Source organism: Zingiber officinale, chromosome 5A (assembly GCF_018446385.1).
Source record: "Zingiber officinale cultivar Zhangliang chromosome 5A, Zo_v1.1, whole genome shotgun sequence".
NCBI classification, from domain to species: domain Eukaryota; kingdom Viridiplantae; phylum Streptophyta; class Magnoliopsida; order Zingiberales; family Zingiberaceae; genus Zingiber; species Zingiber officinale.
The window spans coordinates 42,779,110-42,851,198 of NC_055994.1; the positions used below are offsets into that span (position 1 = coordinate 42,779,110).

General features: G+C 41.6%; 1 protein-coding gene and 1 non-coding gene across 2 annotated transcripts; both read left to right on the forward strand.

Moving 5' to 3' along the window:
- Nucleotides 1-17,660: 17,660 nt before the first annotated feature.
- On the forward strand, nucleotides 17,661-20,041 carry LOC121980458 (receptor protein kinase-like protein ZAR1). Its single transcript, XM_042532495.1, has 2 exons — nucleotides 17,661-19,144; nucleotides 19,222-20,041. Exons 1-2 carry the CDS (start codon nucleotides 17,788-17,790, stop codon nucleotides 19,842-19,844), a joined length of 1,980 nt encoding a protein of 659 aa, XP_042388429.1. The 5' UTR covers nucleotides 17,661-17,787; the 3' UTR covers nucleotides 19,845-20,041.
- A 7,408-nt stretch (nucleotides 20,042-27,449) lies between these two features.
- LOC121983462 lies at nucleotides 27,450-27,555 on the forward strand. The gene has a single exon (XR_006112514.1). It is a non-coding gene; the product is annotated as a small nucleolar RNA R71 (small nucleolar RNA).
- The last annotated feature ends 44,534 nt before the right edge of the window (nucleotides 27,556-72,089 follow it).

Genomic DNA, 72,089 nt, shown 5'->3' on the forward strand with positions numbered 1-72,089 from the left:
CAGTTTCCTTCTATAATCAACAACACACACTATAAGTGATATCATTTCCCAACTTATCGGGCTTATTGATTCATTGAACTAAATCTCACCCATTGATAAATTAAAGAAATAAATATCAAATATATGTGCTTGTTATTATATTAGGATTAAGAGCACACACTTCCATAATAACTGAGGTCTTTGTCCCTTTATAAAGTCAGTATAAAAGAAACGACCTCTGATGGTCCTACTCAATACACTTTTAGTGTACTAGTGTAATTATATAGTTAAGATAAACTAACACCTAATTACACTACGATCTTCCAATGGTTTGTTCCTTTCCATCATGGGCGTGAGCTACTGTTTATAATTTATAAGGTACTGATAACATGATCTTCTGTGTGTGACACCACACACCATGTTATCTACAATATAAATTAATTGAACAACTATATTTATCACAAATGTAGACATTTGACCAATGTGATTCTTATTTCTAGATAAATGTTTATACCAAAAGCTAGGCTTTTAGTATACACTCTAACATAAAATGAGCCGGTGGACGGTCCACTCGAGACGGAGCTACGAGGAGGGTGCGAGCAACACAAGGTGGTCAAAGGGAGGAGCTTGAAGAAGTTGTTGACCCTAGGTTGACCATCCAATCTTCTCATTGGCTTGAGAAGATTGTAGTAGGGCCACGACTAATCACAAATAGTATAATTAATTACTTGTGTCTATGTATTTGATGCATGCTAGTAAAGTAGTTAATTAGCGCCTTAACGATTTGATTCGATCATTCGCGTACATGATGCGCCCTAATGATTAGATTAGATCTAAATCGAGTATATGATACACCTCGTCGATTAGATTAGATTAGATCTTAATCGTGACAACTTGTAATGCCTACCATGCCGTGATACCTATCACTACCTCAATCACATGTAGTTGTTGAATCAACCAAAGCAGAGCAACACATATTATCTTGGTAGGATACGGAGGGGCAATCTTGGTCCCGCCTATCAACGTATGGGTGAATAAAACTCAATTAGATTGAGTATAACTAGTTAAATCAAGTTTAACTGTAGGCATTTATCCAATAGTTGGAAGATAGGACAAAATCACGTTTATATTAACTCTTGGGCGTATTAGCCAAAGCTAACTCGAGTTTTAATATAAATACGGATTTTGATCCTATAAACAAGAGTTGCATAGAGATGTAATTGGTAAATTAGTTACCTACCGATCATACTAAGTCTTGGGCTATTTAGCCAAAGCTAACTCAAGGCATAGTATGATGTGGATGTTGTCCCACATGAATTATAGAATTCAGTGGGAGCATCATTTAATTAAAGGCCTAATTAAATGATTACTAGAATATGATGTTTATTTATTTTCTGTATTTTTCTGTTGTAGATTACCATGACGTCAAACATGAACACCTTCTCTCTGCGTTCTGTCCTTGACAAGGACAAGCTCAACGGAGTAAATTTCCTGGACTGGTACGGGAATCTGAGAATAGTTCTCACCCAAGAACGTAAACTGTACGTCTTGGAGCAGCCCATTCCCGAGGCACCTCCTGCCACTGCCACGCAAGTTGATCGAGATGCTTATAAGAAGCATCAAGATGATGCATTAGATGTGTCATGTCTCATGCTTGCAACCATGAACTCTGAGCTTCAGAAGCAACATGAGTTGATGACTGCTTATGACAAGGTTGAACATCTTCGTCAACTAAATCAAGGACAAGCAAGGCACTGGAAAGGGAACTCTAATGGATACCTGGAAGATCTTAAGAAGAAGAGAACTAAGATTTCTACTTCAGGTATAAATGTTATAGATGTCAACCTCTCTATTTCTTCATCGTGGGTATTAGATACCGGATGTGCTTCTCACATTTGTACTATGTACAAGCGCAGAGAAATAGCAGAGCATTGACGAAGGGCGAGATAGACCTATGAGTAGGCAATGGAGCACGGGTTGCTGCTGTTGCTGTAGGAACTTACTATCTATCTCTACCCTCTGGGCTTGTACTAGAATTAGATGAATGTTGTCATGTGCCTGCCTTGACTAAGAACATTATATCAGTTTTTTGTTTGGACAAGAAAAGGTTTTCATTTATAATAAAGAACAAATGTTGTTCAGTTTATTTAAATGATATGTTCTATTGTAGTGCACCTCTGATGAACGGACTCTATATTCTAGACCTTAAGAGCCCTATCTATAACATAAGTACCAAGAGGTTCAAGTCAAATGACATGAACCAAACCTATCTCTGGCACTGTCGCTTAGGTCATATAAATGACAAGCGCTTATCCCAGCTCCATAAAGATGGTTTGCTGGACTCATTTGATTTTGAATCATATGAGACATGCGAGTCATGCCTACTAGGCAAGATGACCAAGACTCCCTTTAGTGGACATAGTGAGAGAGTGACTGACTTGTTAGGTCTTATACATAGTGATGTACATGACCCTTTCAATGTCGCTACTAGAGGTGGTTATAAGTACTTCATTACATTTACTGATGACTTCAGTAGATATAGTTATGTGTACTTAATGACACATAAGTCTGAATCCTTTGAAAAGTTCAAAGAATTTAAGAATGAAGTACAAAACCAGCTTGGCAAGAGTATTAAGATACTTCGATCAGATCGAGGTGGGGAATACCTTAGCTATGAGTTTCGTGACTATCTAGCTGAGTGTGAGATTCTATCCCAACTCACTCCTCCTGGAACACCACAGTGGAATAGTGTATCTGAAAGGAGGAATCGTACCCTATTAGATATGGTACAATCTATGATGAGTCACACAGATCTTTCTATGTATCTTTGGGGCTATGCTCTAGACACAGCAGCCTTCATTCTCAACCGAGTTCCATCTAAGGCTGTAATAAAGACACCATATAGGATATGGACTGGGAGAGATGCCCAGGTGTCTTTTATGAGGATTTGGGGTTGTGAGGCTTACGTTCGACGTTAAGTCTCAGACAAATTATCCTACAAGTGCTTTTTTATCAGATATCCCAAGGGAACTAAGGGATATTACTTCTACATTCTCAGTCAACACAAGGTAGTTGTGGCTAAGACTGGGGTATTTCTAGAAAGGGATTTTGTTTCTAGAAAGACTAGTGGGAGTATGTTCGATCTTGAAAAAGTTCAAGATGTGGACCATAGCACAGAAGCCTTGATGGAAGTTGAACCGAAACCACAAAGTGTTGTGGATGATGCATAAGGAGTTGAGGAACAACAACCAGTTCAAGTAGACCTACCTCTTCGCAGGTCTGATAGGGTGCGTCGTCAGCCTGAGAGATATTCATTTCTCTTGTCTGACCATGATGACGTTGTGCTCATTGAGGATGAGCCTACCTCCTATCAGGAAGTTGTGATGAGACCAGATTCCGAGAAATGGCTAGAGGCCATGAGATCCGAGATGGAATCCATGTACACTAACCAAGTATGGACTTTGGTTGATCCACTTGAAGGGGTCAAACCCATTGGGTGTAAGTGGGTCTGTAAGAGAAAGACTGACATGGATAGACTTATTTATAAGGGTCGCTAGGTAGCTAAAGGTTTCAAGCAAATTCATGATATTGACTATAATGAAACCTTTTCTCCAGTAATGATGGTTTAATCCATTCGAATCATGCTTCCTATTGTAGCATACCATGACTATGAGATATGGCAGATGGATGTCAAAATCGCATTTTTGAATGGAAACCTGCTCGAGGATGTGTACATGACACAACCTGAGGGTTTTGTAGATCCACAGTATACTAGCAGAGTATGCAAGCTGCATAGGTCCATTTATGGACTAAAGCAAGCTTCTCGGAGCTGGAATCTTCGTTTCGATGATGCAATCAAACAGTTTGGTTTCATCAAGAATGAAGATGAATCTTGTGTCTACAAGAAGGTTGTTGAGAGCACAGTTGTCTTCCTTATATTATATGTGGATGACATACTACTCATTGGGATAGACATCCCTTTGCTGCAGTCTATCAAGACTTGGCTAGAGACTTATTTCTTAATGAAGGACTTAGGTAAAGCATCTCACATTCTAGGCATACAGATCTATAGAGATAGATCTAAGAGGTTGCTTGGCCTAAGTCAAAGTACATACATTGACAAGGTATTACTTCAGTTTGCCATGCATAACTCCAAGAAGGGATTTCTGCCGATGTCACATGGCATGAGTCTTTCGAAGACTCTGTTGGTGCAACCTTAGGTCAAGGTTGACCTGGTTGACCTGACTCGAGTTGACCTGACTCGAGTTGTATTTTGATGTTTGAATTAGGAAGATTGTTGGTGCAACCTTAGGTCAAGGTTGACCTAGTTGAGTTGTATTTTGATGTTTGACACTCGTGGAAGAGTTGTATTCTTGATATGGGACAAATGTTTGGGAGATTATTGGTGCAACGTAGGTCAAGGTTGACCTGGTTGACCTGATTCGGGAAAGAGTCCAAGTATGGAGACTTAGCAACGGAAAAAGTCCAAGCAGGGAACTTGGCACTGGAAAAGTCCAAGCAGGGAGCTTGGCACGCGAAAAGTCCAAGTGTGGAGACTTGGCACGGGAAAAGTCCAAGTATGGAGACTTGGCACTGGAAAAATCCAAGTATGGAGACTTGGCACTGGAAAAGTCCAAGTATGGAGACTTGGCACGGAGAAGTCCTAACTGGGATGTTAGGCAGGTGGAAAGTCCTGGTGAGTGAAGCCAGACAGTGGGAAAGTCCTAACTGGGATGTTAGGCAGTGTGGAAAGTCCTGGTGAGTGAAGCCAGGCAGTGGGAAAGTCCTAACTGGGATGTTAGGCAGTTGGAAAGTCCTAGTGAGTGAAGCGGTGAGAAAGTCCTAAGCGGATGTTGGAAGTATGGAAATCACAGTGAGTGAAGCCGGTGAAAGTCCGGTGAGTGAAGCAGCGAAGGAAAATCCAGATGGATCGGGATGATCGGACATCGGTGTTGAGGAAAGTCCAAGTAGGTCAAAGGATTGACCGGACACTTGGTGGGAATTCTAGCAGAGAGTGACCGGATGCTAGGAATGAAGTACCAACAGTCGAGGTTGACCGAATGTTGGTTTGGAAGGCTTGGGACTTGGTTTGGGCAAAACCAAGTCACTAGTTATCGATCGATGCGGTGGCCGATCAAGAATCGATGGGCTATTGATCGGTATCGTCGATCTGCGGACCGATCGGTGATCGATCGCGAGAAAGGCGCTGATCGGTGCGTGGACCGATCGGGAGCTCGATCGGTCGTGGCGACCGATCGAGAGACGATGTCGCGGAAGGAAGAGCTTCAAAGCCAGAGTTGGGATCGGTGCGTGGACCGATTTGTTGATCGGTCCACCGATCGACGCGCAATTTTACGTGCATTGATTCGATCGGGGACCGATCGGCTGATCGGTCCATAGACCGATCAGGGTTCTAGCCGTTGCAACGCAACGGCTAGTTTCTTCGCTGTTTCTTCTTCGCAGGTATAAAGGAGACGAGGGCATCTTCTGTGTTGTAGCTTCTTCCTCTTCTCTTCTGCTACAGAGCTGCTGTTCTGGTGCTTGAGCTTTGTTGAGCTCTTCTTCGCAAGCTTCGCATGAGCTTCTTCCTTCGGCTGGGACTCTGACTGAGCTGCTGTTGTGGTTGGCGTCTGAGAAGCTGTTGCTTCTTCAACAGTCGACAAGAAGGCAAGGGTTGTTTACATTTGCTGTGTATTTACTTCTTGCTTCTCTTGTATTTGTACTCCTTATCTTGCTGTTGCAAGAAGTAGTTGTGGCGAGGTTTCTCCACCCATAAGGAGCTCATATTTAGCCGGTTCTCCGGGGACTCATCCACCGACGGATTGGTAGGCTTCGTCCACCTTACGGACACGCCGAGGAGTAGGAGTTCATCTCCGAACCTCGTTACATCGGTTTGTTTTTCTTCTCCTCAGTTTCTTCCTTGTATTTCCGCTGCGACTAACCCTAACTGTAGGAAGAACGCGAGAATTTGGGGCGGCTATTCACACCCCCCTCTCTAGCCGAGTACGAACGATCCCAACAAGTGGTATCAGAGCAAGGCCGCTCTTCGACGGATCAACACCCGGGGGAGCACGGGCTAGAGATGGATCTCTATGGAGAAGATTCACGATTCAACCCTTCTACGAGTCTCACGACAACTTCACATATTGGAAGGTAAGGATGATATATTTTCTTAGGACTAATATATTAAATTGGTTTTGTGTACAAGAAGGGTTTTCTCCTCCGATGGATGAGGAAGGAAAACCTATCAAGAAGAAGGAGTGGACGAAAGAGCAAATCCGACAATCCGAAATCAATGACGAGGTAACAAAAATTATTGAATTTGCTTTACCTAATAATGTTTTGTGCAAGATAGATAGGTACAACAACGCCAAGGAATTGTGGAACAATTTGGCAAAATTCCATGAAGTGGAGCCTAGTGAGCCAAGTAGCTCACATCATGGAGGAAGCGAATTGGGAGTTGAGGGCTACTCAACATCCAAGGAAGAAGAGGAGGAGAGCTCTTGTTCAAGATCGGAGCAAGAAGAGGCATCTACCTCCGGAAGGGATGAAGAAGAAAGCTCATCTACATCCACAACCCTAGGTAACTCAAACACTGTGATTTCAAGCAAATTACACATAATGTGTTTTGAGTGTAGGAAGTTTGGGCACTACAAGAGTAAGTGTCCAAAGAGGGTTAGAAAGACTCCACCGGCACCAAAGGTCAAGGAAGCCGGAGTCCCGACATGCAAGAGCAAGAAGCACGTGGTGTGCTTCCAATGCAAGCAACGGGGACACTATAGGAGTCAATGTCCGAGGGGGAGGCAACCTCACAAGGACAAGAGGCCAAACACGTGTAAAGGGGAGCTAAGGCAAACCCTAAGGTAACATTTAAAGCTCATTCTTGCAATTCTAGTAGGATGCATGCTAGTAGTCTTATTGCCATTGTCAATAATGATAAGCATGTTAACACTAGAAATCGATACATGTGCTTAGGAGCCAAGCATGTTGGCCTAGATAAGAACAATTCTAGAAATGCTAACCCTAGAATTAACTCATCTAAGGCTAAGGAAAATCTAGGTAGAAACCCCAAGACAACTAGACATATGCCTAGGAACACCTCAAGAAAGAATGATAAGTTAAAACTTGAGGTTTTAGAGAAAGAAAATCAAGTCTTGAGGTCAAGACTTAACACTCTAGAAAAGGCCCTAAAGAATTTAGAGAAGTCAACTCTAGGGTCTAAGGGTCAAATTTCAAAGCCCAAGGACAAGAAAGGTTTGGGTCACAAACCTAAGTCCCAAATGGTCAAGCCCACCTATCATAATGTTCCATTCGATTATGGAACAAAAACTAGGGCTAGGGAGACCACCACCAAGGTCACAAGGGGAGTCACCCCTAGAGTTGATCTTGATGAGTCCCAAATGATCAAGGCTTTAAAGCCTAGGAGGGTCATTAGGAGGGTTGCTAGGGAAGTTATCCCTAGTGAATATTTAGTGAACCCAATGAGCTCTAATAGGTATTGGGTTCCTAGGAGCATCTTCTCTACCCCATAGATGGGTTAGAGAGTGTCAACTTCAATTAGAAGGGTAGTTAACCCAACTTTGAGGAAATTGACACTCAAGGAGCATATTCAAGGTTTTGAGAACTTTTGAAAATGAAATGGAATTATCATTTACTCCTTTGAAGAGTTAAATGTGCCTAAAGATTGGAAATTTCATTTTTAATCTCAATTGGCACAATTTGGGAAAATCTAGAGAACTCTCGAAAAAAAAAAATGAAACATGCCAAGCTTTGAGGATAAATTTGATCTTTAAGTGGCATGAATTAATCTAGAGTTCAAGAAGTGTCAAAATTAGGTTTTTGGCATTTTGGGCCAATCTAGGATTAAATTTGAAGTTAGCCAAGTGGTTAAGGATACTTAGATAAGTAATCTAGGTATATTTATTTATGCTAAATCTTGCCATGATTGTTTGCCCTCACATGTCATGACATCATGTTTAGTTTTATTATCATTTGAAATGTCATGATAATGCTTAGGCTAGTTTTTATGTCATGTTTATTTAAGTTTCAAACCTTATGTCATGACATCATGACATTGGCACATGTTTTCATTTATGATACCATTTTATGCCATGTCATCATCTCTTGCATTAATAATCAATTGAATTGATTTAAGGATGAAAAACACATTTTGATATTGAGATCAAATTTGTGTTTAGAAAATGCATGAGACCTTAGTCTAAGATACCTAAACCCATATCTCACATTAAAATTGCCATGGATGTGTTTGATACACTTTAGATGTGTGTGAGATATTAGGATCATGAATTAGGATCAAGGTGCATAGTTCTTGTACCTAGATGAGCCTAATTCAAGAAATGGAGGATCATAGGGAAAGCTTGTGTACAAGTCATGTACATTTAGCCCTAAGATTATGGTCCTAAATTAAAAGGTTTAAAATCATTTTGAAATTGATTTGGAAAACCTTGATGAAGCCATCTTAGTGATTGCATTCATCATTGAACATTGTGATACAAAGTTGAGTTAAACTTGAACTATTTCAAAGTTTTTGAACTTTGTATCAAGATTGAAAAATGGAAGTTATTTTCATAGAAAACTATTTTTCCATGATAATATATGTTATGAGGAATGTATCCTCAAAATTTCACAATTTTTCGAATTTTCTGAAATTTTCTAGGAGTTTTTGAATTTCGGGAAGGAAATTTCAGAAATCTCCTGTCAGAGTAGTGAAGCATGGATCGGCCTGCAGACCGATCCAGTAAGATCAAGAGAGCTTGGTGCGATCTGGTGAAGGCCTAATCGGTCTGGTGATCGATCAGTGATGATCCAGTGCGATCAATGAAGCATGGATCGGCCTGGGGACCGATCCAGGGGGTTTTTAATCGGTCTTAGGACCGATCAGTGCGTGCCAGTTTCTGATTTTCAGCAGGTGTCTGAAATTTCAGCTTTTGGGAGTTGAGTTTCGGGTTTCTAAAGGTTTGAAACTCTCCAAGACATTGTTGGTGCAATGGTCAAGGGGGAGTTGACCTTTAGGGGGAGTTTTTACCTAATTGTCAAGGGGAGTTGACTCTTAGGAGGAGTTTTTACTCCTTAAGACTTTTGAGGATTAGTGACATAGGATTGTCACTAAGTTGATTGTTGAGTTTAGTATCAAGGGGGAAATTAAGAGTTTCAATGAAAGGTATGGGACTTTCATTAGGAGGAAACTCTTGACCTTGATTCTCTCTTTTTGATGTGTGTCAAAAAGGGGGAGAGTGTTGGAGAATGGGAGAATGTTCTAGATAATGTTCAAGGAATAACATTGAAGAACATTGGGAAACCTAAGTTAGGTTATCGGATTAACCTAACTTGATTATGGTTCATTGAGAAACCTAATTCTAGATAATGTTCAAGGAAGAACATTGAAGAACATTGGGAAACCTAAGTTAGGTTATCGGATTAACCTAACTTGATTATGGTTTTGTCAAACATCAAAAAGGGGGAAATTGTTGGTGCAACCTTAGGTCAAGGTTGACCTGGTTGACCTGACTCGAGTTGACCTGACTCGAGTTGTATTTTGATGTTTGACTTAGGAAGATTGTTGGTGCAACCTTAGGTCAAGGTTGACCTAGTTGAGTTGTATTTTGATGTTTGACACTCGTGGAAGAGTTGTATTCTTGATATGGGACAAATGTTTGGGAGATTATTGGTGCAACGTAGGTCAAGGTTGACCTGGTTGACCTGATTCGGGAAAGAGTCCAAGTATGGAGACTTGGCAACGGAAAAAGTCCAAGCAGGGAACTTGGCACTGGAAAAGTCCAAGCAGGGAGCTTGGCACGCGAAAAGTCCAAGTGTGGAGACTTGGCACGGGAAAAGTCCAAGTATGGAGACTTGGCACTGGAAAAGTCCAAGTATGGAGACTTGGCACTGGAAAAGTCCAAGTATGGAGACTTGGCACGGAGAAGTCCTAACTGGGATGTTAGGCAGGTGGAAAGTCCCGTGAGTGAAGCGAGCGGTGGGAAAGTCCTAAGCGGGATGTTAGCGATGTGGAAAGTCTGGTGAGTGAAGCCAGGCGGTGGGAAAGTCCAAACTGGGATGTTAGGCGGTTGGAAAGTCACAGTGAGTGAAGCCAGTGAGAAAGTCCTAATCGGGATGTTAGGCGGTGTGGAAATCCTGGTGAGTGAAGCGGTGAAAGTCAGGGTGAGTGAAGCCAGCGAAGGAAAATCCAGATGGATCGGGGATGATCGGACATCGGTGTTGAGGAAAGTCCAAGTAGGTCAAAGGATTGATTGGACACTTGGCGGGGAATTCTAGCGAGGGAGTGACCAGATGCTAGGAATGAAGTACCAACAGTCGAGGTTGACCGAATGTTGGTTTGGAAGGCTTGGGACTTGGTTTGGGCAAAAACCAGTCACTAGTGATCGGTCGGCGACCGATCGATGCTTTCTGGATCATCTCGATCGATCTGCGGACCGATCAATCGATGGCCGCGAGAAGGCGCTGATCGGTGCGTGGACCGATCAAAAGCTCCGATCGGTCGTGGCGGCCGATCGAGAGGCGATGTCGCGGAAGGAAGAGCTTCAAAGCCAAGAGTTGGGATCGGTGCGTGGTGATCCGGTATGCTGATCGGTCCCTGACGCATCGATCGAGTACGCAATTTTACGTTCATTGATGCGGGGACCGATCGGTGCGAACTGATCGGTCCACGGGCCGATCAATTCTAGCTGATGCAGCGGCTAGTTTCTTTGTTTCTTCTTCGCGGTATAAAGGAGGCGAGGGCATCTTCGTGCTGTAGCTTCTTCCTCTTCTCTTCTGCTACTATTCTGGTGCTTGAGCTTTGTTGAGCTCTTCTTCGCTGAAGCTTCGCTTCTTCCGACTGAGCTGCTGCTGTGGTTGGCGTCTGAGAAGCTGTTGCTTCTTCAACAGTCGACAAGAAGGCAAGGGTTGTTTACATTTGCTGTGTATTTACTTCTTGCTTCTCTTGTATTTGTACTCCTTATCTTGCTGTTGCAAGAAGTAGTTGTGGCAAGGTTTCTCCACCCATAAGGAGCTCATATTTAGCCGGTTCTCCGGGGACTCATCCACCGACGGATTGGTAGGCTTCGTCCACCTTACGGACACGCCGAGGAGTAGGAGTTCATCTCCGAACCTCGTTACATCGGTTTGTTTTTCTTCTCCTCAGTTTCTTCCTTGTATTTCCGCTGCGACTAACCCTAACTGTAGGAAGAACGCGAGAATTTGGGGCGGCTATTCACACCCCCCCCCTCTCTAGCCGAGTACGAACGATCCCAATAGACTCAAGGTCCCTCTTCTAGAGAGGAGAGAGATCACATGGATCAGATCCCTTATGCCTCAGCCATAGGATCTATCATGTACGCCATGCTATGTACTCGTCCGGATGTCTCGTATGCTTTGAGCATGACGAGTAGATACCAGTCAGATCCAGGGAAAGTCACTGAATAGCGGTCAAGAATATTCTTAAGTACTTAAGAAGAACTAAAGAATATTTCTTGATATATGGAGGTGATGACGAGCTAGTTGTAAAGGGTTACAGTGATGCCAGCTTCCAGACCGACCAGGATGATTATCGTTCGCAGTCAGTGTTCGTGTTTTGCATAAATGGTGTTGCTGTGAGCTGGAAGAGTTCGAAGTAGGACACAGTAGCTGATTCTACGACAGAGGCCGAGTATATTGCTGCATCAGAAGCAGCAAAGGATGCAGTTTGGATTCGCAAGTTCATCACTGAACTTGGGGTGGTTCCTAGCATCGCTGACCCAATAGAGCTCTATTGTGACAACAATGGAGCAATAGCACAGGCTAAGGAACCTCACTCACACCAGCGGACCAAACACATACTACGACGCTTCCATCTCATTCGAGAGATTATCGAGAGAGGAGATGTGAAGATTTGCAGAGTACCCACAGAGGCTAACATCGCAGATCCCTTAACCAAGGCTTTGGCACAGAGAAAGCATGATGGTCACACTAGGTCATTAGGCCTTAGAGCCTACACTGTTTGGCACTAGTGCTAGTGAGAGATTGTTAGTTAGAGCCCTAGAGCCAATCATTTGATGATTATTGTATGGACTCATTGTATCATATTCTTGTATATAAATAAAGACATTTATTTTTGGTTAGTATACTTACTTGTATTGGTGCCAAATAACTAAGTATAATAGCGTTCTTGAGTAGAAGGTTCTTACCTATATCAATCGATTGGTGGAATCGATAGTGAGATGATATAGGGAACACTACTCTTAATCATTCCTAGTCGAGTATTAACATTCAGGGATAATGTTAATACGACGAGACTAGCATGTAGGTCAACTCAATGACTTAATCTCACAAGTCATGGATATGGAGATATCAAGTTGACACATGGGTATGCATTGGAGAATGTATACTGAATGACCCGCCATAAGAAAGTATCATGGATCGTTATATGAGTGTCATATACTTTCTCATGTGGCTATTAGTATGACTACTAGTCCTTGGACCTGAAGTCACCATGGTTCCCTACATAAGGAGTTACATACTTTGGCTTCGTCAAATGTCACCTGTAACTGAGTGGACTATAAAGGCGATTACTGGGTATGTAACAAATTATGCGGAGGGATGTGAGTGATATAGATGAGATCTATCCCTCCTATATGACGGGAGTGACATCGATATTCTTGATAGAGTGAGACCACTAAGTACATGGCCATGCCCAAATGAATCAATATAAGATATTGAGCTCATTTGATCGAGTGAGTCTACTTGTAGTTCAAGATTTAGATTGATTAGAGGATGACACGGTCTATGCCTCATATTGATCAATCTAGATGCCTAGGATAGAAGGACAATGTCATATATTGTGAAGAGTCACAATTAGTAGTCACAAGGTGATGTTGGATCTCAACATTCTTGTAACTTGGGTAGTAATGATGTGTTGCTAGATACCGCTCATTACTTATGCTCCTAAATGAGTTTTGGAGCATTACCAATGTTACAAGAACCTATAGGGTCACACACAAAGGACAATTAGATGGAGATTATGTTCATTTGATGAACCTAAAGGATTAGGTTCATTTGATGAACCAAATTGGATTAAGAGTAATCCAAATTAGGCTAATTGAGTTGGACTCAATTTGGTTCATGTATTAAATAAGTCTAATTTGGACTTAGACTCATTGAATCAATTTAATTCTATGAATAGGGATTCATTAAATTAAAATTGACTTGAACCAATAGTTAGATTTGATCAACCATGGGAGAGAAGTGGTCAAGTTTGACTTGACTTGAGAGGAAGATGAAGAGTCAAGTTTGACTTGATCATTTGCCACCTCATTGGTGAGTTGGCAAGAAGTGGACCAATGATGATGTTCTACATCATCATGGTTGCTTAAGTGAGATGCCACCTCATGGGAGTTACCAAGAGTTGTGACTCTTGGCATCCCATGCAGGTTACAATCTCTCTTAAAGTGGCCGACCACTTTAGATGAGGTAGTTAGTGCATTTTGTGTGCTTTGTGAGTAACTCCTTCTTCTTCCTCAATCTCTTCTCTTCTCTCCCTCTCCTCCACCATTACTGATCTTCTAAGGTTGCTAGCACATCCTTAGAGGTTCTCTCCATCGAGTTGTTCGTGTGGATACACATAGAGGAGTATCTACTTTGATACTCTCGAGATCCGGCGACGAACCTTGGACGAGCGGGATTGCGAAGGGCTTCGCTTAAAGGGTATAACCTTTCTTCGTTGTAGATCTAGCATGTAGATCTAGGAGTAGATAACTCGTACATGAAATTTTTGATTTTATAAACTTCGCACGGATCCGGTGGCTGGGGATTCGGGGTTTCCGCAACGCAAAAAGCGGTTTTTGTGGCCCGAAAAACCCAACATATAATTTATAAGGAATTGATAACATGATCTTCTGCTTGTGACACCACACATCATGTTATTTACAATATAAATTAATTGAATAACTACACTTAGCATATAAATGTAGACATTTGACCAATGTGATTCTTTATTTCACAATAAAATGTTTACAAAAGGCTAGGCTTTTAGTATATACTCTAACAGGGTTTCCAACCCGTGGCTTATATAATCAAGACTTGGGAGCTTGGTTATGGTTGATAAAATTGGACTTGGTTAAAGTCTAATTAGTAGTCTACTATTGCTCAAGGTTTCCCTTGTGTCCAAGAGGTCTTGGTGAGTTTGTGGCGAGGTTTCTCCACCCACAAGGAGGTTTGAGCTAACTGGAGTTTCCGGGGAGTCATCCACCGACGGATCAGGATCATCCACCTTACGGATAGTCGTGGAGTAGGAGCTTTATCTCCGAACCACGTTACATTGACGTGTTAGCGGTTTGCTTACACTTTCTTATCTTTAGCTTTCATATTTGTATTTGTATAGTTTGTATTTCCACTGCACAAACTAACTAGTGTAGGAAGCGAGGATTTGGGGGCGCCGTCTATTCAACCCCCATTCTAGTCGGCCACAGATCACCAACAATATGAGCTAATTGTTGGCGTAAATATGACACCTCATTAGATTTAGGGGTGGGTTCCATGGTCAGAAGAGGTCAGCAAGAAAAGTACAAGGATGCGGGGGGACTCAACCCTTTTTAATGAGGAAAGGGGGAAGGGACAACCTCAAGGTGTTTAAGAGGCTCTTCTCCCAAGGTTGATTGGGTAATTAATCAGAGTTCCTAACTGAGGAACTTGGAAAAGATGCAGCATTTAAGAACATCATAGTGGGACGAGTAAATTAGAGCTTGAGTCTAGTCAATCGGACTTGAGCCTCCTTCGACTAGACTTGGGGAGGATGTTTGTGATATGATGCATGATGGTGGGGTCCAATAAAGGTGGGCACTCAGAAGTTAAGGGGACATGACAGTCATAAGTTAAGGGGGTGTGACAGTCAAAAGTCAAGAGGACGTGGCAGTCATAAGTCAAGGGGACGTGGCAGTCAGAAGTCAAGGGAACGTTGCAGTCAACAAGTATGAAATGACGTCAACAACCTGATTTCAGGCTAGGTTCCAACAGACCGAGACTCCAGATCTGAGACACCTTGGGAGACAATCGGATGACACCTGACTAGGATTTGACAGGGTTAGGCTCTCATGGCCTAGCGGTACTTAGGCTCGGTGCTCTCAGTAAGGTAAAAACTCCTAGTCAACTAACTCCTGGTCAGTTAACTCCCGGTTAGCTAACTCCCGGTCAGCGCTTGGACTATCTCTCCATGGCTTCGGCCTCCCAAGGCCTAGACCAAGGCATTATACTCGGCTGATCATCCAAGGTTGTTCTATTCCTTCCCGATCGAGGCAGAAAGCGCTATAGGACAACAATGTCAGGGAATCGTAACTACCTGTCAGAGAATAACTGCTAAGTGTCAAGGAATATTCTAACGGTATGTAGTCACCTACGAATGGAACCTTCCTTCAGGCTATAGGATGATGCTATGTGTCCTCTATCACCCGACAAGTCCTGACACTCGACAATCTCTGACATTAGTCAGGCTCCAGAAGGTATGCACGGTCATATAAAAAGGGAGGGCCTCTCCCTTTTGCAGGTACGCTCTCTCTCACATTCATACTTGTCTTCTACTTTCTTTCTTCTTTGTACACTGTTTATCTGGGGGAAAAAAATACCTGACTTGAGTATCGGAGGGCCTGCTCCGGGGACTTTTTCCTTGGTTTCTGGCCTCTAATTTCCGTGTGCTTGTCTAAGTGCGTGCAGAGCTCAGGTATCGCCGACCTAGTCATCGCCGTCCGTCAGCACCATGTGAGAGTCTATTTTTAGAAGCGTATACGAGAAAAGCATCTCAGTCGCCCCTCCGTTAGTGTCCGCAACAGCTCACCCGTCCTTCGTCTGACTTAGACTCCGAAAAGGATCAGGTATATTTGACAGCCAATGAGCACGCAGTCAGATCAGTGTTGGTGAGATAGGAGGGAAAAGATCAACAACTTGTATAGTTTTTAAGTCATTTATTAAAAGGAGCTGAGTGTCATTACACCGTGCTAAAAGAATTAGTGTATGGGTTGGTCTTAGCTGCTTGAAGATTGAGTCATTATTTCCTTTCTCACTTAATCATGGTACTTACTAACAGTACTTTAGGTCGAGTACTTGTCAACCTAGAAGATTCCGGGAGGTTGATTAAATAGACCACGAAGCTCAGTAAGTATGATATATAATATCAACCCTGAGCGACCATCAATGCTAACCCTTAGCTAATTTCATAACAGAGGTGCAAAACCTTAAGCCTGAGGAAACTTAAAAGATATACGTGGATGTATCATCCACTCGATAGGGTAGTAAAATATGTATTCTTATGATATCACCCAGGCAAGATAGAATGTAACTATTTATGCGGCTTAATTATCGAGCTATCAACAATGAAGCAGCATATAAAGCATTGATAGCTAGCCTACAAGCCACAAGATATGTAGAGGCTGCTCGAGTTTTAATTTATTCAGAATCTCAGTTGGCCGCGTAGTAATTATCAGGAAATTTTGAGATTAATAATAAACAGCTCAAACTCTATGCAGAGTCATTTGCTTAGGTTTGCCTAGGTTGTACACTTTCCATTACCCTAGCAACCTTTGATATTCTTAGCCACCTCATGATTACGGGATTATGAGAGGTGGTATATAAAGAGGGATCCTCTCCATTAGCAAGATACGTTCTCTGAATATCTGAAGCTTACTCTCGTGCGCATGTTCTCTACTGTTCTTCATTCACCTATCTGGAATTGTACTGACTTGAGGATCAGAGAGCCTTCGCTAAGGACTCCGTCTTGGTTTTGGGGCACAGACATTTTATTTGCTCATCTAAGTGAGTGCAGGATAAGATGGAGACTTTTCTCAAAGTAAAATGTCTTCTCTTAGTCTACAACCAAGCCATTGTGCCCAGTACACCATCTCTCTAATTTTCAGACAGGATCAACATGATGAGAAGTTTAGTTCGCGTGACTTTATGAGAGGTTCATGTGAGGGTTTTTGCATGAGGAGTTTTGGCTAAAAATAATTCAAGAGGTGAGATTTTTCGATGGAAAGCATTAGAAAGGTTTGAAGACTATTAATGACGCACGTTCCATGCTATTAATATTTTATAACATTGATTAGTAACGTGCATTTTTATACGTTATTTACATATGTATAATAAGTATTAACAACACACTACACACATCGTTAATATTAAATTTTAACAGCACATTTTATGGACCGAAAAAAAATTATTAACATCATCTTTTATTTTTCTTTCCATGATCATTTATATAAATATTATATTATCCATACCCATATAATTAGAAAAGTCATAAAAATTATTATTAACGGTATATTTTAATTAGTAAATGTACTATGAGAAGTTATATTTACTATAGTGGCCTTTTCGTTCGATTCTCAAATACTTGAGTCCTTTGATAAATTGTCGCTTCTTTGTTAATGGGTAGGAAATGTGTGGTCTCTTGACACAAGCTAAATTTGAGCCGGGCTTCCAGGGCTCCATCTTAATTATATTATTCTAGGGTGCTTTTTATGAAAGCAGCACAGCTAGAATTTGCTGCACAACTTTAAACACTAGTAGAGTAATGCGACAAAAGCTTCCTTGGCTCGACCCACGACAGGATGCGCCCCACTCCTCATTACCCCTTCCATAATTACCATCTTATCCACCTCAAATCAAATCCACTACATTTCAACATGTCTATTCTCGTCATATTTTGGATCCCTTCTTTCATCTTCTTGGACACAGCGTTTCTTTTATCTACTCCCTTGTACCCTCTGCGTTCTGCAGCATCTCTGCGTCCGGCAACATCTTGTTGCCGTCATGGTGGCCTACTGACCAATGCCTAGGGAAGCCATGGCGATGACCGAGTTACTCATCCTCTTGTTACTTTCCATCTCCACCTCAGCGGCGTTGACTACCGATGGCCTAGCTCTCCTCGCTTTTAAATCGGCCGTCTCCGACGATCCTACCCGCGCTCTCGCTGCCTGGATCGAATTCGATGACAACCCTTGCTCCTGGACCGGGGTCACCTGCCATCTTGGCCGAGTTGTTGCCCTCGCCCTCCCTGACCGGGAACTTGCTGGCTACCTCCCTTCCGAGCTATCCCTCCTTTCTGAACTCCAGTACCTTTCCCTCCCTGGTAATAGTCTTTCCGGCACCCTTCCTGTCACACTCTCCGTCTTCCGTGGCCTCACTGATCTCGACCTGTCGCGAAACAACCTCTCCGGCGCTATCCCCTCCGAGATCGGCCTGTTGACCTCCCTTACCCACCTCGACCTCTCCTCCAACCTCCTCACCGGTCCCCTGCCACCGCCCATCGCCGCTCTCCCTCATCTTTCAGGGGTATTAAATCTCTCCTTCAACCATCTCTCTGGCCCGATTCCCCTTGCTTTTGGCAGCATACCTGTAGACGTGAGCCTCGACCTCCGCCAGAACAACCTCTCCGGCGAGATCCCACAGGTCGCGCCTCTCCTGAGCCAGGGCCCCACCGCCTTCTCCGGGAACCCTGGCCTCTGCGGTTTTCCGCTTAAGAACGCCTGCCCTGCCCCTAAACAGGTTCCTAAGATTCCGAAGGCAAACCCTAGCCTCAATATGCACCCAAGTGATGGCACCTTACGCCCTATCGCTTCGGAGAAGCGGAAAAGTCCAGCTAGTACTGTAGCAATCCTAGCCGTTGTCCTTCTTATCGCCCTCGCCGCGATATTCGTCCTGCAGTGGAAGCTACGAAGGCGTCGCTACGCTGGGGTAGGCAAAGAGCCTAGTAACCAAAAGAGTTCCTCTCCTGGATTCAGTGCTTCTGTGACTGGTGGGTCGGTGACGGGTGAGCGGCGTGAGGGGCACGTGTCGGAGCTGTACGCTGCTGTTGACGAGAGGTTCGGTTTGGAGCTGGAGGAGCTACTCCGGTCTTCGGCGTACGTGGTTGGAAAGGGCCGCAGCGGGATCGTATACAAGGTGGTTGTGGGGCGTGAGTGCTCCGCCGTCGCAGTACGCCGCCTCAGTGAAAATGAGGATAGTGACGGCCCCAGCAGCGGAGATGAGTGGCGACGACGTCGGGCCTTTGAGTCAGAGGCAATCGCCATTGGCCGGGCCAAGCATCCCAACGTGGTCCGTCTCGTCGCTTACTACTACGCTCCCGAGGAGCGACTTCTCATCTACGAGTACATCCCCAATGGCTCCCTCCACGCCGCTCTGCACGGTAACCTCACTATCCCCCCTGTGCACTGCATCTAGATAGTAAGTCTGGCCGTCGCTTTATATTTTGTGAATGCGCAGGTGGACACCTAAATCCGACGGCTCCGACGCTTCCATGGGCGACGAGGCTCAGCGTACTGCAAGGGGCAGCTCGGGGTTTAGCTTATCTCCACGAATTTAACCCCCGCAAGCACGCCCACGGAAGCATCTCATCTAACAAAATCCTCCTTGATGACAATTTGCGGCCGCACATCTCTGGATTCGGCCTCGCTCGGCTCGTTGCTGCTGGCTCGCAAGAGAAGCTGGCCTATTCGTCCAAGATTGTGGCGTCGCCCAGGGCTGCGGCGGGGTACACGCCACCGGAGATGTGGGGTGCGACAGGCGCGTCCACGCCGACCCAGAAGGGGGACGTGTACTCTTTCGGTGTGGTGGCGCTGGAGGCGGTGACGGGGCGAGCGGCGGATGCTGAACTGGAAGGGTGGGTACGGCAGGCTTTTAGGGAGGAGAGGCCTCTATCGGAGGTGGTGGATCCTGCGCTGCTGCACGAGGTGCACGCCAAGCCGGAGGTGCTCGCCGTGTTCCATATCGCCCTCAGGTGCACGGAGGCCGACTCCGAGCTGCGACCCAGGATGCGCGCGGTAGCTGAAAACCTCGACCGGATTAGTTCATCATCCCAGCGAACTGTGTTTGAGCCAAGCCGTTGACCGTGAACGAATTGGTTGTTTTAATGAACATTTTTGCCCCTTTTACCTCCATTTGGCTTCTTAGGCACTCGGGCTCGGGTGATGTTTTCTAATGTGACATGGATCCCTGGTCCATCCATATCAGAAATCGTTAATTTAGCTAGGACATTAATTTCACATCTAATTTGTTCCGGCATTATGCTGGTCATTTAAAATTATTTTTTTAACCTCATTGATACTGTACATAATGATAGGATTCGATAAAGTCGGACAATCAGAAATGAACAAAACGTGACAGTCAAAAGTCATAGGGACGTGACAGTCAGAAGTCATGGGGACGTGACAGTCAGAAGTCAAGAGGGCGTGACAGTCATAAGTCAAGGGGACATGACAGTTAAAAGTTAAGAGGACGTGATAATTAGAAGTCAAGTGGATGTGACGGTCAACAGTTAAGGAAAGAAGAAGTAGGATCGTGTGACGACGTCAACAATCTGGTTTTCGGTCGGGTTCTCATAGATCAGGACCCTAGATCTGAGATGTCCTAGTCTAAGACATGGGGCAGTTGAGGCAATATCTGATTTGGTTCTGACTAGTCGGGTTCTCACGGCTCGGTTATATCCAGGCTTGGTTCTCTCAGTAAGCTAACTCTCGGTCTGCTCTTGGACAATCTCACCACAGCTCCCGACCCCTCAAGGTTTAGTCCAAGTGTTATATCCGATAGATCAGCCTGAGCTGCCCTATTCATACTTGGTCGGGCCAGAAGGTCGGGACAGTAGGTGCTACACGACAACAAGGTCAGGTATCGTATTCGCCTATCTGTAAATAACTGCTGAATGTCAGGGAATATTTCAACGGTCTGCGGTCATCTGCAAATGGAACTTTCCTTCAGTCTATAGAAGGATGTCCTATGTCCTCCATCACCCAACAAGTCTTGACACCTGATATTCTCTGACATCTGTCAGCCTCTAGAGATACGCATTGTCATATAAAAAGGAGGTCCTCTCCCCTACGCAGGTACGCTCTCTCGCACATTCGCACTTGTCTTCTACTTTTCTTTCTCCTTCGTATACTATTCTTCTGGGAAAAAGTACCTGACTTAAACATCGGAGGGCCTGCTCCAGGGACTTTTTACCTAGTTTCTTACCTCTAATGTTCCATGTGCTTATTCGAGTTTGCGCAGAGTTCAAGTACCACCGGTTCAGTCCTCGTCGTCCGTCAACACCATGTGGGGGTCCATTCTTATAGGCACATACGAGAAGGGTGTCCTAGTCACCTCTCCGTCAACGCCAGCAACAACTTATCTGACCTTCATCTGACTCAGATTCTGGATAGAATCAATTTGGTGTCGTCTATGAGAACTTTCTTCACCTGTTTTGGAGCGGGAAGATGAAGGACACCGGACGAATCAACATGACCATGATGACAGAGGAGTACGAACTGTTCAAGGAGGCCAAGAGGCGAGCAGCTTCCTAGAAATAGACCACTGCTTCGCGACCATACAAGATGCCTACAGTTTCCAAGGACCCGACTCATGTTTCTGATAGAGGATCTAAGAGGAAGTAGCCCAAGGAGTTCCCCCCGGCCTTCTATCGAGAATTTGGTGTTAGAATGTATACTAAAAACCTAGTTTTTTGTATGAACATTTATTGAATTAACATTTATTTTGTAATAAGAATCGCATTGGTCAAATGTCTGCATTTAGTTAAATACAGTTGTCCATTTAATTTATATTGTAGATAACATAGTGTGTGGTGTCATACAGAAGATCATGTTATCAGTTCCTTATAAATTATAAATAGTAGCTCACAACCAAGATGGATTGGGACAAACCATTGAATGGTTGTAGTGTAATTTGGTACTAGTTTATCTTGATTATAAAATTACACTAGTACACCATGTGTGTATTGAGTAGGACCATTTGAGGTTGTTCCTTTTATACTGATTGCACAAAAAAAACATAACCTTTGTTATTATAGATGTGCGTACTCTTAATCCTGATATAATAACAAGCACATATATTTAGTATTTATTTATTTGATTTATCAATGGATGAGATTTATTCATTAAATCAATAGGCCCGATACGTTGGGAAATAATATTATTTATATGGTGTGCTGTTGATTATAGAAGAAAACTATGTCCTAATAATATAGGTTGATGATGCCCCCTCGAGGAGCTCATAAGGATTATCATGTAAACCCTGCAAGTGGACATAGTCCAGCATGACAATGAAGTTGAGTGGTACTTTTCTTGGAGCTAAATGTTAATTGAGTGTTAGTAACTCATTTAATTAATGGACATTCGATATCTTAAACACGGGGAGATCAATGCACTTATATTAAGAAGGAGCTCATAATGTAATTTGGGATTGGTGTGATTGTTTAATAATGACTCTTTAGTGGTATGAGTTATTATTGATGAACTTGAGTTGGGTATTTGGGTCGAATACAGGAAGCTCAAATCCATCAGGAGACCAAAACTACTTTCTCCTCTAGGTCCCTATTATAGCCTCTTAATTAAAAGTTTTTTTATCCACCCAAAGCCCAGCTTTTGACCCAAGCTAGGGGTCGGCCACATCCTTGCTTGGTGCCTAAGCAAGGGGCCGACCATAGCATGATCGAAAAGGAGATTTTATTTAAAATTAAATTTTGATAAAATCTTTCCTTTTTTGAAGCCATATGTTACGATTTCGTAAGTGTACGGATTCGTCGTCAGTAATATATAAGATTATCGTATCCACAGGAGCTGTTGATTAAGCACTAGTTAACTTCGCACGGCGAATTATTTAGATGAACGTAAAAGTAAGGAAAGAGAAGAGGGAAGAGAGAGAATAGATCTTGGAGGGATTTGAGCTTTGAGAGATGATTTCTAGGATTTCGGTTTCATTATAATGCTCGGAGATATTACATAGATTGCTTAGTTTCTACCTCTATGTCCATGCTCTTGTAGGAAGTTGAATTGGTCAATACCCCTAAGTATCGAATAGAGATGATTCCTGTGAAATCTTGTAACGGTTAACCCCTGTCACGTGAGTGCCTCGGTAGATTACAGGGGTACATGTCTAGTAAATAACAATAAGGATAAAGGTAGAGATTTGGTACGATCTCCTACTTCCTTTTGAAGGGATTTCCTCTCCTTTCAAGAGAATGCCCTAGACGTCCGTGAACGGGTTACCCTTGTCACTAGGGCCCCTCGGGTGTACGATCTAGAGCACTCTCTCTACGAGAGCGGCAAATCCTAAGAGATTGTTTCACTTTTTAAGTGAACGTCCTAGACGTCCGGAAAGAGTTACCCCTGTCACTAGGGTACCTTGGTCAATACGCTCTAGGGCATCCCCTTTGCGTGATTAACAATCCTCCACATCAATCAACAAAACATGAAAAGAAATATAAATACGTCACACACACAATGCACGAACAAGGCGATAACATGTCATTAAATAGAAATGTGGAGAATCTACATAGTTTTGCATCTCTATCACATTAGAAATACTCCCTAATCCCAGAAGAGGAGATCTACTCCATTGCGAGGGAAGAAGAACCCCAAAACATGAAGTAAAGCATACTTACAACCCTTGATGTGAGAAGAAGGGGAAGAAGAGATGCTTGCCGGGGTTTCCGACGTCTTGGAGATGCCTCCTTGCTCTAGAGATGGGCGGAATGTCAAGGGACGACGGTGGATGAAGCTCTAGGGTTTCTCTCGAAGGAGAGAACCCTTTCCCGATGAGAGGGGCGAAGTCCTGAACCAAAGATCCTCCAATGAATAGGGTTCTTGACCCTTTTATAGGGTAAGGTACGGGTGCCGCACGACCTATGTCACGACCGTGTGAGATCCGCATGGCCATGCCTATCTTATGCACTGGTTAAGTGGCACAGACATGTGAGTTGGCACGACCGTGCCTATCTTCTGCACTGGTTAGGTGGCGCGGCCTTGGGAGTTGGCACGGTCATGCCTATCTTTTGCACTAGTCAAGTGGCACGATCGTGCGAGTTGACACGGCCATGCCTATCTTTTGCACTGGTTAAGTGGTACGGTCGTGCGAATCTACACGTCCATGCTCTTCCTCTCTTATGGTTAAGTGGCACGACCGTGCGAATCCGCATGACCGTGTCTTCCTTCTGCTCTGGATACACCGCATGACCGTGCGAATTGTCACGGTCGTGCATCAAGGGAGTGTGAAGTTGTATATCATTTTATCACATCTTAACCTGGTATTCTGGAGTTTGGATCTTCATCAAAGTTGTAGGTCTTGAAGTTAGCTACAATTCGGTATAAAGAACAGCCCAAAACTCCAACGGACCACAAAGTTATGCCTGTTTTACTCTTCATGTGCAGTGCAGGATTTGACATGGTCGTGTGCCAAGGCCGTGTCTCATAGAAACGAACTTTAGACCTTCAAGACTTGGTTTTCTCTGGTTGAAGTCTTCATAAGTGTTGTAGATCTTGAAGTTATCTACATTTTGATATCTGGAATGGCTCATAACTCCAACTGATCAGAAAGTTATGGTCATTTAACTTTTGGTTTGTAGTGTTGGAAATCCTACACGACCCGGACACCTTGGAAGCTCTAGACTCCACTTAAGCTCATTTTTGCTCCAAATCGTGTCCTGTGAACAAGAAAACATACAAAGAGCAGATCTCCGAACAAAAGAGTATTTATGCAGAATATATGCTAAGATAGGTGAATATGCATAGAATATATGTGAATAAAGTAAGTGATTATGCGTCAAAATATGTATAAATGATCATAAGATCTACACACATCACACCTCCAGACTTAAACCTTTGCTTACCCTCAACCAAAACTAGTAGTCTAGATTTATGTGCGTAGATGGCATGTAATAATCCCGAATGAATCAATATAAGTCTATCATATAGTTTCATTGATAAGCATGTTACAAAAATTATTTGAGTGTGGCCTAAGTAGAAGTTCTCCATGCTCAGTGTAATAAGTGGCATAACTTTTTCAAGTATCAATCTCTAAGCCTAGTCAATTTTTCATTTAACCGTGTTCCTCATACTTCCGGCGATAGGCACTTACCTGCCACACGTAAGATTCGTTCCACTCAAAAATGTTATGCATCGTCTACACAAGGTCTCAAAGGAATACTCAGTATCAAGAGAAACATAGCATTCATTTCCCCAGTAACCTAACACGGTCTCAAAGGGATGAATTGCTAGTTTCCACTCATGATAACTATTTTTTTATCCCTTATATTTTTTCCTTCTTTTTTTTATTGTTTGCAAAGTATCAAACTTGAAATACTTTCATCAAATTTTTTTTTTGGGATTGATTTTTCCAAATGAGCTTACATGATCTGAGTTTATCCAGTAACCAAAATGTAGTTGAGAGGTCACCATAGAAGCAAGAGTACTAGTCCAGTTCTATGAATCATGACTATTTTCAAAAATATCTACCATCAAAGTCAAGCATAATGTGAAGAGATCCTAAAACTAGGCCAACATTCAAATTCTTCTAGTAATAACAATACTCACTTCATGCTACTATGGATAGGAAAACATAGATCAATAGACATACTAGCATACCAAATCACACAATATAAATATCTAGATGAAACGTGCTAGTATTTTGTATTAAGGAACAAACAATCATGATGTGATAAATGATGCAACTAGGAAAAATTTATTATGCAAAAGAACAAAAGAAATAAGCATAAACTAAACTAAACCATAAACCAAATGCATCTAATGCATCCCCCTAGACTTAAACTTTTTATTGTCCCAATGAAAACTAAAAACAATGTGGAGGAAATTAAAAGTAAGAGAAGTTACCAAATGATGTGTGCCAAATGTCATTAACTTCTCCATCATGAAATTGCCCTCCTCCTAGCCTTTGATTCCTATAAAAGAAAATTGACAACAAAAATTAAGTAGAGGATGCATGCTTATTATAAAGAAAGAACTGAAACTAGAAAGAACTAAACCAATGAATGAAAACAAAGAAAATGAACTTGGGTTGCCTCCCAAGAAGTGCTTATTTAAGGTCATTAGCTCGACCACCTCATTAAATTCATCGAAATCTCGCTCTTGGATGGGTAAGATATTTCAACACCCTCCTACCAAGGACTCTTATTATGGAGAGAGCTTTCATCAAAAGAGCTACAGAGTAAAGTATAACTCTCTCCATCTTCGTCTTCTTTGAAGTTCTATCTGGTGGTCGAAGACGGTTCAGTCTGAGCTTCCAATTATTGGCCTCTTGAAAATCTTCACACCCAAAAGAAAAACATACCTCTCCCAAGCATACTATATTAGATAGAACTAGAACCTTATTAAGATGAACTGAATATGTATCAAAAATTGAATCACATCCAACAAAATCAATTATAGGCATCTCTATAAGATTTTCTAAAAGATCACTAGAAATACTAACCTCGCTTTGCTGAGAGATACCTAAAAGTTCTAAACATGCGGATGTGACCTCTTCTGAATTAAATGATGGCTCTAGCTCTGGCTCAGGTGGTGGTGCAAGTAAAGGTGGTGATTCTTGGGACTCTGCCTCTATTGCACAAGTCCCTACACATTGGCCCACAACATGTTTCAATCCTTGCAACTCTCATAATCTCAGAAGGTTGTGCGGGTAAAGGAGGTGATTCTTGAGATGCTGCTTCCACAATACAACTCCCTACACTTCCTTTCATAACATCATCATCAACACAAGCATCAAAAAATAAACCAACACCAATATCCTCAGTGGGAGAATCATCTATAAGAGGATCACTAACTTCATTTGTAGTTTTAAGTTGATCTACCACATCACATTCATCATCTAAAAATTTAATTTCATCATAACACTCTGTAAACCCAGAAGGTAGATCTGAAAACTTGTTATCCACTGCATTATCATCACAATCCTCATTTAAAGAGTCCTCATCTTCATATACATCCAAAAATCTACACTCAACGATATTAGTATCACAGAATTTGCCAAAGTCTTCATTTTCATTGACCCTCACTAGCCTTTGTGGAAAAGGAACCCTTAGTGAAGGTCTTGGGAAAGGTACTTCCTTTTTCCCATATTCCCTTTGAGCTTGCAGAGGAGGTCCAACTTGCTTATCTAGTGTTGATGTGATTAATCATTGAGGAAAAGATACTTGTGGCCTTTGTGAACTTCCTAGAGTAATGGAACTGAGTTATTGAGATCTTCTACTGTTCTTCTCCTCAATTCTGTACAAGTCCTTTTTTAGAAGTTCTTCATGATTCTTGCCACTTTTCAACTTAATATCATTATCATTTACACTAGATCTTGTCTGTGCAGGAGGAAGATCTTCTTTAAACCATTTTGAAACTATGCTATTAATCTTTCCCCCCAAATGTTTGAACTCCTCATTCTGTGACGTGTGGATTTCAAAACTCTTGGATGGTTGAATGGTATTTTGTTTGACAGGCTCTCTTGTATATATGGCTTGTACTTCTTGAATTTCTGAGGGAAATTCCATCCAACTTTTGCTTGACCATTCATGGAGGTTCAATACTACTTGATCAATCAACATATATGCTTCGTCTATACTCTTGTCCATAAAAGAACCTCCAACTGATGAATCTAACAAACATTTATCTGAGAAAGAAATTCCCCTATAGAATATGTGCAGGGTCAGCCATTTTTCGAAATCATGATGAGGGCACTATCTTTGTAGACTCTTGAATTTGTCCCATGCTTCAAATAATGATTCTCTATATGTTTGAGAAAAATTTGTGATGCAATTCCTCATATAAATTGTTCTTGTCACGCCTCAAGGGAGTCCCTGTCCGAAGAAATTTCGACAGCACCTCCCCTGTACGGGTGACAATCTGAAGCATTTCTACAGGCATAATATACATCAGCCATATGCGGCTAATGTATATTATGCCTGTAGGAATGCTTCAGATTGTCATCCGTACAGGGGAGGTGCTGTCAAAATTTCTTCGGGCAGGGACTCCCTCAGGGCGTGACAATTTAGTGGTATCAGAGCAGGTATACGATACTTGCTATATGTTCTGGATTTTCGAGATTTATCTGATACCAATTTATTTGGTATCAGAGATCGACTTACGAGTCTTATTTTCCTTGTGTTTCGGATTTCGTGTTTTTGTCTTCTCGATGTGACTTTTCGGATTTTGGGACCTGGCAGCAGCAGAACATCTCCAAGCTATAGGAGGTATGTTGGTATATGTTATCCTACCTTTTTGGTTAGTATATGCCCTATTCACTATTACAGTTTATGACATGTATTAGTATTCTTTATTAGTGCCTGTCTAGTTGATATAGTTTATATTTTATGTGTTAGGTAAAACCCTGATGATGATCGACCTTGATAGAGATTAAGGGTTACAGTTTCTGGTGATTTATCATATCATATACCAGTAGTTTTTAGCTTCTGTTATTACTAGTTGGTTAGCAGATTGAGGCACATACCAGCCTCTGCTATTATTAATTGGGTAGTGGATAATATCTATATCTTTATGTTGACCTAGCCAGTAGTATACCATGTTATCTTAGTTAATTTCATCAGTAAATATTGGTTTACTCATGTTAGATTGGTCAGTAGAAGTCTGATTTACACTTGTTGATTTGGGTAGTCGTATATTGACATACCTTAGTTGCTTGTGGAGGATTAAGGTATTCTTGATTAGTTAGTAAATGACTGATTTAGTTTTATTGGTTTGATCAGTAGAGGACAGTAATACTCTATTTTTAGAGGTTCGAATCTTTAGGTTATTTGTGCTTAGTTATGTGTCTAGAGCACATTTGAGTACATGTTTTGTACTGACGTGGAAAGGTCTGATTTAGCCATATACCAATGTCGGCTTGGATAGTTTATAGAGGATCGATGTATCCTATTCCATGAAGACTTTGACCATGGACTGTATATACCCGGTTGGATGACTCAGAAAGTGCATTGGGTTATGTGACCCCGCTGATGTAATAAAGTGTAGAGCTAATTGCTTAACACTTATGGGATACAATCGTTACTAGTGTATACTGGGAGAGTACATTTGGATTTAAGATGATAAAATTTTCCCCATTAGATATAGTCTTGGTAGTGTACGACATTGACTTGCAATGTTATACCATGGTGTGTATATCTTTCTTGTCCAATATTAGTTCCTTTGAACCTAGAGCAGGGTTGTTACTGGATGATTAGGCTGCTTTATTTTGGGTTGCTTTTGATTGATGTATTCATGCTTGATACATATGCATGAATTTTGTTTAGATATACCCGTAAACCATGAGTGTTGGTAGCATAAGGTTGGTCTCTTTGATTGAGCTGGTATGCTGATTTTGCATGTCTATGTTGCATGTATATTATGATTGTTATGTGTTGTAGGAGTCCTATGGTAGACTACCCATTTGTGAGTAGTATATGTATCCATGTTCTGATATGGTTTGTAGGTTCCTTGTGGATCATGGTTATGTAGTTCGATGTATGTATCTGAATGTATTATTGAAGATATCTTGTCGATTAAATCCGAGTTGTGGTATAAGTACATCTGTGGTGTTTTGATGGAGGTATCTTGTCGATTTAATCTAGTCGTGATATGTACATATGTGTTTGGTGTGATATCTGAGGTATCTTTTTGATTATATTTGATTTGTGAGTGCACCTGGGTTTAGTATGTTTTATTGGAAGTATATGTTGGTTATTCTCTTGGCATAGGTGTATATATGTCATGTGAGTGTTGTTTGAGGTGTATTGTTGATTTTATCTACATTAATTTTGCACACGTGTTCGGTATGTATTGTTGGAAGTATCACACTGATTTATACCTGTACTATGAGTGTGTTTGGTGTGTATTAACTAGACGATTATGTCGATCATACCAATGTTGTGTGTGCACGTGTGATAGGTGTATTGTTGGTAGCATCGTGATGATTCTACTTATGTTAAATGCAGGATGTGGAGTGTCTGCATTATGTCATTTGTAGGATTACCCTGTGTAAAATACTGAAAATTAGCGAATAATGATAAGGGATTTTTTCCGGAATTTTTGGAAATTTTTCGGAAATTTTTCGGAGCTCATATGGACGAGTTTACGGGGATAAAATAGGGCCCCGGGAAGAGCCTGTTTAGGCTACCCCGTTTTAGCGAGGAAATATGGATTTCCTTTATTTCCTTTTCTTTTTTTTTTCTTTATTTTCTATTTCCTTATTTTTTTCCCCCACTTCTTCTTCGACGCCGTGAGTCCTTTTCTTTCCCCGCGCGCCTCTCTTCCTCTCAAGTGTTCCCTAACTGGCGCCGCAAAACCGCCGGTGCCTCCCTCTCCTCTGCGCCGATACCGACCGCCTCATCTTCACCGAGCCCTAACAGCACATGGAAGCTCTTCTCCCCTCTTCTCGTCTTCTTCCTCACCAAACCTTCTCCCGATCTCACTGTCTTCTCTGCCCACAGTCAGGCCGCCGGCGACGAGAGCCATCATATCCTCTCTTCTCCTTCTCCACCCGAGCGCCACACCAAGAGTCGGTGCCCTAGTCTTCCTTCTCGCCACGAGCCACCGCCGGCCGAGTCGCTCCTCTGCCCTAGCCTTAGCTGATGCCCTACTCCGACGCCTCTCTGCTGAACGCCGAAGACCACAGCAGGTGCCTAGGTGTCGCCCAAGATTCTGATCGCTGATCACCAGCTTCGTTAAGTTGTGCCCTAACCACTACTTGCCGCCACCAGGTTCTGTCGAGCTATCCATTTAGACCTAGAATCGTTGATTTCTTTTTCCCTCACATCTCTACTTTGGTTGATGAGGATCAGTTCCGGCAAGGAGGAAGAACTTGACATTGTTGCAATTTTCTGTAGTTTCGGCAGAAGAGCATTGGCAGCATTATTCTCCAGCAGCATATTATCAGTTGGGAGTATCTGGATTGGAGGTATGGTTGTTGAATACAAGCGTAAATTAGATTACAAGATTTATTACGGTTTGATATAAGATTTTATGGGTTTTGGAATTTGTTGATTAGTAGATGATGTAGTTAATTGGATTAGGGATAAGAATAATGGTTTAATGGTTATGGATTTGTATTTGATTATGTTGGAGATTTGTAACCTGTAGATTGCCTGGCTAATTGTGGATTTGGGTGAGTTTTGGAGATGAATCATGTATAAATATAATCTAATTAGGTTGTACTATGGTTAAAGTTAATTGGGGGATTAATCCATAACCATGTTTGGTTTGAGTTACTCTTATTAGGAGGGGAAATTTATTTAGCTAGTACTTTTTATGTATTAGCTAAAATACATTATGTGTTGCAGGACTTTGTTTGGAGACAAGCGTCTGATACGAGATTTATTGCGATACAGACTACGTATAAAGGCGGGTACCTCTTGACTTATCTTTTATGATATTGTCTTTGGATATGCATAGTATTTTATAACTACAAGCAATGAACATGTTTGTCTTTGGTATGTCACTGTTTGATATCCATAGCATGTTAGGTTTATCGCCTGTGACGTATCCGTGCTTATATCATGTGATTTATTGCCATGAGTACTGTATTACCATAAGTATCTTAGTTTCTAGAATAAGTGACATACCATGTTTTACTGAGGTTAGGACTAGGTTCTGGACTTTTGGTTTCAGTCATGTGTATCAAGATTATCTGATACTTAGGTTTTATGCCATGACTGGCTTGTGTATTTCTATCAGTATATCATATATGTTTCGTGGACCTAGACCTTGTGGCTTTGATTTGTGCATATTGTTGGTACATATGCTATGGAAGGGGGATAGGTTTAGGATCTAGGTTGCTATACCATAGAGGACCTGTATGCCCTAGATCCGTGGATTGACCTACTGATACTGTGGTACCCATATTATGTATATATGGATTTTTCTATGCTGATCAGGATATTCCATACTTATTATGTTCAGGACATAGGTTTTTGATATTCTATCTGACCTGTGTATTCTAGATTTTGGTATGTGACCATCGCTTTTACAGTACCCATTTTGTATATATGAATATGGTTATTTTGATCAGTTTTTGCTATGCATAGTGACATGCATCATGATTGCATGTTGTGCGATTGTCGGCTCCACTATGGTTGAGCCCATCGCCAGTTACATGTACTGCACACACCCCCACTCATGGTTTATTGGTATATCAAGCAGGTGTGTGTCGGTTCTGCTGTTTGGCTCCGTTGGTCATATGACTCAGCGTGGTAGTCGGCAGTCAGTTCCGCTCTGTTTGGCTCCGCTGGCATTTAGTGTAGCAGCGTGGTAGTCGGCAGATGGTTGACTCTGTTTGGCTCCGTTGGTCAGGTGACTCAGCGTGGTAGCCGGCAGAGATGTCCTCCCCGTCATCGTGTACCGGGAGATGAGAGCATTGAGCTCCCCCATTTATGATTTGGGGTCACAGGACAGGAGTACTCCGACAGCATTCCGTCCACTCGGTCACTGTTCAGGAGCAGTGATGTTAGAGTGCACGGTCATCACATACATTGATTGCCTTTATTTGATTGTGTTTGCTGCACTTATATGCTGCATTTTGGTGGATGCATTTGTTTGACATGCATACAGGAGACATACTGCGTATCGGTTTGATGACCCTTTAGTTCAGGATAGGAGTTCCTGGTGAGTACAGCTTCCTTGGTTACTTTTCAGTTTTGTATATTTCTTATATATTATTCAGAAGCTGTATTCCATGTTTATTGCTGTTAGATATATCTTACTAGGCATGTCTATTGGTATTCGCTGAGTTGTTGAACTCACCCCCGTGGACACTATCTTTTCAGGTACCAGGTTATTTATGGTGTCGCTTGGAGCATCCTATCTGCTGGTCCCCGCGTCACATCAGAAGACGTATCGCTGCCTTTCTGTTGTTTTATCTTGGTATATGAAATTTCTGTATTTCGATTTGTGTTCTGATTTTGTTTCCGGGTGTTATGTTGTTGGTTGTGTAAGCCTAACCGGCTAGCAGTTTTGTGTTTGGTTGTATTTAGTTTCTGTCAGTTTTTGTTGTGTTTTGGTTTTGGTACAGCCGAGTGGGCTGCTTTACTTTTAACTGCGTGGTTGTGTCAGCCAGAGGCTGAATTTGATATTAACTGCGTGGCGTTTGTTTTCTTTTATTGTTATGATTCCAGCCGCATGTGGCTGAGGAATATTATGTCTGTAGAAATGCTTCAGATTGTCACCGGTATAGGGGAGGTGCTGTCGAAATTTCTTCGGACAGGGACTCCTCTGGGGCGTGACAATTTAGTGGTATCAGAGCAGGTATTCGATACTTGCTTTGTGTTCTGGATTTTCGAGATTTATTTGATACCAATTTATTTGGTATCAGAGCACGGTATACGGGTTTTATGTTCCGTGTTTTGGATTTCGTGTTTTAGTCTTCTTGATGTGACTTTTCGTGTTTTGGGACCTGGCAGCAGCAGGACATCTCCAAGCTGTAGGAGGTATGTTGGTATACTGTTATCCTACTATTTAGTTAGAGTATGCATTGTTGACTGTGATAGTTATGACACTTTGTATCTGGTATTTGTCTGATGTTGTAGCCATATTACATGTGAGGGGTTAGCCACTGACGATGTTCAACCTTAATAGTGATTGAGGGATTACTGTTTCTAGTGATTTTTCATATCTTACATCAGTAGTTTTAACTTTTGTTACGATTAGTTGGTTAGAAGATCGAGGCACATACCAGCCTCTGTTATTATTAGCTGTGTATTGGATAGTATTTATATCTTCATGTTGACTTAGACAGTAGTATATCATTTTATCTTAATTAATTTTATTAGTAGATAATTGATCTACTCTTGTTAGATCGGTCAGTAGAAGATAGATTGACGTTTATCGACTTGGGTAGTCGTGATCGATTTACCTTAGATGCTTGTAGAGGCTTTATTTATTCTTGATTAGGTAGTAGATGGCCGATTATTTTTGTTGATCCGATCAGTAGGGGATTGACCTACTTTACTTTTAGATGTTTGAATCTTGGGTTATTCGTGCTTAGTTGGATATCTTGAGCACATCGAGTACCTAGCTTATTCTGACGTGGGAAAGGACTGAATTAGCCATATACTATTGTTGGTTTGGTCAGTCGATAGAGGATCGTTGTATTCTATTCCTTGAGGTGCTTTAATTTTAAACTGTATGTACCTAATTGGATAACTTAGAAGGTGGTATAGGGTTTGTGTGGTAGATTGGATTAAGTATGCTGATTATGCATAACTATGAAGTGTACATATGATTTTTATGAGTTGAAGGAGTTCTATGATGGATAGTTCATTTGTAGATAGTGTGGGTATTCCCATTTAGATATGGTTATTGTAGGTTCCTTGTGGATTATAGCTATTTAGTTAGCTATACGTGCCTGATTGACATATTGGAGGTATCTTATCGATTTAAATCTGTGTCGTAGTATGTGCACATGGGTGTGAGTGTCATGTTGGAAGTATTTTGTCGACTACATCGGTGTTATGATATGTACATATGTGTTTGGTGTGGTATCTGAGGTATCTTGTTGATTATGTGTGATTTGTGAATGCACCTGGGTTTTAGTATGCCTTATTGGAAGTATATGTTGATTATACTCTTGGCATAGGTGTATATTTGTCATGTGAGTGTTGTTTGAGGGGTATTGTTGATTTTACCTATGATGATATGTGCACACGGGTTCAGTATGCATTGTTGGAGGTTTCACGATGGTTTACACCTTTGTTGTGAGTATGTTTGGTGTGTACTAATTGGAGGATTATGTCGATCATACATATGTTGTGTGTGCACGTGTGCCAGGTGTATGGTGGGTAGCATCATGATGATTCTACCTATGTTGAATGTAGAATGTAGAATGTTGAGTGTCTACATTATGTTATTGGTTGTATTACCCTGTCAACTAATTCTCCCATTAGTGGGTGACCGACCCACTAGGAGGATGACAGAGTTGACTATGGATTTGATTTGCTTACTGGGTGGTTATACCCTAGGCTACCCACATGTTATGGATCGTTTGTGGTAGAGCGTAGCTCCCACATATTCTAGATTGTTGTGGTAGAGCGTAGCTCCCACATATTTAGGGATTGTTTTGCGGTGGAGCGTTGCTCCCACATATTGCGGATTGCTTGTAGCGGAGCATTGCCCCATGTTTATTGTAGATACATATTTCAGATTTCTTGCGGTAGAGCGTTGCTCCCACATATGTAGTATTTCGTGTGATGGAGCATTGCTCTCACACTGGAGGAGCTATTCTTTGGTGATTATATATCGTTGGTGATTAGATCTGTTTATTGTGGTGGATCTTATGGATAGGAATGTCTGTGATACGGACATTATGTGTCTTGGTTTTACCATTCGTGCTTGCGGTGCCCTAGATGTTATCATGGACTCGATGATATGGGTATTTCTAGGATGTTTAGATTGGTTTCCATTGTCTTTGTTGACGATGTGGTGATCTATTTCGGATCCGAGGTGAGTCACGTGCGCCACCTTTGCATAGATCTAGAGATGATTTGACGAGAATATCTATATGTGAAGATCAGTGGTGCGTATTTTGATTGTCTTCTGTGAGATGATTGAGACACATAGTCACCAGTAGGGGTATACCGTGGATCCACAGGAGATAGAGGTTGATACCAGTTGGGAGTTACCATAGTCTATACATGAGACTCGCAACTCCCTTTGTCGAGCTAGTGATTATCGGAGGCTCGTTGAGGGTTTTTCCACGCGTTGTTATGCCACTGACACGCCTGACTGGGAAAGGCGTGAAGTTCACTTGAACTGAGGATAACAAGACCAGCTTTTAGGAGCTGAAGCGGAGACTAGTGTCGGCTCCGATTTTGAATTTTTACCTTCTGGAGAGGACGAATATGTCCTCTGCACCGACACATCTATTCAGGGTTTGAGCACTGTTCTGATGCAGCACGATAGAGTAGTCTCCTATGCTTCTCGACAGTTGTAGGAGCATGAGTAGAACTCCCCAGTATATGACTTGTGGCTGGCCGTCATTATTTTGTGCCTTGAAGATTTGGCAGCCTTATCTATACGGTGTTACATTTGAGATTCTCACGGACCATAAGAGTCTCAAATATTTGTTCACTTAGAAAGGTATCTAATCTCCGACAGAGGAGATGGATGGAGTTTCTGAAGGATTTTGATTGTACCATTAGCTATCACCTAGGAAAAGCTAATGTGGTTGTCGACGCACTTAGCCGGAAGTCTAGAGTGACTTTGGCTTGCCACCGAGTTGTGGTCACTGACTGGTTACCATGGTTGCTCAGTCGTCGATCAGGACGAGGATCGGAGAGCCCTAGACTGTATTTGCGGGTTATTTGCAGCCGGATAGCTTCCGGGTAGCAGACCGAGTTCACACGAGACGAGGAGGGTATTATATACTTCCGAGGTAGATTATGCGTACCTCAGTCTCATCCGGTCTTATAAGAGTTACTTCCGGAGGCTCATCGCTCATGATTTGCTGTCCACCCAGGCGGTACCCGTGTGTACCAAGATTTGAGGTGTTTCTATTGGTGGAACGACATGAAGGAAGACATCGGATGTCTCGTCTGTCAGCAAGTGAAAGCCGAGCATTAGAGATCTGCCGGCTTACTTCAGCAGATTTCTATTCCTGAGTGGAAATGAGAACATATTACTAAGGACTTTGTGGTGAGTTTGTCGAGGAGATAACAAGACCAAGACGCGATTTGGGTAATCGTTGATCAATTAACCAAATCCGCGCACTTTTTAGCGATCCGGAAGACTGATTTCCTGGATCGATTGGTAGATCTGTTTTGCCGGGAGATCATCAGATCACGTGGTGTCCCATTGATTATTATTTCGGATAGAGACCCCGATTCACGTCTCGTTTTTGACAGAGTCTGCAGCAGACCTTGGGCACGCAGCTCTGTTTCAGTACAGTTTTTCCATCCTCAGACAGATGGATAGTCACAACGGACCATTCAGACTCTAGAGGACTTGCTGAAGTCTTGTATATTGGATTTTGGAGACAGTTGGGAGGACCATTTGCCATTGGTAGAGTGTTTGCCTACAACAACGGTTTGCATTTGACTATCCATATGGCACCGTTTGAAGCGTGGTATGGTAGGCTTTGTCGGACACCCACCCTCTGGGAGGAGGTTGGGGAGGCCCAGTTATTGGGACCTCATAGAGCTCAGCTTGAGACAGAGTTGGTCCGTACTATTAGACGGAGAGTGTCAGAGGCACAGGACTGCCAGAAGAGTTATGTTGATTGGAGTCGGAGACTTTTAGAGTTCTCCATTTGCGACCATGTATTTTTGCGAGTTTCACCCACGAAAGGGGTGAAGAGATTGACCTCAGAGGTAAGCCAGTTCCGCGATACATTGGATCTTTCCAGATCTTGGAGAGGATTGGAGCGGTAGCTTACTGGCTAGCACTGCCACCGTCTTTGGTAGGCGTGTACTATGTATTCCACGTATCTATGCTGAGAAGATACGTACCCGACCGATGCATTGTGCAGACAGATATATTAGTTTCCGTTCAGCCTGACGTCACTTATGAGGAGGTTCCGGTACGGATTTTTGACCGGAAAGAGCATTAGTTGCGGAATAAGACTATCCGACTGGTTAAAGTCGGATGACAGTATCATTTGGACGAGGAGGTACTTGGGAGCTCGAGGATATTATCCGAGCTCGATACCCCATCTTTTCACTTGAGGTGTGTGATATTATTTACCGTGCAGCATTTATACTCTTTACTTGTTGTTAGTATTTGCTGATGGTAGATAACGAAATTTGGGGACCAAATTTTTATTAGTGGGGGAGAATGTAAAATACTGAAAATTAGCGAATAATGATAAGGGATTTTTTCCGGAATTTTTGGAAATTTTTCGGAAATTTTTCGGAGCTCATATGGACGAGTTTTCGGGGATAAAATAGGGCCCCGCGAAGAGTCTGTTTAGACTACCCCGTTTTAGCGAGGAAATATGGATTTCTCTTTATATTTTTTTTTTATTTATTTTCTTTTCTTTCTTCCCCTAAACGCCGTTTTTCATTGCCTCTCCACCGAAACCCAGACGCTCCTCTTCTTCATCTTCACCGAGCCCTAACCGCACATGGAAGCTCTTCTCCCCTCTTCTCGTCTTCTTCCTCACCAAACCTTCTCCCGATCTCACTGTCTTCTCTGCCCACAGTCAGGCCGCCGGCGACAGAGCCATCATATCCTCTCTTCTCCTTCTCCACCCGAGCGCCGGCCTTCTTCGAGCCGAGCCCTAGTTCAGAGTCGCCATCCGCCCGACACCTCCTAGCGCAGTCGACGCCTCTCTGCTGAACGCCGAAGACCACAGCAGGTGCCTAGGTGTCGCCCTAGATTCTGATCGCTGATCACCAGCTTCGTTAAGTTGTGCCCTAACCACTACTTGCCGCCACCAGGTTCTGTCGAGCTATCCATTTAGACCTAGAATCGTTGATTTCTTTTTCCCTCACATCTCTACTTTGGTTGATGAGGATCAGTTCCGGCAAGGAGGAAGAACTTGGCATTGTTGCAATTTTCTGTAGTTTCGGCAGAAGAGCATTGCAGCATTATTCTCCAGCAGCATATTATCAATTGGGAGTATCTGGATTGGAGGTATGGTTGTTGAATACAAGCGTAAATTAGATTACAAGATTTATTACGGTTTGATATAAGATTTTATGTGTTTTGGAATTTGTTGATTAGTAGATGATGTAGTTAACTGGATTAGGGATAAGAATAATGGTTTAATGGTTATGGATTTGTATTTGATTATGTTGGAGATTTGTAACCTGTAGATTGCCTGGCTAATTGTTGATTTGGGTGAGTTTTGGAGATGAATCATGTATAAATATAATCTAATTAGGTTGTACTATGGTTAAAGTTAATTGGGGGATTAATCCATAACCATGTTTGGTTTGAGTTACTCTTATTAGGAGGGGAAATTTATTTAGCTAGTACTTTTTATGTATTAGCTAAAATACATTATGTGTTGCAGGACTTTGTTTGGAGACAAGCGTCTGATACGAGATTTATTGCGATACAGACTACGTATAAAGGCGGGTACCTCTTGACTTATCTTTTATGATATTGTCTTTGGATATGCATAGTATTTTATAACTACAAGCAATGAACATGTTTGTCTTTGGTATGTCACTGTTTGATATCCATAGCATGTTAGGTTTATCGCCTGTGACGTATCCGTGCTTATATCATGTGATTTATTGCCATGAGTACTGTATTACCATAAGTATCTTAGTTTCTAGAATAAGTGACATACCATGTTTTACTGAGGTTAGGACTAGGTTCTGGACTTTTAGTTTCAGTCATGTGTATCGAGATTATCTGATACTTAGGTTTTATGCCATGACAGGCTTGTGTATTTCTATCAGTATATCATATATGATTCGTGTACCTAGACTTTGTGGCTTTGATTTGTGCATATTGTTGGTACATATGCTATGGAAGGGGGATAGGTTTAGGATCTAGGTTGCTATACCATAGAGGACCTGTATGCCCTAGATCCGTGGATTGACCTACTGATACTGTGGTACCCATATTATGTATATATGGATTTTTCTATGCTGATCAAGATATTCCATACTTATTATGTTCAGGACATAGGTTTTTGATATTCTATCTGACCTGTGTATTCTAGATTTTGGTATGTGACCATCGCTTTTACAGTACCCATTTTGTATATATGGATATGGTTATGTTGATCAGTTTTTGCTATGCATAGTGACATGCATCATGATTGCATGCTGTGCGATTGTCGGCTCCACTATGGTTGAGCCCATTGCCAGTTACATGTACTGCACACACCCCCACTCATGGTTTAGTGGTATATCAGGCAGGTGTGTGGCGGTTCTGCTGTTTGGCTCCGTTGGTCATATGACGGCCGTGGTAGCCGGTGTGAGTCGGTCCCACTGTTTGGCTCACCGGCATTTAGTGTAGCGTGGTGGCCGGCGGATGGTGGACTCTGTTTGGCTCCGTTGGTCAGGTGACTCAGCGTGGTAGCCGGCAGAGATGTCCTCCCCGTCATCGTGTACCGGGAGATGAGAGCATTGAGCTCCCCCATTTATGATTTGGGGTCACAGGACAGGAGTACTCCGACAGCATTCCGTCCACTCGGTCACTGTTCAGGAGCAGTGATGTTAGAGTGCACGGTCATCACATGCATTGATTGCCTTTATTTGATTGTGTTTGCTGAACTTATATGCTGCATTTTGGTGGATGCATTTGTTTGACATGAATACAGGAGACATACTGCGTATCGGTTTGATGACCCTTTAGTTCAGGATAGGAGTTCCTGGTGAGTACAGCTTCCTTGGTTTTCTTTTCTTATATATTATTCGGAAGCTGTATTCCATTTTTATTGCTGTTAGATATATCTTACTAGGCATGTCTATTGGTATTCGCTGAGTTGTTGAACTCACCCCCGTGGACACTATCTTTTCAGGTACCAGGTTATTTATGGTGTCGCTTGGAGCATCCTATCTGCTGGTCCCCGCGTCACATCAGAAGACGTATCGCTGCCTTTCTATTGTTTTATCTTGGTATATGAAATTTCTGTATTTCGATTTGTGTTCTGATTTTGTTTCCGGGTGTTATGTTGTTGGTTGTGTAAGCCTAGCCGGCTAGCAGTTTTGTGTTTGGTTGTATTTAGTTTCTGTCAGTTTTTGTTGTGTTTTGGTTTTGGTACAGCTGAGTGGGCTGCTTTACTTTTAACTGCGTGGTTGTGTCAGCCAGAGGCTGAATTTGATATTAACTGCGTGACGTTTGTTTTCTTTTATTGTTATGATTCTAGCCGCATGTGGCTGAGGTATATTATGTCTGTAGAAATGCTTCAGATTGTCACCGGTATAGGGGAGGTGCTGTCGAAATTTCTTCGGACAGGGACTCCTCTGGGGCGTGACACCCTGTCAACCCATATTCTTATCAGTGGTGACTCACTACGATGTTGATAGATTTGATGATGAGTTTGATTGATTGCTGGATTGTTATACCTTTGGCTGTCCACAGTGATATGTGGTTGAGTGATCTCGTGCAGCCTCTAGTTGGATAGTTAGGTGCCTTGGACATTTATGGATCGCTTGTGGTGGAGCGGAGCTCCCACATATTATTGTTGGTTTGTGATAGAGCGTTGCTCTTACATATTTTGAATTGTTGTGGTGGAGCGTTGCTCCCACATATTACGGATTGTTTGTGGTAGAGTGTTGCTCCCACATATGTGGTATTTCTTGTGATGGAGCGTTGCTCTCACACTGGTGGATCTATTCTTTGGTGATTTGTATTGTTGGTGATTATATTACAGACTTATTGTCAGGGATCTTATGGTTAGAAATGTCTGTGATACGGACATTATGAGTCATGATTTTTCCATTAGGGTTTGGGAAGCCTTAGATGTTTTCAGAGACTTGATGATTTTGATATTCCCAGGATGTTTGGATTGGTTTCTGATCCTGTCTGGAAGCTGAGAAGACGAACCTGCCGGCGTGATGTGTCTGGAAGGTTGACCGCATCCCCATGACCCGGTGGATGATCTGTCCGCTACGTTGACCGAGTCGTCTGGAGTCCTCCTCCGGTCAACTATACCTGTATCCATCGACCGGGTTGCCCCGGCCTCTGGTACCTCGGTGCTCGAGGCGAATTCCACAAATATATGAGTATCCAGATAATAATAGAAGAGTGCAACAAATGCAAGAAGAACGAGCAGGATGACGTACCCTGGCCCAGGGGGGCGCCCTCGGATGGATCGGTGAGCTGGTCAAGATGCGGGTCGAGTCGTCGTGACCCTGGCGAATAGATAGATGTCCACCAGCTGAGCAGCTAAATCCGATGGCTCGGAGTTGAATGTGATACGACTCCGCAAGACGGCGCGCGGTCTGACCGCATCATCGGCTCACAGGCCGGACTAGGGGCACGATGGCCGGAATACAATAATGGCCCGAAGACCGAATACTCTATCGGCTCGCAGGCCGAATATACAAATAGAATGATACCAGAGCACTTAGACGGCGGCTGCCGGGAGGTGTCGACGGCGACCTCCGCAACCGCCGAAGGCAGCAGTAGCCACGAGAAGCGGCGACAGCCGCTGTAGGTGGCGGCGTGTGCCGGAAGAGGTGACGGCAACCACTAGAGGCGGCTGTGGTGGTCACTGGAAGCAAAGACGGCGGTGGCGACGGCTGGAGACGACGTCGACGGCTGGAGGTGCCATCGGCGACCGCTAGAGATGTCGACGGGCGCTAACCAGCAGCAATCCGCTCACGGCAGAGGCTCACTGGCGACTGGGCCCGCTGGTAACGGAGGCCCGCTGGAGACGGAGCCTGCCGGCGGCGGCGCTGCCTGAGGCTGCCACGATGCACACTCGAGGAGGCTACTGAGATGCTGATCGCCGACGTCGGCGGTTGCCAGAGGCGACTGAAAACACCAGCTAGTGCTGGAGGAGGCGACACCGGCTGTTGGATACACCGCCGGAAAAGGAGGCAGCGCTGGACGCCGGAAGAGAAGGCGGTGCTGGACGCTATACGCGACGGCGATACTGTTTCGGAGACCGGAGGGCAAGGGGTAGAAGAGAGGAGCAGCCGGCGACCAGCTCCGGCGCCGGCGAGGGAGGAGGAAGAAGGTTGGCTGCCCCCTCTGTTTTTTCCTAGCGGCGGCGGAAAACGCCCCCCCACCTCTTTTCACGAACCGGCTCCTCCCCCTTCCAAATGACGCCTCTGCCCCCTCTTTTCTCCCTAATCCCTTCTATGCCCTCACCTGTCATCCGGATCAGTTTCCATTGTCTTTGTTGACGATGTTGTGATCTATTTCGAATCCACGGTGAGTCACGCACATCATCTTTGCATAGTTCTAGAGATGTTTCGATGGAAACGTCTAGATGTGAAGATCAGTAGTGCGTATTTTGGTTGTCTTCTGTGAGATGTTAGAGACACACGGTCACCAGTAGGAGTATACCGTGGTTCCACAGGAGATCGAGGTTGTTACCGTTGGGAGTAGACAGAGTCTATAGAGGAGACTCGCAACTTCCTTTGTTTGACTCGATATTTCCGGAGATACGTTGAGGGTTTCTCATGGCATGCCACCGAACTTCAGTCACGGACTTGATTCAGAGTTTCTCTGAGTTAGACCTTGAGGAGCAGGGATCTACAGAGCAGGGTATTCTGGTTACCATGGTTGCTCAGTTGTCGATCAGAATGAGGATCTGAGAGGCACAGGCTGGTGATCAACATTTGCAGTTCATTAGTAGTCAGATAGCTTCTGGGCAGCAGACCGAGTTTACACGAGATGAGGAGGGTATTATATACTTCCGAGGCAGATTATGCGTACCTCAGTCTCGTCTGGTGTTACACGAGCTACTCCAGGAGGCTCATCGCTCTCGATTTGCGATCCATCCAGGCGGGACTCGTATTTATCGAGACTTGAGGCGTTCCTACTGGTGGAACGGTATGAAGAAAGACATCGTGGATTTTGTAGTTAGATGTCTTGTCTGTCAGCAGGTGAAGGCTGAGCATCAGCGACCTGCCGGGTTACTTCAGCGAATTCCTATTCCTGAGTGGAAGTGGGATCACATTACTATGGACTTTGTGGTGGGATTGCCGAGGACACGACGAGGTTATGACGCGATTTGGGGAATCGTTGATCGATTAACCAATCCGCGCACTTCTTAGCGATCCGGAAGATTAATTCCCTGAATCGATTGGCAGATCTGTATTGCCGGGAGATCATTAGATAACATGGTGTCCCATTGAGTATTATTTCGGATAGAGACCTTCGGTTCAGCTAAGGTTTTGTGTATTGGATTTTTGAGGCAGTTGAGAGGACCACTTGCTATTGGTAGAATTCGTCTACAACAACAGCTTTCATTCAGCTATCCAGATGGCACCGTTTGAGGCGTTGTATGGTAGACCTTGTCGGACACCCGTCCTCTGGGATGAGGTTGGAGAGGCCCAGTTGTTGGGACCTCATAGAGTTCAGCAGGATGCAGAGTTGGTTCGTACTATCAGACGGAGGATGTCAGAAGCGCAGAACTGCTAGAAGAGTTATGCTGATCGGAGACGCAGACCACTAGAGTTCTCTGTTGGCGACCAAGTATTTCTGCGAGTTTCACCCACGAAAGGGGTGAAAAGATTTGGCCTTAGAGGTAAGCTAGCTCCGTGGTATATTGGCCCTTTCGAGATCTTGGAGAGGATCAGAGCGGTAGCTTACCCACTAGCACTATCACCGTCCCTGTCAGGCGTTCATGATGTATTCCACGTATCTATGCTGCAGAGATACGTGCCCGACCCGACGCATGTGATGATAGATATCTCAGTTCCAGTTCAGCCTGACATCACTTATGAGGAGATTCCGGAACGGATTCTGGACCGGAAAGAGCGTCAGTTGCGGAACAAGACTATCCGGTTGGTTAGAGTCGGATGGCAGCATCATTCGGACGAGGAGGCTACTTGGGAGCTCGAGGATACGATCCAAGCTCGTTATCCCCATCTTTTCACTTGAGGTATGTGATTTAATTTACCGGTCAGCATTTTGTACTCTGTACCTGTTGTTAGCAGTTGCTGATGGTAGATAATGAAATTTGGGGACCAAATTTTTATTAGTGGGAGAGAATGTAAAATACCGAAAATTGGCGAATAATGATAAGGGAATTTTCCTAAATTTTTGGAAATTTTTCGGGAATTTTTCGGAGCTCGTATGGACGAGTTTATGGGGATTAAAATGGGGCCCGGAAAAGCCTGTTTAAGCTACCCCATTTAATTGAGGAAAAATTATTTATTTATTTTTTTTATCTTTTCCTTTTTCTTTCCTATTTTCCCCTAATCGCCGTCTTTTGCCCTAAACCTGCGCCATCTCTTCCCCGACGCCCTCCTCAGCCGCCACCACCCACACACCGTCGACGATCCATTGCCGGCAACCGATCCCTTCCTTTTCCTCTCTTCTGCCCGACGCCGACGACACCTTTGCCCTAGATCGGCGCCGCACGGAGCAGCCCCGACCCTCTTCCCTCCAGGGACGCCAACCACTGTTGTGCCCTAAATTGGGTTCACAGTCACCCGGTGTCGCGCCTCGCATCTACGCCCGACGCCATCATCCTCACCGTGCCCTAGCTTGAATCGATCTTGCTGTGTAGCACAGATCTTCCTCCAGCCGACGCTGTCGATTCGTCTCAACGCTGCCGTCGGCCAAGGAATAATAAGGGGCGTTGTCTCAAGGGTCCAACCATCCTTTGCTTCTTCTCTCGTCTTCAAGGCGCAGCTAGTCACTTGCTTGGAGTCGTCCGACCATCACTAGGAGAGCCAGAGATGGAGAGGAGTATGCTGGTATTAGATTGAGGTAAGGTGAATGCCCGAAATTGATTAGCAGTGATTGGTTTTCCATTCTATGTATTAGAATGTGAAGATTTAATGTTTGGCTTGTCCTTGGAGTTTCGGCCAGCACTATTCACCGGCGAATCACAGTTCCGGCCATCCTATTCCAGAAGTGACCCTCTCTAGCCATGAGTTGATGGAGGAGAAATCCAAGTTAGGTGAGTTGAGCTATGAAATGATTACATATTTAGAATTTTGATAATATATAGATGATGATAAATTGGTTGATTTGGTGAGTATGTGGAGATACCATTATTAACTGGATAATTGGAGTTAATTAGTTGATTTCATGAGCATTGTTAGAATTATTGAATTGGTACTTTGATTGGTGGATTAAAAATAGAGTTATCATCTATTTGGATCATACTGGATTTATGTTAAATTGATTTGTTAGTAAATGGTTTGCCATATGAATTAATTAAAGGGGTTCATAAGGTTGAGTTAAATTTAATTGAACTAATGAGAATGAATTTCCTAATCAGATTAGGGTTAAGTTAGTTTTTTTGTTCATGATAGATTTAGCTCACTAGTTCATATTTGACCTAGTTGTACCATGCGTTATGTGGTTGCAGGACTTTGATCCGAGACGATGTCTCGACGAGGGATCTATTGCGGATACGATCCTTTCTGTTGGAGGCGGGTACCTTGACTTATCTTTTTGATATGTCTTGTTGATATGTCTAGTAGGTTATAGCCTTTAGTAATAATTATGTTCGTCCTTGTTTCGGTACGTCACTACCGGATACTCGTTACATGCTTGTTTGCTCACCTGTTATGCATTTTATGCTAGTACCCATATGATTATATATATGTTCAGTGAGGTAGTGACATACCATGATTGTTATGTTCAGGACCTAGCTTTTTGATATCCTATCTGACCTATATACTTTAGATCTTCTTATTTGACCATCGTTATTACGGTACTCATTTTATATATATGGATATGGTTACGCTGATCAGTTTATTGTTATGCTTAGTGTCATGCATCATGATTGCATGCTGCGCGATTGTCGGCTCCACTATGGTAGAGCACATCGCCAGTTACATGTACTGTACACACCACCACTCATGGATTAGTGGTATATCAGGCAGGTGTGTGGCGGTTCTGCTATTTGGCTCCGTTGGGCAGGTGACTCAGCGTGGAAGCCGGCAGACAGTTCCGCTCTGTTTGGCTCTGCTGGCATTTAGTATAGCAGCGTGGTAGCCGGCAGACGGTGACCTCTGTTTGGCTCCGTTGGTCAGGTGACTCAGCGTAGTAGCCGGCAGAGATACCTCCCCGTCATCGTGTACCGGGAGATGAGAGCATTGAGCTCCCCCATTTATGATTTGGGGTCAGAGGACAGGAGTACTCCGACAGCATCCCGTCCACTCAGTCACTCATCAGGATGTAGTGATGGTAGAGTGTACGGTTGTCACAGCCCTACCCACTCGGTCTCACCAGTGTGCGTGAGATGACTGACTGGCGTCAGGGGTGACCAGGACGTATCATTGGCATCATACGCATTTATGCATTTACTGCTTGTGTTTGCTGCACTTATATGCTGCATTTGGATGGATGCATATGTTTGACATGCATAAAGGATTTATGACACTTCCGGTCTGACGACCTGATTATTCTGATAGGTGGCCCTGGTGAGTACAGTACTCTTCAGCCTTTTCTATTATGCATTACCTTCTTTTGTTCATGAGACTGTACTCCATAGTTATTACTATTTGTTATAGTTTACTATACATGTCAACTAGGTATCTACTGAGTTGTTGAACTCACCCCCCATGGACACTATCTTTTTCAGGTACCAGGTTGGTTTTGGTGTCGCTTGGAGTATCCTTCTTGCCGGTCCCCACGTCACATCAGAAGACCTGTCTCTGCCTTTGTTTATTGTTATTTTTGGTATATGTATTTGTGTACTTAGCTTTGTGTTCCGGTTTTGTGTATGGAATGTTGTTTTGGTTGTGTGGTGTAAGCCTAGCCGGCTAGCAGTGTTTTATTTGGTTTTGTATGGGCTTGTATTTTATGTTTATCCGCTGTATTGGTTTTGATTCCAGCCGAGTGGGCTGTTTTAAATATATATATAACTGCGTGGTTGTTGTTATACTTGTCCAGCCGTGTAGGCTGAGATTATTAACTGCGTGGTTGTGTATATATTCCAGCCGCATGTGGCTGATGTATATTATGCCTGTAGAAATGCTTCAGATTGTCACCCGTACAGGGGAGGTGCTGTCGAAATTTCTTCGGACAGGGACTCCCTCGGGGCGTGACAATTTAGAAATTTCGACAGCACCTCCCTTGTACGGGTGACAATCTGAAGCATTTCTACAGGCATAATATACATCAGCCACATGCGGTTGGAATATATACACAACCACGCAGTTAATAATCTCAGCCTACACGGCTGGACAAGTATAACAACAACCACGCAATTATATATATATTTAAAACAACCCACTCGGCTGGAATCAAAACCAATACAGCGGATAAACATAAAATACAAGCCCATACAAAACCAAATAAAACACTGCTAGCCGGCTAGGCTTACACCACACAACCAAAACAACACTCCGTACACAAAACCGGAACACAAAGCTAAGTACACAAATACATATACCAAAAATAACAATAAACAAAGGCAGAGACAGGTCTTCTGATGTGACGTGGGGACCGGCAAGCAGGATACTCCAAGCGATACCAAAACCAACCTGGTACCTGAAAAAGATAGTGTCCATGGGGGGTGAGTTCAACAACTCAGTAGATACCTAGTTGACATGTATAGTAAACTATAACAAATAGTAATAACTATGAAGTACAGTCTCATGAACAAAAGAAGGTAATGCATAATAGAAAAGGCTAAAGAGTACTGTACTCACCAGGGCCACCTATCAGAATAATCAGGTCGTCAGACCAAAAGTGTCATAAATCCTGTATGCATGTCAAACATATGCATCCATCCAAATGCAGCATATAAGTGCAGCAAACACAAGCAGTAAATGCATAAATGCGTATGATGCCAATGATGCGTCCTGGTCACCCCTGAAGTCAGTCATCTCACACATAATGGTGAGACCGATTGGGTAGGGCTGTGACAACCGTGCACTCTGACATCACTGCTCCTGATGAGTGACCGAGTGGACGGGATGCTGTCAGAGTACTCCTGTCCTCTGACCCCAAATCATAAATGGGGGAGCTTAATGCTCTCATCTCCCGGTACACGATGACGGGGAGGTATCTCTGCCGGCTACCACGTTGAGTCACCTGACCAACGGAGCCAAACAGAGTCCACCGTCTGCCGGCTACCACGCTGCTACACTAAATGCCAGCGGAGCCAAACAGAGCAGAACTGTCTGCCGGCTACCACGCTGAGTCACCTGCCCAACGGAGCCACACACCTGCCTGATATACCACTAATCCATGAGTGGTGGTGTGTGCAGTACATGTAACTGGTGATGTGCTCTACCATAGTGGAGCCGACAATCGTGCAGCATGCAATCATGATGCATGACACTAAGCATAGCAATAAACTGATCAGCGTAACCATATCCATATATATAAAATGAGTACCATAATAACGATGGTCAAATACGAAGATCTAAAGTACACAGGTCAGATAGGATATCAAAAAGCTAGGTCCTGAACATAACAATCATGGTATGTCACTACCTCACTGAACATATATATAATCATATGGGTACTAGCATAAAATGCATAACAGGTGAGCAAACAAGCATGTAACGAGTAACCGGTAGTGACGTACCGAAACAAGGACGAACATAATTATTACTAAAGGCTATAACCTACTAGACATATCAACAAGACATATCAAAAAGATAAGTCAAGGTACCCGCCTCCAACAGAAAGGATCGTATCCGCAATAGAACCCTCGTCGAGACATCGTCTCGGATCAAAGTCCTGCAACCACATAACGCATGGTACAACTAGGTCAAATATGAACTAGTGAATCTATCATGAACAAAAAAACTAACTTAACCCTAATCTGATTAGGAAATTCATTCTCATTAGTTCAATTAAATTTAACTCAACCTTATCAACCCCTTTAATTAATTCATATGGCAAACCATTTACTAACAAATCAATTTAACATAAATCCAGTATGATCCAAATAGTTGATAACTCTATTTTTAATCCACCAATCAAAGTACCAATTCAATAATTCTAACAATGCTCATGAAATCAACTAATTAAGTCCACTTATCCAGTTAATAATGGTATCTCCACATACTCACCAAATCAACCAATTTATCATCATCTATATATTATCACAATTCTAAATATGTAATCATTTCATAGCTCAACTCACCTAACTTGGATTTCTCCTCCATCAACTCATGGCTAGAGAGGGTCACTTCCGGAACAGGATGGTCGGAACTGTGATTCGCCGGCGAATAGTGCTGGTCGAAACTCCAAGGACAAGCCAAACATTAAATCTTCACATTCCAATACATAGAATGGAAAACCAATCACTGCTAATCAATTTCGGGCATTCGCCTTACCTCAATCTAATACCAGCATACTCCTCTCCATCTCTGGCTCTCCTGGTGATGGTCGGACGACTCCAAGCAAGTGACTAGCTGCGCCTTGAAGACGAGAGAAGAAGCAAAGGATGGTTGGACCCTTGAGACAACGCCCCTTATTACTCCTTGGCCGGCGGCATCGTTGAGACGAATCGACAGCGTCGGCTGGAGGAAGATCTGTGCTACACAGCTAGATCGATTCAAGCTAGGGCACGGTGAGGATGATGGCATCGGGCGTAGATGCGAGGCGCGACGCCGGGTGACTGTGAACCCAATTTAGGGCTCAACAGTGGTTGGCGTCGCTGGAGGGAAGAGGGGTCGGGGCTGCTCCGTGCGGCGCCGATCTAGGGCAGAGGTGTCGTCGGCGTCGGGCAGAAGAGAGGAAAAGGAAGGGATCGGCTGCCGGCAATGGATCGTCGACGGTGTGTGGGTGGTGGCGGCTGAGGAGGGCGTCGGGGAAGAGATGGCGCAGGTTTAGGGCAAAAGACGGCGATTAGGGGAAATTAGGAAAGAAAAAGGAAAAGATAAAAAAAAAAAAATAATAACTTTTCCTCGCTTAAATGGGGTAGCCTAAACAGGCTTTTCCGGGCCCCATTTTAATCCCCGTAAACTCGTCCATACGAGCTCCGAAAAATTCCCGAAAAATTTCCAAAAATTTCGGAAAATTCCCTTATCATTATTCACCAATTTCCAATATTTTACAGTTCTACTTGGAGGAAAAAAATGATCTAGAAATTGCTTCTCCAATTGTTTCCAACTTGTGATGCTTTGAGGACGGAGGGAATATAAGCAAGTCCTTGCTTTATCCTTGATACTGAAAGGAAATGCTAACAAACGAACTACATCTACTGACACTCCTTCACAGTTCACCATATCACCAAGCTCTAGAAATGTCTCAAGGTGCAGATAAGGACTTTCTGATACTTCTCCTCCAAATTTATGACCTTGTATCATGAAAATTAACTCTGGGTCTAGTTGGAAATTTTTTGCTTCAATGAGGCTGCACAATGGGAGACATAAATCTTGCAGAAATAGGCGTAGAGAAATCTCTTAAGGGTCTTCTTGACATGTTAGTGCTCATGGATATCTAAAAAAAAGTTATAAGAAAAAAGAAAAAATGAAGAATTAAGGATAAAAAAATAAAATGCTATGTGAAAAACAAGAAAGACAGTGCAGAATTTAAATTGCAAGAAAGAAATTGCATAAAGAAAACAAGGAAGAAAAAGTAAAAGGAAAAAGAAAAATGTCTAGAGTAACTCATATGCTAATCAACTAATGTTAATGCGAACAGTCCCCGACAATGATGCCAAAAACTTGTTACGATTCCGCAAGTGTACGGATTCATTGTCAGTAATATATAAGATTATCGTATCCATAGGGACTGTTGATTAAGCACTAGTTAACTTCGCACGACGAATTATCTAGATGAACGTAAAAGTAAAGGAAAGAGAAGAGAGAAGAGAGAGTATAGATCTTGGAGGGATTTAAGCTTTGGGAGATGAATTCTAGGATTTCGGTTTCATTATAATGCTAGGAGATATTACATATATTGCTTAGTTTCTACCCTCTATGTCCATGCTCTTGTAGGAAGTTGAATTGGTCGATACCCCTAAGTATCGAATAGAGAATATTCCTATGAAATCCTATAACAGTTAACACCTGTCATGAGGGCGCCTCAGTAGATCATAGGGGTCATGTCTAGAAAATAACAATAAGGATAAAGGTAGAGATTTGGTATGATTTCCTACTTCCTTATGGAGGGATTGCCTCTCCTTTAAAGAGAATGTCCTAGACGTCTGTGAACGGGTTACCCTTGTCACTAGGGCCCCTCGGGTGTGTTGGTTGCTATCCGGAATATCGTACTGGTTCCCTTGTACAAAAATTTTATACAAGTCCTGAACCTTTCCTAACATCCTATTGTGTTCTTTAAAAATTAAATTTGGAATCGTAAATAGAACTTAACATTATTGATTCCAAATTCAAGTTATCTGTTCTTAGAGGTTTAGACTTGGATTGCAAACGATGCTTAACATTATTAATCCAAATCCACCCATGTTACAAATTCGATTAAATATTTATTTCAGAGATCGACTTCCAGGTTAAACATGGCGAGACACTAGGCCTTCTTGGGTATGGGATCATCCACCACTTCCTAGACAAAGCCTTTCAACGAAATTTAATATTTAATCTCCTTACAGTAACCCTAGGTTTAACCATTAAGAACAATCAAATCACAAGATCGAAAAATAAAAGAAACACAGAATCGAATCATAAATCCGAAACCTAGAATCGTTAGCCTCTTCTGTTTGGCATTTCAAAATCCATACAAAAGATGAACTAGTTATGATGTAGAAACAAAACTAGTAATACCTTTTGTAGCTTATAGACCTCACGATCTTCTGTCGTATTCCTCTTCTTATCTCGGACGTTGTGAGGGCGACAATCTACCGAGATGAGAATCCATCCAAGCCTTTCTACTTCCTTCCAAGTTTCGGCCGCCACCACCAAGCTCCAAGAGATGCTAGGAAACAAAGCCTCCTTTCTGTAACGCCCACCCTTCTTACCCAACCAAAGGTGGCGCTACGTTCTTATACTACTTACGTACATGCTTTAGTTATAACAGCGGAAGAATAAAAACTTTAAAGAATTTAATTTATTAAGCATAATATCACATATTCTGATTTGTTCAAATGTGCATATGTTGATTCTATAACTAATCATATTAATTTGTCCGGATCATTCTTTGCCGAGCCACCACCACACACATCACTATCTGCTCCTCCTGTTGCTCCTCTAGCTCATCCAGCTTCTTTATCTGCGGTACAAGGAAAGTAAGCTATGAGCACTCATGGCTCAGTAAGTTCCTTTCCTACTCACTAAAACCGAATTCATATCATTGCATATCAATATCATGCGAGGTATCATAAGCATACGACATACAAGGGTATCATATTCATAGTCATATCATAATATCACGTGACATAATATCTAATCATCAGATAATTCAAGCACATATGTAGGCAATGCATCATGAATTTGAAAACTTATACTTATAAGTACTTGAAATTCATATCATCATTAGAGGGGATCCCGGTTTGTACCACATACATAATGCGCGCGCTTCTTAAGTAGGTCCAAGGTAGCAAGTCTTGAACCCTACCATACATACATACTAGGTCCGAGTCTTACTCCATCGACCTAGGGCATTCAGAAGCCCATTTCTGACGAGGCCCGAGTCTTATTCCATCGACCCCGGGGCGTTTACGGAGCCCACCCTTGGTACAAACCATACAAAAATAATTTATCATGCATAACTATCATATCATATCCCTAACAATCTTTCATGCATTTTATTTTTCATTCTTTTCTCATTATGTATAGCATTTCCTATGCTATCACATATCATGACATATACATAACATAAATTTCATTCTTTTCTCATTATGTATAGCATTTCCTATGCTATCACATATCATGGCATATACATAGCATAAATTTCATTCTTTCTCATTATGTATAACACTTCCTAGGTTCCTTTCTTTTTTTTTTCTTTTATTTTCAATTATCTTCTAAACAAGAAAACAAATACATGATCCTTAACATTTCATAGGGAGAACCTCGTACTAGTTGGGTAAAACAATAATTTCCCTAGCCTCTTAAAAATATTTTTGGCCGAAATTCTAGGGTTAAGTACTCCTTTGATCAAGCATCATATAGGTGTAAAAACATGAAGAAGATCCCTTTTCTATGGCATAGAAAATCTATCATGTAGTGTAGACTTAGTTACACCTCACTAGATTTCGAAAGCTCTTCTTAACCGAATTTTCTCAAACTTGTTTCTAGGTTTTAAAATCCTCATAAAATCTGAAAAATATATAAAAAGCCTTGTACCACAGGTGAGGGGAAGCTTACCTTCTTCGCTTAAGTTTCCTAGAGTTGAGAACTTGCTTGGACCTTTCTTCCTTGCTTGCTTTGCTCGGCACCAATGGAGGAGAGGAGTGGCTAGTCTTTTGGTGGAGAGGAGGAGGAAGAAGAGGCTTCTCTTTCCTCTTGTGTTGCTCGGCAACAACAAGAGAGAAAGAGGGAGAGAGTGAAGAGGAAGAAGAGGTTCTTCCTCTTGTGTTGCTCGACAACAAGAAGAAGAAGAGAGAGGGAGAGGTGAGTCTCGGCACAAAAGGGAGGAGAGGAGGAGAATGAGTGGGGGATGAAGTTGAAGTCACCCCTCCATGCCTATTTATACTAAAATGAGGGGAGGAAACTTGACTTGATCCATCCTCCCTATTCATTTCTCCCCTTAAATGACAAGAATATTCTAGAGAAATGCCTTTTGAGTTCTCTCTTTTCTTTCCCTTAATTTCTCTCTTTTCTCTCCTTTAATTAAAATTCCTATCTCTCCTCTTACAATATCCTCTCCTATCCCACTTGGTTAACACATGCATGCATCCACAAGAGAACCAAGGATCAAAACTTGTTTATGTATATTTTTATTTCTTTTTACTTCCTTTTCCTTTTAAGTAGAAAGAATCCTTTCTTATTCTTAACTACTTAATCCTTTCTCTCCTTATCAATAATTCTCCTATCCCCTTTGGTATCCTATACATGTTCCTTACAAGAGATCCAAGGTTCAATCTCTCTTCTAACATTTTATTTTCTTTTGTACATAATAATTCGTATATTACTATATTATGCATTATGCATAAATATTTCATACATATATATATTATCTCATATTTCTTCCTTTTGTCCATATTAATTCCATACATTTTAAATCATGCATAGATGATTTATACTCTCAACTTTATTTTTCTTTCATAAAGTTTTAATCATCTAAATCCATCTTAATATTTAACTTAGAATATTTACACCTTCTTTTCATTCGTACTCTCATTATCCTTACTTTCTTATCTAGGCTTTCTAGGGGTGTTACAATTTCTCTTCTTCTTCCTCAAACAAGATCCGACCACCAAAAGCTCCAAGAGATGTGATGCCGCCGCCTCAAAGGAAGAATAGAAAAGGATGAGCAAGAGAAGAGAGCCAGCCACCACCAAGGAAAAGAGAGGGAGGAATAATAGATGTGTTGTTAGGTGAGACACCTCTACCCTCTCTTTTATATTTCTTGGTCTTGGCAAATAAGGAAAATTTTAAACATAATTAAAACTTCCAATTTTCCTTGCCAATGACTAAAAAGGAAAATTTAATTAAAATCTTCCTTTTAAACTTTTAATGGTCGACCACCTCATTGAGCTCCAAACAAGGAAAGATTTAAACACAAAATTAAAACTTCCTTATTTGTTTTCAAAAATTTTTAAAATAAAAATTTCTCTTTTAAATTCCCTTCTTGGTTGGTTATAAAAGGAAACTTTTATAAATTAAAATCTCTCTTTTAAAACATGTGGATGATTACAATTAAGGAAAGTTTTCTCCAAAAATTAAAATCTTCCTTTTAACTACAAATAAGGAATGATATCAAACATTTCTCTTAATCCTTTGTAGAAACTATAAAAGGAAAATTTTAATTTTTAAAACTCACTTTTAAAATTATGGCTTCCACATAAGGAAAGATTTAAATTAAAATTCCCTTTTAATTCTTTGTGGTCGGCCACCGATGCTTGGGCTCCAAGCTAGGGCCGACCACCACTTGAACCCATCTAGCCTTGGTTTGGCCGGCCCTAGCTTGGGCTCCAAGCTTGGCTTGGCCGACCACCTTAAGGTGGGTAAGAAGTTGGGTTTAGGTATATATAAGACTTTATAAATAAGAGGTTACGACAGGGACCAAGAGGAGGAATTGGTTTTGGTCTCCCGATGAACTTGAGCTTCCCGTGTTCGCCCTGAACACCCAACTCGAGTTCATCAATAATATCTCATTCCACTAAAGAGTTATTATTGCACTACCGCACCAATCCCATATTACTATATGGGCTCCTTCTTATCATGAGTGTGTTAATCTCCCTGTGTTTAAGATATTGAATGCCCACTAATTAAATGAGTTACTGACAACTCAATTAATTAATATCTAGCTCCAAGAGTAGTACCACTCAACCTTATTGTCATGTCAGACTAAGTCCACCTGCAGGGTTTATATGATAATCCTTATGAGCTCCTCAAGGGGACATCATCAACCTACATTACTAGGGCACAGTTTCATTCTATAATCAATAACACACCATATAAATAATATCATTTCCCAACTTATCGAGCCTATTGATTTATCGAGCTAAATCGCACCCTTTGATAAATTAAAGAAATAAGTATTAAATATATGTGCTTGTTATTATATCATAATTAAGAGTACACACTTCCATAATAACAGAGGTATTGTTCTTTTATATAGTCAGTATAAAAAGAAACTACCTCAAATGATCCTGCTCAATACACTCAGAGTGTACTAGTGTAATTTTATAGTCAAGATAAAAAAAATACCAAATTACACTACGACTATTCCAATGGTTTGTTCCTATCCATCTTAGTCGTGAGCTACTATTTATAACTTATGAGGAACTGATAACATGATCTTCTGTGTGTGACAGCACACACCATGTTATTTACAATATAAATTAATTGAACAACTACACTTAGCATATAAATGTAGACATTTGACCAATGTGATTCTTTATTTCAAAATAAATGTTTACAAAAAACTAGGCTTTTAGTATACACTCTAACAATCTCTCACTTATACTAAAAGACTATATTGTCATAAACGCTGTCATACATCTGATTCCCATTACTTCAATATGCCGATCAAAAGCTTTCGCCGGAAGGGCCTTAGTGAAAGGATCTGCCAGGTTATCTGTTGATGCAATCTTAGCGACAACAACTTCTCCTCGCTTTACGATGTCTCATATCAGGTGGTACTTGCGCTCTATGTGTTTACTCGCCTTATGAGCTCGTGGTTCTTTCGAGTTTGCTACTGCACTGCTATTTTCACAATAAATTGTGATGATTTTGGGCAAACCAAGAATCACATCTAAGTCCATTAGGAAGTTCCTGAGCCATACAACTTCTTTGGCTACCTCGAAGACTGTCACATACTCAGCTTCCATGGTTGAGTCTGAAACGCATTTTTGCTTAACACTCCTCCATGTAATGGCTCCATCTCCTAAAGTAAACACATAGCTTGATATAAATTTACTATTGTCCCTATCTGATTGGATGTCAGAATCTGTGTAACCCACATGGAGCAAATCATCTGCTTGGTATACCAGCATATAGTCTCTAGTCCTTCTCAGGTACTTTAATATATGCTCTATGGCAGTCCAATGTCCCTACCCTGGATTACTTTGATATTTGCTAACCATGCTCACGAAAAAATAGATATCCGGTCTCATGCATAACATTGCATACATTAGGCTTCCTACAGCTGAAGCATAAGGAACTGCTTTCATCTTTTCTATCTCTTTTGATGTATTCGGAGACATCTCTTTAGATAAAGATACTTTATGCCTAAAGGGTAGAAAACCTTTCTTGGAGTCTTGCATGCTAAAACGAGCTAGGATTGTATCGATATATGAAGCTTGGGATAAGCACAACATTCTTTTCTTGTGATCCCTTGTTACTTTGATCCCGATAATATGTGCACATTCTCCTAAGTGCTTCATATCGAATTACTTGGATAACCATACCCTTACTTTCGACAACACTTTAATATTGTTTACAACTAACAAAATATCATCTACGTATAGTACAAATAATATCACCACGTTTTCATCACACATCTTGTATACACAAGACTCATCCGGACATTGAATAAATCCATACGACTATATTACTTCATTAAACCGGATGTTCCAAGACCTTGAAGCTTGCTTCAGTCCATAAATAAACTAATTGAGCTTACCTACTAGATGCTCTTTGCCCTTTGCAATAAACCCCTCTGGTTGCTTCATATGGATGTTTTCTTCAAGACTTCCATTAAGAAAAGCTGTCTTGACATCCATTTGCCACACCTCATAATCCATATGAGCAGCAATAGATAAGAGCATCCGGATAGACTTAAGTATAGCTACTGGTGAAAAGGTTTCCTCATAATCGATTCCTTCTTTCTGAGTATACATTTTTGTAACAAGCCTTGCTTTGAAGATTTCCACTTTCCCATCTGTCCCTCTTTTCCTTTTGTAGATCCATTTACATTCAATATCTTTTACACTATTTGATGGTTCTACTAGCTCCCAAACTTTGTTAGAATACATAGATTCTATTTATGAATTCATTGTTTTTTTTCCAAGATGCTGCATCTTTATTTTGGAATGCTTCGTCATATGTTCGGGGATCAGGTTCATGTTTACTTGGGATCAAGTCCGACGACTCTCCCAAAAACATGAATCTTTCAGGTTGCCTAATAACCCTCCCACTACGACAAGGCACTGTTTGTTGTTGTGAATCATTTGTGATACGTGTTGTAGTTTCTTGTGATATTTCATGTTGCACTGTTGGTACTAAAGTAGGCATGTCCTCTCTCATTTCTTCTAGAACAATTTCACTCATGGGCTTATGGTTAATTACATAATCTTTCTTTAAAAATTGAGCATTGGTGCTAATAATGATCTTATGATTTTTAGGATTATAAAACAAACCACCTTTTATTCCTTTAGGATATCCCATAAATAGACAAACTTCTGTACGAGATTCCAACTTATCAGTATCTCCCTTCAGCACATGTGTTGGACTACCCCATATCCGAATACGACTCAGACTAGGCTTACGCCAATTTCACAATTCCATGGGAGTAGAGGGTACTAATTTAGAAGGTACCATATTTGGAATGTACACTGCTATTTCCAGAGCATATCCCCAAAACGTATTTGGTAATTCTGAATAACTCATCATCGATTAAGGCTATGAGATTTAGCCTTGGTATAAAGAAGAGATTAAGGCTATGAGATTTAGCCTTGGTATAAAGAAGATATTAAGGCTATGAGATTTAGCCTTGGTATAAAGAAGAGGTTAAGGCTATGAGATTTAGCCTAACTTAGAGGAATTGTCAAACATCAAAAAGGGGGAGATTGTTGGGGCAATTTCCCTAGGTCAAGTTTGACCAGTTTGACTAAGCTTGAGTTGTGTCAAGCTTGAGTCGGGATTTGAGTTTTGATGTTTGACAATATATGGAGATTGCTAGGGCAATCGTCCGTTTGACAATATATGGAGATTACTGGAGCAATCGACCGATTGTGGAGATGGTCAAGGGATTGACCAGGTTGATGAGAAGACAAGTCAAGTGAGTCAGTGTTGACCGGAGACTTGACCGGGTAAGTCATAACTGGAGTTTAGGCATCTGGGAAAGTCCTAATTGGAGGTTAGGAAAGAGAGAAGTCAAGTAGGTCAAGGTTGACAGGAGACTTGACTGGGAAAGTCCTAATTGGAGATTAGGCAAAGGTAAGTCCAACAGGAAGGTTGGCAAGAGTGAAAATCCAAGTAGGTCAGTGTTGACCAGACTTGGTGGTGAAAGTCCTGATAAGTGAGATCATACAATTGGAAAGTCCTAGTATAGCTAGGCAAAGGGAAAGTCATGGTGAGGAGCCAGGCAACTGGAAAGTCCAAGTGTGATCTTGGCAAAAGGAAAGTCCTAGTGAGGAGCCAGGCAATTGGAAAGTCCAAGTGTGATCTTGGTAAAGAAAGTCCTAGGGTGATGTGGCTAGGAGAACCTGACAACTAGGATGAGGCCGATAGAAGCTCCAGAAGGCAAGGCGTGAAGGATGGGGAGATATCCGAGGGACGCATGGCTGAGGAGGAGGCTAGAAAGCTAGTTCGAGGTTGGTCAGGAGTGGCCAAATGCTAGCATGGAGACCCAACAGGTCACGGTTAACTGGGAGTTGGGTTTGGGAGTTTGGACTTGAGTTTGAGTCAAGTCCAGGATGGTCAATCGATCGGGCGATCGATTGAACCAGGGGCCAATCAATCAGTGGATCGATTAGAGTGTGCTGCGAAGGAAGGAATGGCCCAATCGATTGGTCGATCGATTGGGACCATATTTCATGAGCACAGAGCCTTTCCCAATTGATTGGGCGATCGATTGGGCAGGGGTGTTCTCGCGCGATCGCGAGAAGCACAGAATGCTTCTGGATCGATCCACCGTTTTCGATCCAGATGTTCCCAATCGACCGGTCGATCGATTGGGATTCGACCATTGTGCAGGATACAGGTGATGGACAACTAGGATTGTGTGGATGTGACGTGGCAATCGATTGGGGTTGATCTCAATCGATTGGGAGCACTGTATATAGCTTGGGCGGAGCGTTTTCTTCGCCAGATCTTTACGATCTTTTGCGTAGCTCTTCAGCAATTTTCACCAGCGATCTTCTCCGAGATTCTTGCCAGTTCTTGAGGGTTCTTGGAGTGCATCTCCAAGATTCAAGAGGCAACCACAACAAGCAACAAGTAAGCAAGAAGAAGTGTATATTTCATTTGTATCCGTGTATTTTCTTCTTGTGTGAGTTTTGTAGTGTTGTGTGGGTTTGTACTAGGCTTCTCCGCCTCCGGCTATGACCGAGAAGGAGTATTTCATAGTGGAGGAGTAAGTAGGTGTGTGGATCCTTGGATTAGTCACCTCATCTTGAGGTGGATACCAAGTAAACCCTCGATGTTAGCATTGTGTGTGTTTGTTTTTATTTTCCGCTGCATATCAAGATGAAGCAAGCACAAGTGCACGATGAAACGCTATTCACCCCCTCTAGCGGGCACAACGGTCCTAATAATTGGTATCAGAGTGAGTTCACTCTTCAACGGACTAACTGCCAAGGGAGCAAGAAGCTAGAGGAAGAATAAGATGGACTTGGGAGGTCCACTTAGATGGGACATCCAGATTCCTCCGCCATACGATAAGGAAGACTTCGCTTTTTAGAGGAATTAGCTGGAGACATGGTTCCAAATGGAGTGGAACCAATGGGTTGTCTTGAGTGACCCATTTGAAGCTCCTACGGACAAGAAGGGTAAACGCCTCCGACCTCGGCATTGGACCGAAGAGCAACGAGAGCAATCGGAGGTGGACAAGGAGGTAACGAGAATTTTGCATAATTTACTACCTTCTAATATTTTGTTCAGTGTAGGTGAATCCACAAATGCAAGTGATCTTTGGAAAAAGATCATTGCCTATCATGAAAACCCTACACAAGTCCAAGGAGTGGAAGAGCCCAAGGAGAAGGACTCATTGGTCTAAGAAGAGAAGGATCAATCCGATGTTGACACGAGGTCAACATCCGAAGAAGATGAGGAAGAAAAGATGCAATTCGATGTTGACAAGAAGTCAATATTTGAGGAGGAAGAGAAAGAGAAGGAAGAGAAAGAGAAGGAAGAGGTGGAAGAGGAGAGATCTTCCACATCCTCAAGAGATGAAGAAGTGGAAGAGTCCACATCCTCAAGTGAAGAGGAAGAAATAGAAGATGATGCCATCTCTTCATTGCAAGAAAAATCAAATGGAGGATCAAGCATCAACCCTATAAGCAAAGGTTTAAAGATTTCAATTATTAAAGATAAAAATCATATCATTTGTTTTGTGTGTATGGAGCATGGTCACTACAAGAGAAAATGCCCCAAATAGGCCAAGAAGAAGGGCCAAGTAGCAACAAAGGATAAAGAAAAGCTCAAGGAGACAATCCCCACAACAAAGAAGAGCAAGGAACACATTGTGTGTTTCTTGTGTAATCAAAATGGACATTATCGAAGTCAATGTCCAAAGGGGAAGAGGTCGGTCAAGGTCAAAGGAGGAAGCAAAAATCAAGGGGGAGCTTTTAAGAGCAAACCCAAGGTAACATTTAATAGTGCAATTCCTCCTAGTCATGATAAAATGCATGTTAGAAATAATCCTTATCACTTTAATGCAAATTATCATGAAAGTAGGAAGCATGATAGTGTTAAGGGAAAATACATTCCTCCTCATGATAGAACTACCACACCTAAGGCTAAGAAGGTAGATAACAATTTAGGCAATAACTTTAAGCATTATAGATATATGCCTAAATATAAAAATGCTCATAGGGGTCAAGAAAAATCCAAATCTATGGATTTAATGACGGAGAAGCAAGTCTTGAGATCAAGACTTGATAACTTAGAAAGAACCCTAGCAAAAATGGAAAATATGCTTAAGGGTCAAAATGAGCTTAACCAAGGAAAGTCTAGACAAGAGCCATCCAATGACTATAGAGGTTTGGGATACAAACCTAAAGTCAAGAAGGATGTGACTTCCTTTCATAGAGTTTCATATAACTATGGGACCACCCTACGTTTAGAGGTCAAGTCAAAGATATTAGGGAAGGAAGCCCTAAAGGTTCTTTTGGCAAGACCAATGTGACCAAGACTTCTAAGAAGTCTAACAAAGTCACAAAGAAGGTCACAAGGGAGGCCATCCCTAAAATTGATCTAGTAAAGGTGACTAAGGCTCTAAAAAGGCCTAATAAAGTCACAAAAAAGGTTACAAGGGAAGCAATTCCTAGAGTTAACCTAGTTGAAGTGACCAAGGCTTCTAAGAAGCCTAGAAAGGTCCTTAGGAAGGTATCTTGGGAAGTCATCCCTAGTGAGTACCTAGTTCATACAAGGAGCACCAATAGGTTTTGGGTTCCTAGGAGCATATTCTCTACACCCTAGATGGGTTTAGAGAGTGTCAACTCCATTTGGAAAGGTAGTTAACCCAACCTTGGGAAAGTTGACACTTGAGAGCATTTTCAAGGTTATTGTTGACCTTCGAAAATGAAAAGGATTATAGGATTACTCTTTGAAAGAGTGATATATGTGCCAAAATTTGAAGAGTTGAACTCAATCTAAATTGGCATACTTAAGAAAAGTATATAAAAAAAATTGAGTTAGAATTTTGATACTTTCTTAAGGAATCAAGAGAAAACCCATGCTTTAATCAAATGTGATTAAGCCTTGAAGGGCAAAAAGGTGCGAAGTGTGAGGAGTTGAAATTAGGTGAAATTGGCACACTTGAGAAGCAAAAGTAATGCCAAATTTGAAATTCGGCATTTTCTTATGGAATTAAGGGAAATCTATACCTTAATCCAAATGACCATTCTTGGAAAGAGTAACATGTGCCAAATTTTAAGAAATTATGGTTGAATTAAATTGCCACAATTGGGAAAACATAAGAAATACCAAATTGGGATTTTGGTATTTTCTTAGGGCAATTAAAGGAAAATCTAGGTCCTAATGTAAGATAACTACTCTCTGGAAGAGTAAGTTGTGCCAAACTTTGAGGAATCACACTTACTGTAAGTTGGTACACTTGGAAAAAGGATACGAAATGGTTAGTTGAGATCTTAGTATGTTCTTAAGGAACTAAGAGCAAATCTAAATCTTAAGTCTCAACGGTTAATCCTTAAGAGGAGTAATTTGTGACAAATTTTTAGGATTTGAACTTGATTTAAGTTGACACATTTAGGAAAGGATAAGAAATGCCAAGTTTGGGTTTTGACATTTTCTTAGAAGGTTAAAGGCGAATCTAAGCCTTAATTTGATTTCATTTACTCTTTAAAAGAGTAAAATGTGCTATACTTTGAGGAATTTGTTTAATTTAAAATGACACAAATTTAGAAAGGGGAAAAATGTCAAAATTGGGTTTGGCACCTTCTTGATGAAATTGGACAATCTAGGATTTAATTTTAAGGTTTAGCTAAGAATTAAGGATGCTTAGATAGATTATCTAGGTATATTTTATTTATGCTAAAATGCCATGATTGTTTGCCCATCATATGTCATGACATCATATTTATTTTTGCATTCATGATTATTATGAAAAATACAAAAAATACCATGTCATGTCATACATACATCATGTAGCTATAGGAAATTTTCTTTTGAAAATTCTTTTTTTATGTATGTCATAACATATTATGCATTATGTTAATTTTCTTGTAATTAAGGACAAATGTCAACAATTGTGGGCTTATGCCAAGTGACATCCTTGATGGATGATCATGGTTCTCACAATGCCTAGATAGATATGCATGATCCCTTAAATTAGGGCAAAACCAAATGTACATCTCACAAAGAATCTTAAGGTGACTTGTATGTGTTTTAATACACGTTAGATACAAGTGAGATGTTAGGATGGTTAACAAAAATCAAAATGTTGATTTAGCGCATCTTGTTGAGTTTTAGGTTCATCAAAACACATAGTTATGTGTCTTCCAATCATTGGGAAAACTAATGTATAAGTTATGTGCATTGAGCCCAAAGAATATGGTTGGATATTGGTTTTAAAAATATTTTTAAAATGCTTTGGGAAAACCTTGGTGAAGACTATCTTTTGATAGTGATAATTATTGAATAGTTAGACACAAACTTGCAGAAAACATTAAAGTTTTTTTACAAGTTTTCAAATTTGTGTCAATCTTTGAAAATAAGAAATATTTTTATAGAAAACTATTTTTCCTTGATAAAGTATACCCTAAGTAGTGTCTACATGAATTTTCGTGATTTTTGGAATTTTGTAGAATTTTTAGGGAGTTTTTGAATTTCGTTGAAATTGAATTTCAGGAAATCAGGAACCCAATCGATCAGCCGATCAATTGGATTGGATTCAATCGATCAGCTGATCGATTGGGAAGTCAATTCCTCCAAATAGAAGGGTATTAAATCGATCAGCCGATCGATGACCCAGTTTGGATCGATCAGTCGATCGATTTAGAGGAAATTTCTACAAGTAGTAGCTTGCAGAATCATTTAATGGATCGATTGAAGTGCCTTCAATCGATTGAATCCCAACTTCAATCGATTGGGAAGTCTGATTTTGGTTGGAAAAACTTGATTTCAGCACTTCAAGTAACTTCGAGTCCTGTTAACCATTCCAAACCCCTTGGAATACATGTATATACATTTATGGGGAGTTTTCATGTGAAAACAAGTATGGATTGGGTAAGAAATACCAAAGTGAAGTTTAGGATAAGGTTTAGTCTCAATTCTGAATTGTGAAACCTTAAAACTTCATTTTTTGATTTTCAAGGGTCATTAACCATTTCTAACCCTTTAGAATACATTTGTATATATTAAGGGGGAGTTTTCATCATGAAAACAAGCATGGTTTGGTTAATGTCGACTTAGGTGAAGTTTAGGTTGAGGTTAGTTTCATTATTGAATTTTGAACCTTAAAACTTTGAATTTTGGTTTTCCTAATTATTTAGGAACCCTAAGTCATTATTGGTGCATTGATAGAAGTTTGACCATGTTTTTAGGGGGAGTTAACTCTTTGAAAATATAAAAATCTATTCAAAGACCTCGGAAGGGGGTTAAACCTTCGTGATGAATTAATACTCAGGGTCGAGTATTGGGGAGCAATGGAAGATTGGTTATGTTCATTGCTAAGATGTTAAATGCTCTCGGATGAGTGTTGTGAAGAAGATTACTGCTCAAGGGGGAGCATTGGGTTAATGAAGCAGATTAGACCTTTATTGGTAAAGTGGAAAATGCTCTCGGATGAGCATTGTGAAGACGATTACTGCTCAAGGGGGAGCATTGAATACAATGAATGGGAGTTTTATTGGGAAGTTGATGCATGCTCTAGGATGAGCATTGTGAAGTGAAGTAGAGCTCAAGGGGGAGCTTTGGAGACAATGAAGAATATGAGATTTTCATTGTGGGGTTGTTAACAACATATGAGGTTGTACACAATGGAGAGTTAACTCTTATGGAGAAGAGTTTGTTTTCTGATTTGATGTGTGACAAAGGGGGAGAATGGAAGGTTAAGTTAGGCCTTCATCCCGAGCAGGGGGAGTTTGCCATCTAGGAAAGGGAGAGAATGAAGGAAACCTTCATTCAAGCTTTGTCATGAGAGGATTAAGGCTATGGGATTTAGCCTTGGTATAAAGAGGAGATTAAGGCTATGAGATTTAGCCTTGGTATAAAGAAGAGATTAAGGCTATGAGATTTAGCCTTGGTTTAAAGAAGAGATTAAGGCTATGAGATTTAGCCTAACTTAGAGGAATTGTCAAACATCAAAAAGGGGGAGATTGTTGGGGCAATTTCCCTAGGTCATGTTTGACCAATTTGACTAAGCTTGAGTTGAGTCAAGCTTGAGTTGAGATTTGAGTTTTGATGTTTGACAATATATGGAGATTGCTAGGGCAATCGTTCGTTTGACAATATATGAAGATTGCTGGAGCAATCGACCGATTATGGAGATGGTCAAGGGATTGACCAGGTTGATGAGAAGACAAGTCAAGTGGGTCAGTGTTGATCGGAGACTTGACCGGGTAAGTCCTAATTGGAGTTTAGGCATCTGAGAAAGTCCTAACTAGAGGTTAAGAAAGAGAGAAGTAGGTCAAGGTTGACAGGAGACTTGATTGGGAAAGTCCTAATTGGAGATTAGGCAAAGGTAAGTCCAACAGGAAGGTTGGCAAGAGTGAAAATCCAAGTAGGTCAGTATTGACCAGACTTGGTGGTGAAAGTCCTGATAAGTGAGATCAGGCAATTGGAAAGTCCTAGTATAGCTAGGCAAAGGGAAAGTCCTGGTGAGGAGCCAGGCAACTGGAAAGTCCAAGTGCGATCTTGGAAAAAGGAAAGTCCTAGTGAGGAGCCAGGCAATTGGAAATCCAAGTATGATCTTGGCAAAGGGAAAGTCCTGGTGAGGAGCCAGGCAATTGGAAAGTCCAATTGTGATCTTGGCAAAGCAAGTCCTAGGGTGATGTGGCTAGGAGAACCCGACAACTAGGATGAGGCCGATGGAAGCTCCAGAAGGCAAGGTATGAAGGATGGGGAGATATCCGAGGGATGCAAGGCTGATGGAGGAGGCTAGAAGGCTAGTTCGAGGTTGGTCGGGAGTGGCCAAATGCTAGGCATGGAGACCCAACAGGTCACAGTTGACCGGGAGTTGGGTTTGGGAGTTTGGACTTGAGTTTGAGTCAAGTGCAGGCTGGTCAATCGATCGTGCGATCGATTGAACTAAGGACCAATCGATTAGTGGATCGATTGGAGTGTGCTGCGAAGGAAGGAATGGCCCAATCGATTGGTCGATCGATTGGGACCATATTTTGTGAGCACAGAGCCTTTCCCAATCGATCGGGCGATCGATTGGGAGCTGCCAATTGATCGGTCGATCGATTGGGCAGGGGTGTTCTCGCGCGATCGCGAGAAGCATAGAATGCTTCTGGATCGATCCACCGATCGATCCAGATGTTCCCAATCGATCGGTCGATTGATTGGGATTCGACTGTTGCGCAGGATGCAGGTGATGGATGGCTAGGATTATGCGGATGGGATGTGGCAATCGATTGGGGTTGATCTCAATCGACTGGGAGCACTGTATATAGCCTGGATGGAGCATTTTCTTCGCCAGATCTTTACGATCTTTTGCGCAGCTCTTTGTCAATTTTCACTAGCGATCTTCTCCGAGATTCTTGCTAGTTCTTGAGGGTTCTTGGAGTGCATCTCCAAGATTCAAGAGGCAACCACAACAAGTAATAAGTAAGCAAGAAGAAGTGTATATTTCATTTGTATCCGTGTATTTTCTTCTTGTGTGAGTGTTGTAATGTTGTGTTGGTTTGTACGAGGCTTCTCCGCCTCCGACTGCGACCGAGAAGGAGTATTTCATAGTGGAGGAGTGAGTTGGTGTGTGGATTCTTGGATTAGTCACCTCATCTTGAGGTGGATACCAAGTAAACCCTAGGTGTTAGCATTGTGTGTGTTTGTTTTTATTTTTTGCTGCATATCAAGACGAAGAAAATACAAGTGCGCAACGAAACGCTATTCATCCCCCCTCTAGCGGGCACAACGGTCTCAACATAAGATATACCTTTATAGTTCTCTCTCCTACGAGGACAATTCACCTTCCAATGTCAAGACTGCTTACAGATGAAGCACTTGCCCTTTGGCTTCTTCACTCCAGCTTTTGATCTAGTACTTAGAGATCTATTCACCTTCTTTGCTGAGCCAACCTGTTTCTCCTTCTTCTTGCCTTTCGACATAGAAGTAGAAATATTTTCAGCAAAGTGAATTTGGGAATTATGATGAAATAGCCTTTCTATTGCCTGAAATTCTATCAGTAGTTATGCCAATGAATAAATCCTATTATTCATATTGTAGTTCAGGCGGAACTGCTCAAAAATTTTGGGTAGCGTTTGGAGAATAATATCGACCTGGGTTTCCCCATCGATTTCAGCTCCAAGGATTTGTATCTCGTTCAATTAAGCCATCATCTTTAGGATATGATCCTTTACGGGTGTCCCCTCTGACATGGTGGTTGTCATTAATTTTCTCATTACCTCTTGCCTAGCAGCCCGATTCTGGTGTCCGAAGAGATCCTTGAGATTGCTCATCATGTCATAGGTAGTTGGCATGTCCTGATGCTGATGTTGCAGCACATTTGACATTAAAACCAAAATATAACACCGTGCCATCTCATCTGCCTTTACTCATTTCTTATGATACTCAATCTCCTCTTCACTAGAATCACTATTAGGCAGATTAGGGTAGACCTCTAATAGTACAAACTTATAGTCTTCAGCAGTTAGGACAATGCCCAGGTTTCTTTTCCAATCTATGTAGTTGGGACCAGTAAGTTTGTTCTCTTTCAGAATAATAGCTAGTGGGTTGAAAGTCATCATAAGAATCACAAAATAAGTTTTGGTCAAGACTCTAAATTTAGAATAATATTGATTCCTCAAACAATATTATTTAAATTTACCAACACCTCAAAACACCGTGAATTTTGCATGCCACGTTAGTGTGGATGTATACAAATTCAAACATTTGTAAGAGGAGGTTTTACCCATTAATTTTATTATCTTGTCATCCTAACTTTATGACAAATAAAATTAATAGTTGGTTTTCCTTTGGTCACACATATAATAGCAGTGACTCCGTTGGGAGGATACTATTAAATATGCCTAAGTGTGAACCATTACTTGATACTTAGTCCATTAAATAGGATTGTGCCCTTTTACCCCAAATCCAAATATGCTTTAGACTACGCTTACACCCATACCAAAATTCTTTGGGAGTAGAAGATACTGACTTAGAAGGTACCAAGTTTAGAATGTACATTGTCGTTTCCAGAGCATATCCCCAAAACGAATTTGGTAATTCTGAATAACTCATCATTGATCTAACTATTTCCATAAGAGTACTATTCATTTGTTCTGCCACATCATTCTGTTGGGGTGTACCCGGTGCAGATAGTTGGGATTGAATCCCGACCTCTGATAAGTAACTCCTAAACTCTCCTAAGAGGTACTCGCCACCACGATCAGACCGTAATGTCTTGATACTTTTACCATGACGTTTCTCCACATCAGCCTTGTACTCTTTGAACTTATCAAAGCACTCAGACTTGCGGCGCATCATGTAAATGTACCCATATCTCCAATAGTCGTCTATAAAAGAGACAAAATATTCGAAACCACCTATTGCCTGGATAGTCATAGGTCCACACAAATTAGAATGGACGAATTCCAACACATTTTTGACTCTATACACTTTGGCCTTAAAAGGTCTCTTGGTCATTTTTCCTTCCAAGCAAGATTCGCAGGTCGAAAAATTTTCCATCACTAATGAACCCAAAAGTCCATCAGCTATTAACCTTTGAATCTTACTTAAGTTAATATGACCTAGCCTTAGATGCCAAAGATATGTTTGGTTCATTTTTGAAGGTTGCTTTCTCTTATTAGAATTAGAAGATGTGTTATTAATTTCCATTTATTGCATCGTGGGAGTTATTGGGTTTAGAGTATACAAATTGCCAACCAATGTACTAGAACAGATAACTTCCCTATTTTTCTTGACAACTATTTTGTCATCAAAAGAAGCAGAATATCCATCAATAAAGAGTTGAGAAACTGAAATTAAGTTCTTTCTAAAACTTGGTACATAAAGACAATTTTTCAAAATCAATATTTTATTCTTATCAAAAGACAAATAAACATCTCCCACTACAAGAGCTGCCATTCTTGTAGCATTGCCCATGTGGGTGGTAATCTCCCCTTCATGTAGTCGTCAAGTTTTCTAGAACCCTTACAATGAATTGCAGACATGATCAGTGGCTCCTATATCTACACACCAGGTACCGGTAGATAACACCACTAAACATGTTTCAACTACAAGAGAATAAGATATAACTTTATTGTTCTCCTTTCTACGAGGACAGTTCACTTTCCAATGTCCAGACTGCTTATATGTGAAACACTTGCCCTTCGGCTTCTTCACACTTGCTTTCGGTCCAGTCCCTAGAGATCGATTCATTTTTTTTGTTGAACCAACTTGTTTCTTTTTCTTCTTTCTACCTTTTGATTAAGAAGCAGAAACATTTTCAGCAATGTGAATTTGAGAGCTTTGACAAAATAACCCTTCTGCTGCTTGAAGTTCTATCAGAAGTTCCGCTATCGAATAAACTCTTTTATTCATATTGTAGTTCAAGCAGAACTGCTCAAAACTTTTAGGCAATGATTGGAGAATGCTATCGACCTGGGTTTCCCCATCTATTCCATTTAAATGAGCCATCGTTTTGAGGATATGATCCCTTATGGGTATCCCCTCAGTCATGGTGGTTGTCATCAAGTTTCTCATAGCCTGTTGCCTAGCAGCCCGATTCTAGTGTCCGAAGAGTTCCTTGAGATTGCTCGTCATGTCATAAAAAGTTGGCATGGCCTGATGTTGATGTTACAGTACATTTGACATAGAAGGCAAAATGTAACACCGCGCCATCTCATCTGCCCTGACCCATTTCTTATGACACTCAATCTCCTCTTCACTTGAATCGCTATTAGGCAAGCTTGGACAGACCTCAAAAAGTACAAACTTGTAGCCTTCAAAAGTTAAGACAATATCCATGTTTCTCTTCCAATCTATATAATTGGGTCTAGTAAGTTTGTTCTCTTTCAATATAACAGCAAGAGGATTGAAGGCCATTTAAAATCCTAAGAATCACAAAATATTTGGTCAAAACTTAAGAATTTAAAATAATATTGATTCCTCAAACAATATCATTTAAATTCACCAACACCTTAAAACACTATGAATTTTGTATGCCACGATAGTGTGGACGTATACAAATTCAAACATTTATAAGAGGCGGTTTTACCCATTAATTTTATTATCTTATCAATCTAACTTTATGAGAAATAAAATTAATAGTTGGTTTTCTTCGGTCACATAAATAATAGCAGTGACTCCGATAGGGAGGATACTATTAAATGCGCCCAAGTGTATACCATTACTTGATACTTAGTCCATTAAATAGGATTGTGCCACTTCAGATGGAGAAGATCACACAAATCTAAATAATTTCCTATAATCATCCATAAAGGAAGTTTAATCTAGTGATCACAAACCAACTCATCCGATGTGGAGGAAGGCACTCAAAGACAACGCGCAAGTTTGAATGCATCACTTACAAACTAGTAATGGAGACCGTGGAATTTAAATAATTCCTCTCCCACTTAGTTATTTAAAATGAGGAATTTTAACTTGCACACACATGCAACCCATATAGACAGCATAAAAGGCAATAAATATGAAAAATATTTTTTCAACTATTATGGCCTTATCCATAGCTGTCCTCCGTGTGCCACCAATCCTAGCCGCCGCCAATGGGTCATGTCATCGCGTCTATCTTACTTCTTTTTCTGCTGCGCCTCTGGTCCTCCAATAGCACTACACCTCGCAAGGATACGATCCGCGATAAAAACAAAATTTTACATTTATCAATCCTATATTCCACAAGGGAATGTACATGTAATCTAGATCGAACAAAATGTAAAATCCTAAAACTAATACATCTCCTACAATATTTAATAATTACAATCATGCACACACATAAAATGCCCTCGACATGCCCGAGGGTCCAATCACACACAAACATAATATGGCCATAATAGTTGAAACTAGGATGGCTGCAACCATAGAGTTAATCTATTTGCACATCCTACTATTATCCTTCATAAATTTATGTATGAAAAGTGCATAATTTAACTGAAACCCAGACACACAGAGGTAGAAAACTAGCTCAGATACTAATTGTTGGTCGCTACTTAGAATTCCGTTCTGCTTCCCTTGTACAAACATTTGTACAAGCACAGAACTTTCCTAACAACCAATGTGTTCCTCTTGAGTTAAACTTGAATTGGAAATGGAACTTAACATTTTTACTTCAAGTTCAATTAATGTGTTCTTCAGTAGTTAAAACTTGGATTGCAAATGATACTTAACATTATTAATCCAAGTTCATCCCATGTTACAGAAGTTGATTAAATATCTATTTCAAGGATTAACTTCCAGGTAAAACATGGCGAGACACTTGGACTTCTTGGGTATGGGATCATCCACCACCTCCTAGACAAAGTCTTTCAAAGAAATTGGATATTTAAACTTCTTACAGTAACCCTAGGTTTGTAACACCCGCCCTCCCTGCTACTAAAAGGGACAGGGCTACTTACTTACTTAACTATTCCAGGATACATGCATATTTAAAATTTCTTTCTAGTAACATAAAGCAGCGGAAATGTCATGAAGTTATACTGGAATGTAACATAAATACAAATGGTTCATG

Bases quoted from the DNA above. Each gene is read 5' to 3' on its own strand.
- LOC121980458 (XM_042532495.1), top strand. From the start codon at position 17,788: ATGCCTAGGGAAGCCATGGCGATGACCGAGTTACTCATCCTCTTGTTA. The intron at 19,145-19,221 runs GTAACCTCACTA...GTGAATGCGCAG, and splicing joins CCTCCACGCCGCTCTGCACG to GTGGACACCTAAATCCGACG.